The 56168-nt window shown below is 41.2% G+C and overlaps 6 protein-coding genes across 13 annotated transcripts; 5 read left to right on the top strand and 1 right to left on the bottom strand.

The window, feature by feature from the left end:
• The first annotated feature begins 323 nt into the window (after positions 1 to 323).
• Positions 324 to 7356, top strand: fbxo42 (F-box protein 42). 2 transcript variants are annotated; one of them, XM_040028621.1, is made up of 10 exons: positions 324 to 537; positions 1442 to 1724; positions 1846 to 1962; positions 2536 to 2670; positions 3666 to 3819; positions 3923 to 4033; positions 4377 to 4473; positions 4636 to 4692; positions 4776 to 4892; positions 5704 to 7356. In XM_040028621.1, exons 2-10 carry the CDS (start codon positions 1448 to 1450, stop codon positions 6736 to 6738), a joined length of 2100 nt encoding a protein of 699 aa, XP_039884555.1. In that variant the 5' UTR covers positions 324 to 537; positions 1442 to 1447; the 3' UTR covers positions 6739 to 7356. The 2 variants fall into 2 exon arrangements, with proteins under 2 accessions (XP_039884555.1, XP_039884556.1); XM_040028622.1 differs by lacking the exon at positions 324 to 537 and adding an exon at positions 544 to 751.
• Positions 7357 to 9212: 1856 nt separating this feature from the next.
• slc25a34 (solute carrier family 25 member 34) lies at positions 9213 to 18306 on the top strand. 2 transcript variants are annotated; one of them, XM_040028614.1, is made up of 6 exons: positions 9213 to 9421; positions 9816 to 10571; positions 13555 to 13620; positions 16423 to 16575; positions 16672 to 16806; positions 16959 to 17091. In XM_040028614.1, the coding sequence occupies exons 2-6, from the start codon at positions 10029 to 10031 to the stop codon at positions 16986 to 16988; spliced, it is 927 nt and encodes a 308-aa protein (XP_039884548.1). In that variant the 5' UTR covers positions 9213 to 9421; positions 9816 to 10028; the 3' UTR covers positions 16989 to 17091. The 2 variants fall into 2 exon arrangements, with proteins under 2 accessions (XP_039884548.1, XP_039884547.1); XM_040028613.1 differs by lacking the exon at positions 16959 to 17091 and adding an exon at positions 17109 to 18306 and having other exon boundaries at positions 9303 to 9421.
• Positions 18307 to 18413: 107 nt separating this feature from the next.
• LOC120731552 (transmembrane protein 82-like) lies at positions 18414 to 22082 on the top strand. Of its 2 annotated transcripts, XM_040028618.1 has the most exons (4): positions 18414 to 19161; positions 19278 to 19695; positions 19985 to 20169; positions 20256 to 22082. In XM_040028618.1, exons 1-4 carry the CDS (start codon positions 19084 to 19086, stop codon positions 20343 to 20345), a joined length of 771 nt encoding a protein of 256 aa, XP_039884552.1. In that variant the 5' UTR covers positions 18414 to 19083; the 3' UTR covers positions 20346 to 22082. The 2 variants fall into 2 exon arrangements, with proteins under 2 accessions (XP_039884552.1, XP_039884550.1); XM_040028616.1 differs by having other exon boundaries at positions 19985 to 22082.
• A 1499-nt stretch (positions 22083 to 23581) lies between these two features.
• Positions 23582 to 29393, top strand: LOC120731549 (filamin-binding LIM protein 1-like). The gene is made up of 8 exons (XM_040028612.1): positions 23582 to 23745; positions 24042 to 24423; positions 25494 to 25648; positions 26474 to 26561; positions 26651 to 26820; positions 28125 to 28303; positions 28468 to 28588; positions 28746 to 29393. The coding sequence occupies exons 2-8, from the start codon at positions 24066 to 24068 to the stop codon at positions 28854 to 28856; spliced, it is 1182 nt and encodes a 393-aa protein (XP_039884546.1). The 5' UTR covers positions 23582 to 23745; positions 24042 to 24065; the 3' UTR covers positions 28857 to 29393.
• Positions 29394 to 31703: 2310 nt separating this feature from the next.
• On the top strand, positions 31704 to 49100 carry si:ch1073-335m2.2 (msx2-interacting protein). Of its 4 annotated transcripts, none has more exons than XM_040028603.1 (15): positions 31704 to 31967; positions 33061 to 33375; positions 35688 to 36161; positions 36317 to 36471; positions 37043 to 37243; positions 37390 to 37541; positions 37630 to 37755; positions 37870 to 37983; positions 38073 to 38186; positions 38281 to 38381; positions 38602 to 45811; positions 46142 to 46207; positions 46310 to 46504; positions 46585 to 46743; positions 48029 to 49100. In XM_040028603.1, the coding sequence occupies exons 1-15, from the start codon at positions 31885 to 31887 to the stop codon at positions 48158 to 48160; spliced, it is 9597 nt and encodes a 3198-aa protein (XP_039884537.1). In that variant the 5' UTR covers positions 31704 to 31884; the 3' UTR covers positions 48161 to 49100. The 4 variants fall into 4 exon arrangements, with proteins under 4 accessions (XP_039884537.1, XP_039884536.1, XP_039884539.1 ...); XM_040028602.1 differs by having other exon boundaries at positions 31705 to 31967; positions 35685 to 36161; XM_040028605.1 differs by lacking the exons at positions 31704 to 31967; positions 33061 to 33375 and adding an exon at positions 33383 to 34985.
• Positions 49101 to 49889: 789 nt separating this feature from the next.
• On the bottom strand, positions 49890 to 55302 carry prkar2ab (protein kinase, cAMP-dependent, regulatory, type II, alpha, B). 2 transcript variants are annotated; one of them, XM_040028610.1, is made up of 10 exons: positions 53524 to 55302; positions 53371 to 53406; positions 53158 to 53297; positions 52644 to 52750; positions 51823 to 51976; positions 51621 to 51722; positions 51451 to 51525; positions 51284 to 51349; positions 50938 to 51076; positions 49890 to 50452 (listed from the first exon to the last, which is right to left on the bottom strand). In XM_040028610.1, the coding sequence occupies exons 1-10, from the start codon at positions 53795 to 53797 to the stop codon at positions 50328 to 50330; spliced, it is 1218 nt and encodes a 405-aa protein (XP_039884544.1). In that variant the 5' UTR covers positions 53798 to 55302; the 3' UTR covers positions 49890 to 50327. The 2 variants fall into 2 exon arrangements, with proteins under 2 accessions (XP_039884544.1, XP_039884545.1); XM_040028611.1 differs by lacking the exon at positions 53371 to 53406 and having other exon boundaries at positions 53158 to 53337; positions 53543 to 55302.
• Between the last annotated feature and the right edge of the window lie 866 nt (positions 55303 to 56168).

The raw sequence follows: 56168 nt of genomic DNA, 5'->3' as shown, positions 1-56168 counted from the left end.
GTAAGACTTCTGTTCTTGTTTTCTGTTTTTGTTTTGTTTTTTGCTTCAATAAACTATACATATATATACAAAATACATAAATATACAACTATAAAAACCTTAACAGTGGTATGGAAAGGTTTTTCTGCAACTGAACATTCTTTTAGACTAAAGACTACATTTTGAGTTAGCATTTTAAATTTTAGACTTTTGTAGTAGCTCTCCATTTTCTTACTTAATTACTCAAAATTTCAACTTAGCTTTTAATTAAAAAAAAAAAAAGTAATTAATAATTGAATGGCTGAAAAAGGCTTCCATACCACGGTCACACACAGCGTGTTGCCCTGGGCGGCTGTTTGGGGCTGAGGACCCACCCTGGTACCACAGACGGTTAGCGGCTACCGGAGCGTCGCTGAGCTGCGGAGGAGGTCGCTGTTCACAGCGGAAGATGGCGACTGTTTGGAGGCTGCAGAGGAATCTTTGGAGCTGATAACGGGGAGGAGGAGGAGAGGAAAGCTTCACACTCAGAGCCCTGAAAAGAATACGTCTTAAACAACGGTACCAGACAAATCTGGCGTAGTCACCGAGAGAAGCTGACAGCGTATAATAAAGAAGGAAACTGACATTACACATAGCCTGTGGTTGAGCTAGCGTTAGCAAAGATTATTAGCAGAAGACTGAAGGTTTCGACTAGCTCGTCAGTTAGGAGGGTGGTAACACCAAATAAGGCTGCTGACCTGAGAGGATGTCGTGTCGACAAGACAGCTAAGAAGTGAGCGATTTTATGCTGTTTAAAGCAGAGGTGTTGTCGAGAAAATGCACCTTTTCTTTGACACCGCTAGCCAAAAGGTTCTTTTTCTGTTAGCTAACGTTAGCGTGGATGCTCATGACAAGTTGACTAGCGTTAGCCAAAGCTAGCACAAAATATTTTTTCTTGGTCACAATACGGTACCATTAGCCGGTTGGTTAGTTGGATAAATTGCAGTTTGTAGCAAAAATCAAAGCTCATTTAGCCTTATGAAATATAACGTTACTTCCCCTAATATCGTGAGTTAGCTTTAGGCGATAATTAGCACTAGCTACCCAGTATTGCATTATAATGTGATGGCTAACGGCAGCTAATTAGATGTAGCTAATGATATAACTGAAACGTCCGGTGTGGACAGACCAGATACTCAAAGAAAGGACTCCAACCGTTCTAAACAGTGGATATCACACTTAAGGTCGTCAAGCGCTAATTTTATGCTGATTGCAGCTTTGCAGTGTCATTGGGTTTCTTGGCTAGGAGCAGATCTCTTCCAATTTAAAGCCTTCACCCTCTCTATGTTTAGGCTGAGTGAATCAATCATACAGGCATCTGTAAAATGTGGATTCCAGTAAGAATGTATAGAGCACAATTAAATCTAGTTGATTCAAAATAGTCCCCTTAGCATCAATAGCCTGTCTCCCAATGTCTCAACAGACAATAATGTCCCGTTCCCCTGACAATGAAGATGGAGGAGGACATGTTGCCATGGATACAGAGGATGAAGGTTCAGAGCCTGCTGGGATAACGGAGGAAGTGGAAGCAAAGATGGGGTCCTCCTGTCAAGAAGGGAACATGGACAGTGGTGCCAAAGGAGAAGGGAGGACAATGGTGGAGCTGCCAGAGGAAGTTCTAGAGTATATTCTGTCCTTCCTCTCACCTTACCAGGAGCACAAGACCGCTGCACTCGTTTGTAAGCAGTGGTACCGTCTCATTAAAGGTACGCCGCTCATGTTTGCATAATATTTAATCATAAGGTGGATGCTTGTTTATCTTTGCTTAGAATCTGCTTTCTCCACTTTTCTGCCTTCTGTTTCTTGAACACTTTCTCTGCTAACTAGGTGTTGCCTATCAGTGTTACCATGGATTTTTGAGAGCTGTCCAGGAGGGTAATATCCAGTGGGAAAGTCGCACATACCCATATCCAGGAACTCCCATCACTCAGCGCTTTTCACACAGTTAGTATATGACCCTTTTACCATGCTTCATGTCAAAAGCATTTTGTCCCACTTATAGGTTGGTGTGTCTATTTCCTACAAGTCAAAATAAAATGGCACTTCATTTTTATGGATCTGAAGCCTCTAAATGTTTGGATGTAATTTAAGGTATGGATCAGATTATAAGTTTAATGTACAGCAATTAATAAGGGCTTTCAGTCTGTGGTAGATGACTCATGAAAAGAGCAGCATCAGACATTTAATCCACGTATAGACTACTGCTCGTCTTAAAATAGATTATTAGCAACTTCATTTTTTTTCATTTTCTTTCTTCACCAGCTGCATTTGAAGTGAAATGTTCTTTCATCATTTTTGTTTTGAAATCTTAAAATGCTGATTTGTGCTATGTCACTGTCATAATAGGCCACTTGGAGTAATACAAATATAAACCCTTTTAATTACAGTGGTTTAAATGTAGTGTCAGACAAGCTGTTGGTGCCATCTCATAAAGAACAGGATGATCCTTAAAGCATTGTGTGCAGAGACTTTAACTATACACCCTGGGTATTTATTCTCTCTTCTTGCGGGTTGCAGGTGCATGTTATTATGACTCAAATCAGTCCATGTATGTGTTTGGGGGTTGCACTCAGAGTAGCTGCAATGCTGCCTTCAATGACCTATGGAGACTTGACCTCAACAGCAAGGAGTGGATCCGCCCTTTGGCCTCAGGTAACAATTTCACAGGCTGGTAAGAACAACACAAATCAGAGGTTGTAACCCCTTTTACAACTGTTCTGGAAACAAGTAGCTTCTTATGTAAGGGGAGCTGTGTGGGGACAGTTTCCTTGAAAGGTTGAGTTGGCTCTCTGAGAAAATGTTTGTAGGAAGTGGAGTGAGATAGTATAAAGAGAAAAAGTCAGCAACATCTGGGTGAAAATGTGATTGGGTCAGAATTTCAACCTGGGGAACACAAGCTATGATTTTTAGATACATTTGGGTAGTTACAGTTTGGTTTACCTAGATATCCAACATAGTTGTCTGGTTACTGTTGATGTGGGTGGGGGACGGGGATAGTTCTCCAACCAGTCTCTAAAGTGCAACCTACCTATTTGATGTATTGCTATGGCAACATAATGGTTCTACCTTGGTTTATAGAGTGTAGTAAACAGTTCAACATGTTTTTAATGGTCATTTAAAGTGTCCCCGCTACAGCACAAAGTTTGACAAAACTGTTAATCCCATCCATGGTGCCAATTTTCTCATAATTACTGCTCCCATAATTCTCATTATGTTAACATGTTTTTAATCTTAAAACTGATTTTTCATGTTGAGACGCCAGGTAAATTGTTTGGTGGACCACACAGAGGTTTGGATGAGTTTAGGTTACAGATCTGCCTGTTTATATTTATGTTTTATTTTCCTAAATGTAATTATTGTATAATTAATGCTACATCCTTGAGGTATAACATCTCATCTCACGGTTTGGGTCAAACTCCACTCTTTCACAATTTTCTGTCAAAAATCTTTGAAGACCAGTCACCCATATTCAGCAGGACATGCTAGAGAGAACAATAGTCACATGCTTAATAGCAGATTTAATTATACTATGTATGAGTTAAAGCAAAGAGGAAACAATATATGATATGTATGTGTAATTGATGACTTATTTAAAAATCTGGCATACTTATTTTCCAATAATTATTGTATTTATTTCCTTTAAACAGGCTCTTATCCATCTCCTAAAGCTGGAGCGACTCTAGTGATGCACAAAGATCTGTTAGTGCTGTTTGGGGGATGGACTCGCCCCAGCCCTTATCCACTACACCAACCAGAACGTTTTTTTGATGAAATCCACACCTACTCTCCTTCAAAGAACTGGTGAGAAGGAGTGACTGACACATGGTGGCCAAATATGAACTAGTTTAAACATTTCATTATTATTGTCTTCTTTTTCCATATACTTTGTTTTTTCCTCTCTCAGGTGGAACTGTATAGTAACGACACATGGACCTCCACCTATGGCAGGCCATTCTTCATCTGTAATAGGAAACAACATGATAGTGTTCGGGGGATCTCTAGGAGCTCGTCAGATGTAAGAAGGTTTTATTTGTAATTGACTGCATGCAATTAGAAAGACTAGTCTAAATTTTTGCTTATTTAAACTACAGTGGTGTTAATAGGTTGCCATTGCAAAGGCTTCGCTTGGTTGGTTAACACATGTGAAACAAATTAAATTAGATCTGAAACAATGTGTTGTATAGACTGTGATCTTAGACGGCAGTAATCACTGTTCCCAAGTACAGTAAATCTTCCCACACTCGACTCTCAGGAATTATATTTCAATGTAGATTACTAATCCTTTTAGATTTAGATGTTACGAACAGGGATATATTACTGAATGAAAATTTCCACTGGTCCTCTTTTGGTTATGACAGGAGTAATGAAGTGTGGGTTCTCGACCTGGAGCAGTGGTCCTGGTCCAAACCGCCCATATCTGGACCATCACCACACCCACGAGGCGGCCAGTCACAAGTAAGGCTTCAGTATTTAAACAGGGATGCTTAATCATTTTAACAGCCCTGTGGAAGTTTTGACTTTGACTTGTCTCTTTGTGCATTTACTAAAGGTGCCAGAAAAGTCCACCTATGTTTTATATGTGAAATAAATGATGCTCTTCAAATGTTTATTCATTAGATTGTGATAGACGATCAGACGCTGCTCATCTTGGGAGGATGTGGTGGTCCAAATGCAGTAAGTTTTTATTCTTTCTTTCCAGTTTTAAAACAGGTCCTTGAAACATGAGAACTGATTTGGTTTTTTTCCCCTAATCATAGCTTCTTAAAGATGCCTGGCTTCTCCACATGGATGCACTACCATGGAGGTGGCAGCAGCTGCAGGTGGAAAACGAGGACCATGGGGCCCCAGAGTTGTGGTGTCACCCAGCATGTAGGGTGAGTGTGTGTGACTTAGCCATCAATTAAAGTTGTGTGTTACAAAGCATGTAGGTTGCATGTATAACATACACTGCATAATATTATGGTCACTGATGCAGGTTCTGACAAAGTTGTTAGGATACACAGAGGATCACAGTTTTTGCGCATGGGGCTGTATAGCTGCAGACCAGTCAATGTGTTCATGCTGACCCCTGTCCACCCCTGCCACAAAGAAAAAATGGGTCAGGAATGGTTTGAGGAGCTAAAAGGCGAATTTGAGGTGTTAACTTGCTCTCCAAATTCCCCAGATCTCAATCCGATCGAGCATCTGTTCAATGTGTTGGACAAACATGTCCTACACATGGTGGCCCACCTTACAGCTTACAAGACTTAAAGGACGAGTGTAGTCGAGTGCATGCCTGTGGGTGGGTCAGGGCAAAAGTGGGACCAACACAGTATTAGGCAGGTGGTCATAATGTTATGCCTCTGATCGGTGTATGTTTAAGATAATCTATATGGCACTTGGAACATGTTACCTTGAAAGTAATTGGTTAAAGTTGAGACATTTGAAACTGAATTTTTTTTTTTTTTTTTTTTTTTTTTGAAAACTCTAAAACAAACCTTCCCTGGTCAGTTCTGCCTTCATCTTAAGGTACTGTTGTGACCAGGTTAAAAACAAAAAACATAAAGTCATTCTTTGACTTTACCTTGGAAATACCTCCTTAACCCAGTATGTCTCTTTATAGTACACTCCTGAGTTTTGTGAATACTTGTAAACCGTGTTCACTAATGCTTCTTCTTCCCAACTTGTTCTTTTTTTACACACAAGGTGGGCCAGTGTGTGGTGGTCTTCTCACAGGCTCCATCTGGGCGGGCACCGCTAAGCCCAAGTCTTAACTCTCGGCCCTCCCCCATAAGTGCCACGCCTGCCCCTCTGGGCCCTGAACCTCCTTCCCTGCGCTCTCAGTCTCCCGTTCGGAGCGGTGCTGCCGGTGTTGTTCTGGGAGCTGTTGAAGAGGCTCCGTGTGTAAATGGCCGATGGGGCACTCTGAGACCTCGGCCTTCAGCGAGAGGTGGTGCCAGAGACGGGAGCCCGTCCTCCTCTCAGCAGCCATCTCCTTCACAAGGCCCAGAAAGCCCTCCTCTTCCTCCCTTAATAAATGGATCCTCCCCTTCCCCGCGGACCAGCCCAGCCCAGGCTGCATCTCCTCCCTCTCGTCCTCACCTGCCTTCCTCCACTGACTATGGATGGGAGTCTCCCCCCTCCGCTGCTCACCATCCTGAGGTCCCCAGCACCAACGGCCTGCATACGCCTCCCTCAGGCTCCCCATGCACCCCACCAGGTGCAGTGTCCCCTGCTGCCTTACGACGAGGGCTGGAGGCAGTGAAAAACAAATCTTCCTCATCTGTACCTTCTTCATCATCATCGTCTTCCCTTCAGACACAGGGGCCTTCTCCTGGAGGTGGAGCAGGTCCTCCAGGAACCCCTCCGTCATCCTCCTCCAGTCCTCCTCAGGTGGCTGGAGCCGATGGACATGCTATCCCGCCTATTGCGAGGCGTCTCGGTCATCATCCGCCGCAGAGCCTGAACGTAGGCAAACCTCTGTACCAGTCTCTCAACTGCAAGCCCATGCAGATGTACGTGCTCGATGTGTCCCGAGCCAAGTCTGCCGGGGTAGTGTCTTGGAGAGTTTATGGGAACGGGACTCCACCTGCAGTCACAGGACCACCGGAGACCAGCCTTCACACTGTGGTACAGGGCAGGGGAGAGCTCATCATCTTTGGGGGCCTCATGGACAAAAAACAGAATGTGAAATACTACCCTAAAACCAACGCCTTGTACTTTGTACGCGCTAAAAGGTAATGCAGCTCCAGACGGATTGAGAAGATGTTCATCCTGTGACCACACAAGGGAACTGACACACAAGGCCTTTTTCCTGTAGGAAGGATTATGAATAAAGAACATAATCATTGCTAGATGTTTCACTTCAGAAATTCACTATTCCCCCTTCTGCCTACTGCAAGCATTCAAAAGAAAACACTTTAAGTACACTTTGATAAAACCATTTGCTTGAATGAGAATCCTGTGAGTGTGTGAGTATGAGACCACAGTGATGGGAGAAAATTTGACTTTTTTTTTTCTTTTTTTTTTTGTTTGTTTGTTCCCTAGAAGAACAACCAGAAAAATTTTATTTTTTGTGTCATCATCCTCTGAACTCTTAGAGTACGTCTGGAAGAGCGGACGCTGTTGACAGAAACTGTCTGACTACCTGCTTTTTGTATCACTCTTTAAGCCTGCAATGTTTACATTGAAAACAGTGTGAGTGTGTGTGTGTGTGTGTGTGTGTGTGTGTGTGTGTGTGTGCACGATGGTGGTTAAAAGTTGTTGACTAATGTGTGTGACGGGGGCTACAGTGGATGAGAGATGTGGCACTGTACTATGAATATAGTTAAACAATAAAGGCCTCCATGTCTGCTCAGTGACAGTCTCAAAATTCTTGTTTGTCTTTAAACATTGCTGCTGTTGTAGCTTAAATAAGCTCAGCTTGCAGTCATAATTGTGTTGAAGCTTTCGATCATTTCAGCAGTTGTCATCAAACTGGAGAATAAACTTTGAAGTTACACAAACCTAAGGAAACAGCTGAAACCATTAATGTGAAGTTTAATTTTTTTTTCTAATAGTTAAATACTTCTTCACTTTAATTAGAAGTCGAGTCAAAATTAGAATCTTTAACTTTTATTTCCTCTATTGATAGGCAGGCAATAGTAATTCAAATAGCCACTGATTACACGTGATGAATGTACAAACCTTAAAGCAGATGGGCTACAGCAGCATACGACCACACCGAGCATCACTCCCAAGAAGAAGCACAAGTTTGCATGGACTCGCTAAAAATGGACAATAGAAAATTGGGGAAAAAACACTACCTGGCCTGTTGACTGTGGGCTTACGCTGGTACATTAAGATTAGTAGGGATTTAATTTGGTGCAAACAACATAAAAGCATTAATCCATCCTACCTGATATCAAAGATGATAAAGGCACCTTGCTTGTACTGGGCTAGAAAAGGGGGTCTAGCCCAGTACAAGCAAGGTGTACTTGATAAAGTGTCTGTTGGGTGCACAAAAAAACATAGTGGTATACATTTCAACATTATGAATTCAGTAGTGGTTTCACATCTAAATAAGGTGGGTTTTATATGCTCAGGATTTTCTACGAGTCTGTTGTGGCCAGTGCGATCCTCTATGCTGTTGCACGCTGGGGGAGCAGGCTGAGGGTCGCTGATGCCAACAGACTCAATAAACTAATCCGTAAGGCCAGTAATGTTGTGGGGATGGAGCTGGACTCCCTCAAGGTGGTGTCGGAGAGGCGGATGTTGTCCAAAATAAAGACAATGTTGGATAACACCTCCCACCCACTCCATGACATGCTGGTCAGTCACAGGAGCACGTTCAGTGAGAGACTCAGATTACCGAAAAGCACCACTGAACGACACAGGAAATCTTTCCTGCCTGTGGCCATCTCCCTGTACAACACATCCACTTAACACACTGTTTACTGCTACAACTACACGTTTCTTTTCCAGCTATTTATTAATAAGTGACTTTATGTATATATATATATATATATATATATATATATATATAGTACTATTCTTAGTTAGCGTATTGTCTGTCTTGTTAATGTTTGTTTATAATGGAGCACTGTAACAAAAAAAGAATTTCCCCCAGGGATCAATAAAGTGTTCTGATTCTGATATCACAACCTCTAAATTATGGCCCTTCTTAGCCTTTATAATAAGAAGCCTGCTGCTCTCTGACTGCTACATAAACTAATGTAAACAAAAGGTCCAAAAATTACTAAAGGTGGCAGGTGGTTCATTAAGATGAACAGGGAACTTGGATCCACCTCAGGTGTCTGATCTGAACTTTACAAAAAGGCGGCCTCTAGTGGCTGAGTTTTTGTCATACAGCACAAAAAAGTCGGCAGATAATTGATTTAAAACTTTCTCCAATTAGCACTTACGGCTCATTTTCTTTTCTTTTTCAGAGGGTTCGTCAATTTTAAAGCGATCAACCACATCAGTTTTCCTCTACTGAATAAATCTGAATACTGAAAAACTTTTTAAAACAAATAAAAAGATAAATATAAGATGGAAGAAGCGCAAAAGTAAAAGCAGTGCATATGTCCCTTTGTTTTGCTTCCAAGATTATCCATGCGGTCTTAAGCAGCTTAACCTTGTTTTGATAGCTCACACACAGCATTTGCTCTCCCGGGCCTCAGACGCTTCAGCTCTCCCTCTCTCTGACCAACAATAACCTTTTACCCAGAGAGCTCCTATAGGACCAGAGCAGGGGCAGTTTCACAGCACAGCCAACCCATTCGTGCGCACTCAGGGAAATGGTGAGGTGGCACAAAGGCCTGAAACGTTATTGGCTCTGACCAGAATCAGAAGGAGGGGACTGTGACAATGAATGTGCTGAGACACATGTTTACAAGAATGGAGCAGAGAGGAAGAATGGAACTGCACGGGATCAATGAAAACTGTGAGTGTCATTATCAACTAAGATTTTTATAACCACAGAAAAAGACTCTCAGAAAAGTTTTATATTTCCACGTGGCTGTCTCTGATACTTGTTCTGAGCATTTTTGTGTGCTTGTATGTTTTATGAATGTCAGATTATCTGGTGTGTTTACTCTTAAATCTGTTTCTGGGTCAGTTGTAGTATTGAATGAATGAACTTCAGTGTGCCGAAAGCTCCCAGAGTCAAAGAACAAGAGAGAGGCTTTTACAATGTTTGTCCTGCAAGGAGGAACCTAAATATATCTGACAGCTTTTTCTTTCCTGGAAAAAAAGGAGAGTCACTCTCCTGACTTGCAAGGCTGGATTTGGGTGTCATACCTGAAGCTTGCTTAAAATGTTTGCATGATCTCTTGCAGATGGTGTCTCATTAGAACAGAATGACAGTGAAGAAAGTTAATGAAAGTGAGTCCAGGAGGACACTGTGAGCCTGCGAGTCACAGGACGAACGTGTAAAGCAGATGTTAAATGAGTAATCGCAGGAGTCGGTAGCTTCTGTCTCTGACTTTACTGTACTCTACCAAGTACTTTCCCTGCTCCTATCACACTGAGGCAAGGGGAGGAAAGCCATCATGAGTACTGTTAAGGCAAACTGTGAAGATCACTTCTCAGCGATGAGTAGCTCTCAGCTGCTGAACACTTCGCCCGAAGAGTCTGTGTTTGCTCCACAGCCTTCCCAGAGGATTTCACCCACCGTGTTGACGGTCCCCTGTGGGGTCTTTGGCCCCTTGCCGCCGCCTCCTGCAGTCTGGCCTCCACTAGACTTCGCCCTGGGCGCTCTTGCCTGCTGCGCAGCCTGTGTGTTCACCAATCCTCTGGAGGTGGTGAAAACCCGTCTGCAGCTACAGGGGGAGCTTTGTGCTCGGGGATCCTACCAGAGACACTACCGCGGGGTCCTGCAGGCGCTCTGGGTGGTGGGCCGCACGGATGGGCTACGGGGCCTGCAGAAGGGGCTCTCAGCTGGGCTCATCTACCAGGGTGTGATGAACGGTGTGAGGCTGGGCTCGTACTCCTACTGTGAAGCTCTGGGGATCACTTCTTTCCATGGGGGGAGTCTGCTGTCAGGGGCAGGTGCTGGAGCTCTGGGTGCCTTCATAGCTTCTCCTGCCTATCTGGTAAGTTTATTAAAGTTTCTCCTTTTTATAGTTTCTTCTATAGTCATTGTTTCCAGAGGAAGGTATTTCAATAAAACATGAAGCTCCATAGAGATAAACTCCTTTAGTGGTCTGCCACTGATTTGGCTTTTGTGCATCATTAAAATTAATTTAAAATATCTGCTTTTTTTTGGTTAAGTTTTTTTTGTGACTCTTTTAATTCAAATGAAGTGTCTACCTGTGAGCATCCCCATTACAATATGTATTAATGTAAATGAATTGACTTTTTAGGATCTTTTGCATTAATGATTTTTTAAGACAAATCTGTACAGTCTCAACATATGAAAAGAAAAGGCCAAATCCATCCATCCAATGCTGAGGTGGTCTGGGCATCTGGCGCCAAATATGAGAGAATTAAGAGAAGAAACAATCATGTTTGCTTCATGTGTGGCACTTTCTTAAATCCTTTTTATTCAGTCCTCTGATATTTTTTCCAGAAAGGTCTTTTTATTCAAAGTGACTGAAAACAGTGTGTTCTAATCACGTTAAAGCAGAAGTAACAGAAGCATTAGATCTCCCACTAGATGTGTGGCCTGGATGACAAACTCTCAGGAACTAACTAGGTCACTCATTGTTAAACTGTGATCCGCAGCAAAAAAACATCAACACACTTCTAAACTTGTATCACAGTGTAACACAAAGGATTTTCCATAAACACGAGTAATATGTTACAACAGGATATTTCTCTCTCTTTTTGATATTCAACAGTTCTTATTCATTATTAGCACAAAGCCAAAACAAAACAAACAAAAAACGAACAGAATCACATACATTGCAAATGTATGTAATGATTTTAAATTACATATATGGGGAGAGAGGGAGAGAGACAAATATTTACCATCTACTCACCCATAGATTTAAAAAAGAAGAGACAAAAGTGAACTCCCATCCTTTGTGCTCACTTCCTAATTACACAACAGGATATTTATACATTAAAGGAATAGCCACATTCAACATTCAAATACATCATGGTCTGTATGTGTAGATGTGGTTCAGATGACCGAGTGAAGTTCAAACTGATCCTCAGCATTGGGAAGAAAAGTGATTCACATGACTTTGAATGTTGTTATTGGTGTCAGACGAGCTGGTCTGAGTACTGCTGATCTGTTGGGATTTTCCCACATAGCCATCTTTTGACTTTAAAATGAATGGTCTGAAAAAGAAATATCCAGTGAGCTGTAGTATGGAGACCGGTTTCAGCTGAAAGGAAGGCAACAATAACTCAAATAACCACCTTTTAAACCCAAAATATGCACAAGAGCATCTCTGGGGATACAATTCACACAAGTTTATCAAAACTGAATCACAGAAGACTGAAAAAACATTGCCTTGTCTTTGAGACTGCATTTCTGCTGCAATGTTCAGATGGTAGGGTCAGAATTTAATGCAAACAACATGAAAGCGTGGATTCATCCTACCTGGTGGTGATGTAACAGTGTGGAGGATATACCAACAGGGCATCATTTAAACACCACAGCCTGCCTGCATGTTGTTGCTTCTCTTGTCCATCCCTTTATGACCACAGTGTACACATGTTCTTATGCCTGCTTCCTGCAGTGCAAGAAGCAAGAATGAAGACACTTCAGAAGGCAAAACAGGTTTGCAGCCCAGTAGTAGCAAGGTGTACTTGAAGTGGCTAGTAAGTCTATATTGGAGCAATTTTCAGTTGCTGTAAAAATTGTTTATTCGAAGAAAATTCTAGGAGCTTGCATTTGAAATGATGTGAAATTCTTCCAAAGTTATTGTTTTTCCAGTATTTCCAGTATAAAATCTGCCCCCACCCTTTGTTTCCTTCCTGAACGTCTGCAGCAGAATAATTATACAACTAGGGAATTGTGTTCCAAAAAGACTAACTTTGGAAATTCCCCTGAAATCATGTGGTGGAATCTGGTTAGTGAGAGACCAGCAACGCTTTCAGACTAACTTGACAAAATGTGACTAAATGGAAAGTTAAAGAGGGGGAAAATAAATTTCAGTGGCTTAATGAAAGGACAGTAAAATGAAATGAACTTGAAAGAAAAGAAAAGCTAAAATACAAACCCGACTGTCTGCATTTGAACTGAAGGGCAAAGAAAGAGACCCCAGACCATTTTCAAAGACACCTCAAAGGTCTTCAAGCTGTTTTTGCCCAGTGTTTGCTAGATCACATAGATGTTTGGCGTAAAGTCATAGATCTAGGTTATTTAGAAAGTCTTCAAAACGCAGTATGATCTCCAGTTTATATCCGAGTGTGCATTTTGTTAGCAGTCCGTCTACATGCTCTCCAAAAAACATCACTTTCACACCAGTGTCAAACTTCACCATCACTCGATTTATGTCCTCTGCATTTCTACAACTGTACCACTCTTTGTTGTTTTTCTGCCTCAGCTGCCAGTCAATATATCCAAGTCCATCTAAGCTTTCTGGACGGTCATGGAAAGACGATACTGTCTGATGACGTATTTATATCACGGTCACTAAATATATCCTGAATGTTTTTCTTTCCGCCTGCTGCTGCCAAACCTATACAGTATGTTGTGGGTCCTTCTGTGTGCTGCTGGCAGGCAGTAAAGGTTATTTTACTGACACCATATCTGATATCAAGAAGGAAACGATGAAGCTTCTTCTCCTTTTTTATTTAGGTGTTTTTGTTTTACATGAAATGCGTCATGATTTCACAAGAAGAAAAAAAACTTCCTTTACAAGGAAAGTGCGAATGAATCACTGAATCCTGTATTTGACCAGCTCCTGACGATCTGCACGTTGTGTAACTCCTTCCTGTGAATATTAGCAGGGTTATCGGGTATCCTCACACAGCTCATTCTAACAAATGACTTGGTGACAAGTCTGGTGCTCTGTGCACTTTGAACTCTGTTTCAGCAAAGCATTAAGTGAAGCTCGCTGCTGAACACTAACCATAAGCCTGAATGCATTTTAAAACGTGCTTGCTGTGTTTTCTTCATAGGTGAAAACCCATCTGCAGGCTCAGACTGTGGCAGCCATTGCAGTAGGTCACCAGCATAACCACCTGGTAAGACGGACACATTTCACATAAAACACAAGAATAGCTTACCAGCTGTTTCAGTGTTTAAAGATGTCAGTACAGGTGTATTAAAGTACAATAACTGGCCGGGATGGTGTAAACTATGTGCTATAGTATAATAATTGTGCATTTTTTTTTTTTTAATCAGGTGTTCATTTGGTAATTAAAATTTGAAGCCCATAACACTCCCATTAATATGACATACCAAGATAGAAAGCTGATAATGAAAACGTTAATTGTTGGCACCTGAGGAGAAAATGGTCATTATAAACACTGCGTATCAATAACATTATGTACCTGTGTTTTCAACAAAAAATGGATGCAACTTGTATTTGACGTGTATTTAATATTTTTCTCTAAAATGCAGTGTGGTGAGAGTATAAAACTAAAAGTATAAGTTAAATTATAGAGAAGCACAGTAAAACTGCAGACGCATGGTGTTTAAACAGTACGTGTCTGCCCTTTAACCATCAGATCATATAATCTGCCTGGCCAAAAGAAAAAGGCTCCACCTATATTTACTTAAGCAAACCAATAAGAGCCTTCCACTGGATATTTACTGCAATAATTAATATGACTTAGCTGGATACAGGTTATTTAAACCTAACTGATGTAGTGAGCCGCTTCTCATTTCTCAAACAACCATATCAGAAGATGAATCATGTGGTTGTGGAAAAGATGGGTTAAATTATTTGCCTTCATCAAGCAAAGACAACTAAGGCGATTACTGAAACTACCAAAACCAGGATAAAAGCTGTCCGAAATGCCAGAGCTAGCAAATTAAAACTAAAATATGCTAATTGATATTAATTTTTTTATTATTATTCAGAAGGTTCATTAAACACTCAATTTTCAAAAAAGAAAAAGAAAAAAAACAACCATGCAATTTCAGGCAGTTATTTCCTGGTTCAGGCTGTAAAGGGGCTGAAAGGACCTGGGAGGATAGTGATGAATCATCAAAAAAGGAAGAAATGTGGTTGGAAAAAAGTGATCGTGATTGGAGATCCTTTAAACATCTGGTAAAATCAGATCATAAAAAAAGTCATCAGTACAAGTCATGGATATGTCTAACACTGAAAGTACATTTGCAAACACACATGATGTGAAGCAAACTCGGTGGACTAAAAACAAATCGCTGAATCTTTTTAAGGCTTATCAAAATCAGAAAGGGTTTTATTGCCAAATGTTGAGCAGGTTTACAACATTAGGAAATTGCTGTGGTATTTTGTGCAAACATACTGTCAGACAACGCTTAAATAAACATAAAAATTAAAATTAAAAGTGCTAAGAGTGCTCTCAGGGGAAAAAAGGCAGGAACAATAGAAACAGATCGTGTGGTCTGAAGAGTCCAGATTTATCCTCTTCCCCAGTGATGTCTCCATCAACGTAAGAAGAGAGGCAGATGAAGTGATGCACCCATCATGCCTGCTCAGGGCCTGCTGCAAGAACCTGCAGGGGCAGTGTTATAATCTGCAGATGCTTCAGCTGGTCAGGTCTACACCAGTGATATGTGCCCAAAGAATGAGGTCACCTGAATATACTGAATGGCCAGGTTCAGCCATCAGTGGCATGTCCTGTATTATCAGTTGGCAATGCCAGGATTGATCAGGCTCCAACTAAAAAGCATATCAAAAACAGTGCCAAAATGAATGCATTATCAAAGGTTAATAAATACAGCTCCATACATACATGTGTATGTTCAAATGTGCAGCTAATTCCTCCTGAAATCAGCTGCAGAATTAACAAAAACTGAAAGAGATGGTCTGACTTAATGTATTCAAGGCAAATTTAAATGGGTTGCATGAAGTTACTTCAGGCTGCCTGAATGTTTTGCCTGAATATTATTACCTTTATTTCTGGCTTTAGACAAATACTTTTACTAAGGTATTCATTTTCGCAAATTCTTGTTCACAAATTTTAGTAAAAGTGCCATGTTTTGGCTGTGTGCAGGCAGGAGAAGGACCCAAACGCAAAACTTACCACACAGGAATTAAACTCAAAAAGCTGCTTTATTGCAGCATGGCACTAAAACCTAAACTAAACTGGGACATGGATAACTAACTCACATGGGGACACACAGCCATGAGGGAGACTACACCACTGACAAAGAGCAACACAGGGCTTAAATACACTGAGGGATAACGAGAGAATGAGACACAGAAGGAGAGCACAGCTGGGAGTAATCAGGCTGGACGAGACAAGGGAAGCAAAACTAGAAACACTGACATGAGACACGGACCTTCAAAGTAAAACAGGAAACACACTGACTGAACTCCAGACATGTAAACTTAACAGGGACTGGGGAGACAGAACATTGGAACCTGAAACATGGTACAGAAAGGCACAGTAGACATCATGGAACACAGTGAAGCCATATTACTAAACTTAAGAACTAAACTCATGATAACCATAACTGAAACCTAGGGAAATAACAAAGACAGTACAACAAAGGACTCAAAACATAAACCATAATAGAAAAAACACAAGAACTCAAAAAGGTGGGTCAGAAAGACCCAGAACCGTGACAAAAAGAGATTTTAAATAAAGAATAAACTTACAGAATAATTATTTCTTTTTTTTCCTGTAAAAACCTGACTTGTTACCCTCTTATTCTAGTGTACCTACCTTTGAATATTTGTAGGTAAATGCAATTAAATGCAATTTAAATCCCATTTAATTACAGGGGAATAACACCCTTAGTTGCAAGCCGTGTTATAAAGTGTTACCTGGTTTTGAGTGTTATTATCTGTAGCCTCTACTCACCAGTGCCTTTGTTTTCTTCTATTTCAGGGAGTGTCTGATGCCTTTGTTACCATCTATCGAAAAGAAGGTTTAATTGGTCTTTGGAGGGGTGTGAATGGGGCTGTGCCTAGAGTCATGGTGGGATCAGCTGCCCAGCTGGCAACCTTCACCTCAGCTAAGGAATGGGTGTCACATTCTCAGGTAATGTTATCTAAAGAGCCGAAGGTTTTATGTCATATGTGACCAAGCTGCTGCCATGCGTTGAAAGTCGGATCATCTTTCTTTGTGTCCTTTCAGTGGTTCAGTCCAAACAGCTGGCTCGCAGTCTTGATGGCAGCTGCAGTCAGTGGAGTTGCTGTGGCCATTACCATGACACCATTTGATGTCATTAGTACTCGGCTCTACAACCAGCCGGTGGATGAGTTGCGTAAGGTGAGTCTGTCTTCAACACAGTTGTCCTCATTTTCATTAGTTTCACAATCTAAAAAAAAAAGCATACTGTCATTAAAAAAAGCAATATGAAATCATTTCATTTATATTATATTTGTATTGACCTTTATCATCTAATTTATATATTTTTATAGATATATTATTTCATCTTTTTCTCATATTAGGTATGTATTTAAGGAGAAACTGCCTTTGAATCTTATTGTGTTGTGTAGAGTGACTATAAAGGAACTCAGCTTATTTCAGTTCACAAAAGACTTGCTGTGTTTTTTACATCTGTTTTGTAGGGGCGTCTGTATCATGGATTTTCAGACTGCATGCTGAAGGTGTGCAGAGCGGAGGGCCTGCTGGGTTTGTATAAAGGCATGGGCCCCGTGTTCCTGCGACTGGCCCCGCACACGGTGCTAAGCATGCTGTTCTGGGATCTGATGAGGCAACAAGCAGTGAAGGATAAGTAGAGCTGAAGCACCCATACTTGCACACTGAAAGCACAACTGGGCTCTGCTACAGCTGTTAGAGTGCTCTCTCAGTTAATGAAGCACTGAATTTAAAGCAACTGTGTGACATTTTGGGAAGTAAACTTATTTACTTTTCTTTCCGAGAGTGAAATGAGATGGTTCATGGACGTTTTTATGGTTAATATGAAGCTAGCATCTGGTTAACTTATCTTAGCATAAAAACAGCTAGTTTAGCTCTGGGCAAAGTTAATAAAATAGTTAATGGTAACTCCTTAGAAGCATAATAATTGCATATAAAATAACAAACTGTTGTTTCAACACTTTTTATTAAACACACAGAGCCAATATAAAATGCTGGTAAACTTTAGCGGTACTGATAGCTGCTGGTAGCTCTGACAAGCTAGCTGTTGCCTTTCATTTTTAGTCTTTATGCTAAGCTAAGCACATGCCTGCTGGCTGTGGCTTTATATTTAACCAACGGACACTGGGTGCCATATCAAACATCTCATCTTACTCTTTTCCAGAAAGAAACATGAACAAAATGTCAAAATATTGCTTTAAGTGCAAGCTTTTCTCTCCCATCTAGCACAGAAAATGAACACTTGAAGCACTTAATCAAGACTGGCATGTTATGCACATACTGGAAGACATCTTTCTCTAAAAATATGTCTCGAGTGTATACATTTTTTGATTAGGGTTTTTTTTATACCTCAAGCTTAAGTCTCGCAGGAATTTGCTTGTTAACTCATCAGTGTGTGAGTGCGGTCAACTTGAAGAACAAGTCATCATCATTAAAGCAAACAATTGTTTGCCATGTTTATTACACTGTCTAGATGCCTTGTCTGTTGTATTTAAAAAAAACAACCTGATGGGATTTTCTTTTTTTAAATTCACTGACTTGAACTGATGTAACTAAAGCCAAGAATGACATTTGTAATTTCAATTTTGTATGTGCAGAAATTTAACCTACTGGTACTTAAAACTTTAAAAGCAATGAACAGTCCTAATAAAGATTTTTTGTAAGAAACCTGTCTGGTTTGTTTTTGTTCTCTGGATAGGTGGTGAATCTTTTGAATACACTGCTTTAAAACCATTGTAATCTGTGGTGTTTTCTGTTTCTTTGAAATGATTTAATTGACTGGGGTTAAAGGTTTCTTCTTGAGAAGATTTGAAACCCCTTTCATCAAGAACTGATTGGACTAAAAGCTGTAGCCATATCACGTTTCACCTTTGTACCTTTGGGTGGATGGGGCTTACTAAAACCTGATCAGCTCGAAGAAATAAGGGCAAAGTCATTCATTTGTAGCACCACTTTGAGTGTTATTGCTGAAACGTTACAAGAACATCATAAAGATGTTTCTCCCCTTGATCCTGGGAACCACTGGATGGACACCTTTTGATTCAAAACCATTTGACTGCTTTCTTCAAGGTCTGATAACATGTTTTCTCTGATTATGGTTAAATTCTCAGCACTTTTCAATATCATGTCTCCTCTTTACTGGCTTATTTTTGGTTGTGTTTTTTTTTAAAGGGCTCGTAGGTGCATGTGGAATATCAGTGCTGTACAACCTGCTGAGAGTCTACAATTTTGTTCAAAATTCCAAGTGAGTTCACCCTTTGAGAGGAAAAAGGGAAAGCATAGCTTGATTTTCAAGAGCGTTGGAGTTATTCTATTTTGTCTGCACACAGTGATTCTGACTCTGGAAATGGAAGCAAACCCAGGTCATCCTCACTGGGCACGTCTCTGAGAGGGAACTGGAGATCAGCCCTCCAGTTCTGGATTCTGACTGTCCTCCTCTCTCTGATGGGCTCGAGGGTTTTCTCCCTGATAGTGCTGGAGTTTTCCCTCAGGGCTGTTTCTACCTGGGCGTCAGCTGGACTGGTGAGCTCCTCCTTAACAAATACTGCAGCTATATTTATGCATTATTTTATGCTTTTATGTATCTGCTTTAGAGTGTTCTTTCATTACACATTTCTAATCCACGTCTCTTAACGCAGGATGCCAGTGGCAGAGGTCTGGACATGATCCTAATCCAGAGCCAGTTCTCCCTGGGTTGTAGCCTCACCGGCACTCTGATCTTCCTCCAACAGGGGGCTCCACACAGCTCCCTCAGCTTATTTCTGGCAGCTGCTCTCAGCTGGAAACTGGCAAGCTTGAGCCACAGTCTGTGGATCCATGTGGCCAGACTCTACCCGCTGCACAGCACTAAACAGTACTGTGGGAAGTGCATCACTCTTCTAACCTCCGGACACACCATACTGGCTTCACTGCAAAGAGCGGTTGTCTTGGCTTTTGCTGTAGCAAGTGTTGCTTCCACCGCTACGATTTATGACCACTTCCTGTCCCAGAAGGATGCTATGAAGTTCTGGACTCTGCTGACGCTCTGTTACATTATGTTGCTCGTGTATATTCAAGGTGATGGTCAGTGCTGCTGAGAGTGGAACTTAATTAATCCTCAGAGAGGAAAGTACCCACGCAGTGTTAAGTAATAATAAAAATATTTAAATAGATTTAAATAATATTATATGGATTTAAGAAATAAAAGTAGACCATAAGCGATGAAATGAAGCCCTGTAAATGTAAAAAGCAACATATATGAATTAAAAACTTAGAATTGATGGCAAAAACACAGCCTATAAAATCAGTAAGCACAAAGCCAAGGCTTTTTGGGATCATTGTGTAACTTTTCTGTCTGTACTTGCAGAGGATGAGCATCGGCAGACGGGCACAGCGGCCCTCCTGCACTCTGTAGTTATGCGGCTGGGAGCCTTGCTCGTCCTCATGCTTGCAATGGGATACTGGTCTGATGTGTTTCAAATCCTCATCGCGTTTCTGGGAGAAGCAGTCTGTCTGTTGCCTTCTCGGGATCTTCTGCAGGCTTTGCTGAAGGTCTGGTCTTTGCCTCGTTATGTTTTAGTTGCTGTAGTTGTGAAAATAACACGACAGGAGGTTGAATTCTCATGTTTCCTTTTCAGGAAGAAAAAGAGGAATCAAGCTTGAGCAGACGTGACGAGCGCTCCAGTCACAAAGGAACCACAATTAAAACATCATCACGTGGCAGATAACGGTGCACTCAAACTCCACCACAATGATTATCATTGACTGTCTCACCTGTAAAGATGCACTATTACTTTGTGTTGTAAAATAATATTGTGCTTAAAGGCTTTAATTGACTTCTTGTTGTTTGGGGTCTTATATTAAACAGAAATAATATAAAAAATAAGCTGATTTAGTATTTAATGTCCAGCCATTTATTTTTTTTCGCTAATCCAAGTCAGGCTTGTGTGGGAGCTGGAGTCTGTCCCAGCTTTTATGGGGAGAGAGGCGGACAGCTTGCCAGTCTATCACAAAGATAACACAGAGAGACCTACTTGCTTGTCTTTGGACTGTGGGAAGAATCCAGAGAGAACCAACACCGGCACAGAACATGTAAGCTCCACATAAAGAGAGACAACAGTGGTAACCACTGCACCACTGTGCCACCCATAATGTGTTTTAAATGATGGGAGCCAGGTGTGTTCAGAGACTGAAACAATAAAAGTGCTCGCTACTATAACAGAAGCTTTTGGCACTTATCTGATCACACGACTTTGGAGAACTGTAGAAGTACTGATTAGTTACAGCTCATTTATTATAATTCAATAGTGTTTCAGTGAAGTTTACTGTGATTTTCTTTCATAAAATATTCAGTTATTTACATTTTATTGTTATATGAACTGAAGAGAAACTGGTGATGTGTTCATTAAAGGATGGCTGTAATCAGGGCATTAACCCAGTGAGGTTAACTAGTTTAAATAGTATTCAGTGTGTGCTAGTTAGAACAAATGTGCTAGTTTTGTCCCCTGATTACCAAGACTTTGAAGTACAATTAAAAATATATATACATGCAAAACTATTGAGTCACATCTTGTTTCTTTAGATTTTGTTAGGACAATGGAAAATGGGTGCAGCGATTTATTGAAATGTGCAAACAAACATGGAAATACAGTGCTGCTCAATGTAGTTTTTAGACCTGACACTTGACCAGTTTCCTTAGATGTTTCAAGTATACACCACACACAGTGTAGAGATATTCTGAGAACTCAGCTAATAGCGCTTGAAAATCACCTTATTGGTTAAAATAAAAACAAAGAAACAAACAAAAAAATACTATTTTATGTCTGTCAAACAAGTGCCTAAAGATTTTTTTTTTTTGCTAAGTTATCTGTTATGTGTAAACACAACACTGCTTTTCAGTATTTGAATGAGTAATAGGTTCAGTGGTTTAAAGATTTGAAAAAATCCTGTGAAGATGGTCAGGTACAAAGATTGGGCTGAAAACGAGTGAAAAAGCAGCCAATGTCCAAAGAAAAGCTTTAAAATACTTTCAGAAATCCTGGCGAGACATTGCTCAAGACCACTAAAAATAAAACTCTAGTTCCTTGGAAGCAAAATATGAACCAAGACTTTTGCTGAGTCTCGGGCCAACATATTGATTCCATAGGGTTAGGATCACTGTCAGTTATGACTTAGGCCTCAGAAAGTTAAAATGAGCACTCCAAACACAAACATCAGATCAGAGTTCTGTTAATCTGGAGTGATTTTTAAAAATCTGGAAACAAGACAATCCTACATTGCAAACTAGAGTTGTTGAAGGAGAGAAAGAGAGAGAGAAGAAAAAGACACATAGGAGGTGGTGATAGGAAACTATATCCAACTGGATTAATGTGAATACTGTAGGAATCAGCTGTTTTGAAGCTTTATCTTTCAGGACTAACAGCCCGATTATGCTGCCGTCTCCTGCTTCGTTTTTTGTCTCTCCCATAACATCATTTAGATTTAATGAAAGTAATCGTTACTGAGTAAAAGCTTGACTTTTCTGACTTAGCACTTACAAAGTCAGTGTGCGTGTAAAGTGTATTTGTGAGCATGCAATTGTTTTTTCCCATCTGTATGTTTCTTCCTGTTCCTTTGACTTCCTTTCATTCTTTTCAGCTTTTGTTGCTGTTCTGCAAAATCCACCCCTCTGAAATCACATAAACATAAAAATGACACTGTGGTGTTGGTGATTAAATTGAAAAGTCAAGCTGCTGAAAGCAACGAGGAGGTTCAGAGGGTCTAATGAGGATTTGGGCTGTTGGAAGGCGGAGCGTGGAGGTCTGGGGATTGTGTCATCAGTAGGCATGCTCCCTCCTGCAGCCGTGACATCACTGCAGCATTCCTTTCCACAGAGCTGGAACAACAGAGACCCCCATCACTCTCCGCATCGCCATCTCCTGTTAACCCTCTCTGCGCATTCCTCCCTCTCCCTCTCTTCTTCCAGGCTGACCCATATCAATCAGGAAAGTTTTATTCAGCGCTCGGTCTCTTGCTCCATCTTCCTGTTTGACTTTTAGGAGGGACCAGACACGCTTTGGCTCAAGAGAGTAATCATAATATTTGCTGATCAGCACATCTGATATTACTAAGACTGACTGTGATGGGGAACAGCAAACACAACAAAGCACTTCTTCATAGCTCCCATAGACATCACTCTGTACTCCCCCCTGCCCCCCTTCTCCTAATATACCAACATCTCCTCTTGCACAATGCCCTGATTCACTGCACCGTAATGCCGCTGGTCCTGGAAAGCTGAGCACAAAAGCTCCCGATGAAGTCCAGCACCTATTATCGGACAGTGTTTTCTGCTCTGTGTCCCAAATGGAAGCAGTGCCATGAGACACTGATAGAGAGTCAGGGCTTAAGTGATATAATGTTGTGGGGGAAGGGACGAAGGAAAGAGGGAAAAGAAAAAAGGGAGGCAGACTCAACCAGGGAGGTAGGGAAAATAAAGCTGACAGAACAATGAGGGAGAACTGCACAGGGGAGAAAAAGAGGGCAGTTTGAGATAGAAATTTGCTGGAAAAGGCAGGTACAGTCACATCCTGCTGGCATGCAGAGAGATAAAGAACTGGGAGTTTGCTTGTGTGTGTGTAGGTGTGTGTGTGTCTCTGCCTGCCTGCTTGCTTCTGGGTAAAAACCTTACGAGGAACTTTATGGCACTGTGTATTGCATTTGTTAAAAAAAAGAAAGAAAAAAAGGCTGTGTGATTTTGGTATGAGTGCACACATGTTGCATAACTCAGTGTGGGTGTGTGTCTACGTTCATGCACTCTTGTCTGTGTGTGTGTGTGTGCAGCCTGCCAAGTTTTCATAGTAGATGAATGTGTCATGTCTTTTACTGCACTTTGTCCGAGATTAACTGTTCACCTTTTACGGTCGGGAGGGAGGCGGTGTTGTCATTCAGCCAGAGAAGGAGGAGGAGGGGTCGACTGACGGAGGGAGGTACAGAAGGAAAAGGAGTGGCCTTCTGCAGATAGCAGCCCCTCTCTACCGGAGTAAAGTCTTCTCTCTGAGGCAGCTCATAGGAGAGAAAATAAACCAGAGATTTGGGAGATACAGAACGGGAAAGAAGAAAGAAGCAAAGAGAAAGACCATTTTCTTCCAGGTATGTGACACAGCCGGTGTGAGTGGTTTTACAGCATACAGATGATTCACATTTGTGCTTTTTGACTCTAGTACCATTCATTATGGTTAATGAGAGCTGTAAGCGGGTGAATACAGCTGTGCAACTATACCTAGATTAAATTAGATCAACATGATAGGAAATAAATGTCTGTTTTGTCTTCAGTATGAGTTCTTGTAGTTTATTGTTGCTTGATATTATAAACTGAGCCTGTGGTTTATGCTGTGTTTCTCTCTGTCGCAAGCAGTCATGAGTTTATTCTTCTGTCTTCCTTTCAGGCTGCGTGAGACTTTTGTACATTCATGGCATCAGCAGCTCCACCAAAAAGGGTGGTTTCTTCTGTCTTCATCACTCTGGCTTCTCCTCACCGAGCCACCGTGACCCCACAGCAGCAGCCCGCCCTTCAAGCCCACAGTGCCCCGGCTAGAGAGAAACTGCATCCTGCTGTAAGAGTCAGCCCAGGTGACAGCATACCTGCCCTCAGGCACAGCAGAGAGGACAAGTCACCGCCGTCAGAGTCTAATGGCGGCCTAAAAATCAAAGGCTTGACTAATGCGGGGTCCTCGGCCCTGGTTTCAGGCCCACAGAGCTACAGTCCCCCCAAACGTGAACCAGGCAAAACACAGCTTCAAGACAAAAATGACCAGAGGAGTTCATCAGGTATTTATTATATACTTGATTTTTTTTTCTTAGTTAAAAAGACTATCTATAAAATATTAGAAAATGGCCCTGCAAGGCCCTTTATTGGGTCCTCCCCAGATCAGAATGATAATTTATGTATTTCCTGACCTGCATTTCAAAATATCTGATCCCAAAATGTAAAATATTGATTTTATACATCTAAAAGACTTTTAAAAGAGCCAAAAAAAATTTCCAGCCAGTTTCCCAGACAGGGATTGAGCCTTGTCCTAGACTTAAAGAAAAAAAATCAATGAGGATCTCCTCAGAAAAGTTTCTAGGCTTAATTCATGTCTGGGAAACTGAGCCCATGTGCTTTGGTAAGGTTTTCGGTCACTATGAGCCCCCAGAACAGCTGCAGCTCTCCTTGGCATTGATCCTCCAAGTCTTTGACTTCTACAGAAGGAATCAACAGATTCTCCTAAAAGATGTTCCCTATTTGTATCTATTTCTTTTTTTATGATGGTGGTTCTCATGGAGATATGAAATTGGGATGACATAAGGTGAACGTGTAGGCCATAAACCATGATTCATCAAACCATGTTTTACACCCTCCTGCCCCATGGATAAGGACAGTTTTTTCCTGGAAGAGACAACTCCCATCAGGACACAAATATTTTATCATTAGACAAGAGTTACTAAAGCAAGAGTGTCAAACTGACATCAGGTGCTGGAAATATACACTATACAGATACACTTGAACTTGAGGTAAAATGTATGTCCTACATATCTTCTCTCAAACATGTAACACCTGAACCAGTGAACAAAAAGTCACTGTGCAGACTGCTGTATCAACCAGGAGGGCCAAAGTGCATGGGGAATTTAAAGTGATGAGTGATCCAGAATAAAATCAGTGAAGGGCCATGGGGGTCTCGATTTTAAAACATGTACTCTGAAAGGACAAGTAGACCAAAACTATATCAGCACAGTGCATCAGTACATGTGATTAAACATTCAGTTTTTTCATCTAATTTGTCATTAGTCTGTTTTTTTTAAATCAGCTGTCTATGCTGCTACAAAATCATCTAAAACTTTGTTCTCATGCCAAACAGAGCTTTTCCCTCCTCCTCCCCCTCCCTCTGATGCACTGCCTCTATGTCCGGGAGAGTTGCCCTCTGAAGAATCAGCACTTCCACCACCTCCTCCAGCCCAAGAGTCTTTCCCCCACCCCGTGACCCCAGGCCAGCAGCCAGTTTACAACCCAGAGGTATGCAGACTTATCTTACAGTGTCACTATAACAAATGACATTTAAAATCTTCCAGTTTGCAGCTTCGAAAACGTGGTGCCAAATTTCCTTTAAAAAAAAAATGCCTTCAATTATTTTAAACACACGAGTAATTATTTTGTCTGCAATGAAGGATTAGCTTTCCACAGCTTTTCCACAAGCCTTTCACAGTGGCTGTAAAGCGCCATCACCAAAACATAAAGAACAGGGCTCTTATACGACCATCTTACTAAAAGTGTGCACACTTGCTTTCACAAAATCACCAACTTCCAAACTGCTCCTGTAAATAAACAAAAACTTTATTGCTCCATGTCTGTGTAGACAAAGATCAGTTGGGGGGGGGGTGGACTGGTAAATTACTTTCTTCCTCTCTGGTTTCTGAGAATTTTACTGACTGAATAAAAGCTGAAAGGTTTCCCTTTAAAAACGCTTAAACTCAACAACTCATCTTTGAATCACCAGCAGGTCTTTACACGAAAGAAGGTAAAGTCTTTATGTGACTGAGGAAAAGGGTTAGAAATAATCTGTTAAACTCAGTAGAATTGAAATGTTTGAAGTATTAAAAAAATAGTATTCACCACCCATTTTAAACCAAACCTTCAAACCACAGTGAAATTAAAATGTTTGTGTGGCTTGGTCCTGATGATGTGCTGTGGATGACTCCGGTGTTTCTTACGCCTGTCACATTCAGAGCCACTTTTAAACAACTCCCACATGTGTTCAAAATCAAGCGCTGCTAAATTATGCAGTTCGCCTCTGTAGGCCAAACTCAACTTGTCAGTTTAATAATGCGCTTTACATTTAAGGTGAAAGCAAGAACACCATCTAGTGGGTTAAGCTCAGATGACCAAATCCACAGGATCCACCAAAACAGCCAAGACAAAGAGAGCAAAGGTAACCTGATCTCTTTTTATACATTTTGCCACTCTGCGTGCCACATTATTATAACCTGGTTTGACTGTGTGTGTGTGTGAACAACGCAGATCTGTGCGGCTTCTGTCGAAAGCCAGTGGCTCCTTCTGAACCTGCGATAGAGGCCTTAAACAGGACTTACCATGATGGCTGCTTCCAGTGTAGATCTTGTCACATTCCCCTGGCTGGTAAACAGTACTACAACAAGGCCGGGATCCCGCTCTGCGAAGACTGTTACCAGGTAGCGCAATGCAGCGTGTTAACCAAGCTGTGAATATACATGCAAACTTTAACCTCCTGAAACCTGAGCTCTTCTTTGGGTTTAATTTTCCTGTTTCTTCTAGCTTTTTGAGATTAGCTGGACCTAATGAGTCACCGTTGAACAGAAAGGATTTTTTAAAAACTGGTTTATTTTACAGCAATATCACCACTTCTGAACATTTCTGAAGTGTTGAAATACTGAGCGGAATGAAGCACAAGGTGCAGAAAGCCCAAAATGTATCCCCATATGAGGACACAGGGTCTCAGGTGGTTAAAAAAAAGCTCAAAGCCATGTTTTTTTGTTTTGTTTTGTTTTTATTTACATTTGTGCATGCATATTTTAAGCTCAATGTAATGTTTCACAGGGACTGGTAAATGGTTCTTATACAGTGCCTTTCTACTCTTTATACTACAAGCCTCATTCACCCATTCACACACACACATTTTTTTCTAAGCCTGAGCGCTCTCTGTCTAACATTCACACTATGATGAATGCATCATGAGCCAGGGATCAAACCACCACCACCCTACAGTTAGTAGACAGCCTGCTCTACCTGCTGGACACAGCCGCCCCATTCAAGTAGAATGTCTTTCTCCACTACATTCATTAAAACTATAAGTGAAGACAAATTATTTGCAAGTTCTTCATTGCTGAAGCAACCATTTCCCTGCTCTATTTCCTCTCCAGTCAGCTTGAGACCACTGATTCTCTAATCAACCAGCAGAGTTACTGAGCATGCATAGTGATACACCTGTACCCTTAGAACAGTGGGTAAGAGAGGGAATCCAGGAAGTCTGTGGAAGTCAAGTTAAATCGAAGTTTCTTTCAAACAAATATGGCTCCAGATTTTCATATAATCCCATAAAATGCTGGATAAATCTGTCATCGTGATGTGTTACAACAGACTGGAGAGCAATAAAAAAGCCATGAAGCATGCAAACGAATATCTGTGTGGCCCCTCATCGTGAGTCCCAAATTGGACCAACAATTCAGATCAGATGGGATTTTCATACTTACAACATGTAAATAAATGCTCAAGCACTTGAAATTATCACATGTGGTGAGTAAAATGCTCAGAGGGCAGGGGGGGTCTGAGAGAAGACAAATAACTAGATCTATGTCCAGGTTCATGTTTTCATAAAAACAACCATGCTTGGTAAACTTGCACTGTTTGATGCCTCAAACATTTTCAGAAACAGACCCAATGCAAAAAAAAAAAAAAAAAGCAGATTAAAACGTAAATTTTTAAGGTAATTAACGATGTATCTTTCTCCATGTCTCAGGCCAGTTTGGAGCTCTGCTGGGCATGTGGGGAGGCTATCACAGATCACATAATCCGCGCACTCGAGCGAGCATACCATCTTTCTTGTTTCACCTGCACAACATGTAAGAGGCAAATTGGAGAGCAAGCTTTTGCCCAGGGAGAAGTTGGAGAAGTTTACTGCCTTCAAGACTATTACAGGTATGAAGGGGAAAAAACTATTTGAAGGGTTTAGGTAAAGGATCAATATATACAGTTGTGTTCCACTTCATTTGACATGTTATTACAATGCTTTTGTTGCATTATAAACCACCCCTTTGTCTACAAGTGTAACAAACTTTTCTTTTTCATCTAACATTGTAAAGGAAATACGCTCCAAAGTGTAGTGCCTGTAACCAGCTTATCATTCCACAAGAAGATGGTACCGACAGCTATACAGTTGAATGTCTGGGGCGTTCCTACCATGAGAACTGCTACAGATGTGAGGTTGGTGTTTTGTGTGTCATCATTTCCCTAGGGATTAATAAAGTATTCTGATTCTGATTCTGAAACATTTCACTACACAGACACATCCACAAGGATACAAACACAGAGACAGATATTATTTCAGTACCAGGAATAAGTTTTTTCCTATTGTGTGCAGGTCTGCGCCATCCAACTGTCTCCTGAACCGAACGAGCATGGCTGTTATCCTTTAGACGGGAAGATGCTTTGCAAGCCCTGTCACCTGAACCTGGCTTCTGGTCAGCACTAATCCCACGTGAACAGCAAGCAAGACAAGAAAAAACTGAACAAAGAGATGGGAGACTGCGCATGTGCCTTTATGAATGAATGTGCAAATGCCTTAAATGCTTCCTTCACTAGAGAAAAACTATATTTTTACAGTATATCAAGCTTTCTGAAGATTACCTTCTTCTTTTTCATCATTTTGCACTTAATACAATCTACAAAAGCAACAATTATATTCCTGCAACTCACTTTACAAAAAATGTACGAGAATAAATGGAACCCCAGTCAGTATGCTGTTTCTCAGTCATTATACAAACATATAAATAATCAACTTTAACTTGAAAAAAGGATAGAAAAGTAATCTAATATATTTTATCTCTATTCACCTTCAAACTGCATCTACATCATCAAACCAAGCAGACAAACCACTAACAAGTACAAAGTAATCGTCAAGCAGACTGTTTTTAACATTGTCTTCTGCCTTAATAAAACAAAGTTATCCGGCATAGTATCAAAGTCTCAATCGGATTCCAGTGAAATTGCTTTATTTATAGTCACTATCTCAAAAAAAAACTTGGTGTAATTCATATCTCGTACACATGTATTAAATTGTTTTATGAAAAACATATTTGTTATTTTTGTTTCTGTTTATCACTTCACTTTCTTCATTATTTAATCAGGGGCTGCAATATGTTGCAGGTATCAACTACAGCTCAAAATAGCGCAAAATAACAACAACAGTTGCCTCAATGTGCTTTTTATTGTAAGATAATGCCCGTACTATATTAGAGAGAAAAGCCTAACAATCAGATGTGATGGTGATGGGGGGGGGGGGGGACACACACACACACACACCATTTTAACAGGAAGAAACTTCCAGCAGAAACAGGCTCAGAGAGGGCAGCCATCTGCCACAAACGGCTGGAAAATAGACCTCAAGGATCTCTTAAGTTTTAAGGCTAGAGAAACCTGTAAGAACCTGTAAGAACCCTTAACTAGGTGCAATATTTTTACACAGTGTTTACCTTTACTGTTTCACAAAAGGTTAAAAATGGAATGGAACAATTTAGACTTTTTGAATGCAGGATATTTTATTAAAGCAGTTTAGAAGGAGCAAAGCAAAATATGAATCAAATAATAATAATCAAATCACTTGAATTATACTACTTATACTACTAATTAATGTACTCTGAGCTAATGCTGATTTCTAATATTGATCTTGGGAGGAATGAGAGAGGAGAATGGGCACACTCTGGCCACTGGCACACTTATTTCTGTCGATATAATTCAATAAGGAAGCAGTCCTCCATACAAAGTCTTCCAATTCATTTGAATCAAATGAAATTTGAAGTACAGCTGAACTTGGCTTATACAGACAAATAAACAGTCACACTACAGTCATACAACAAAAGAATAAAAAGAATATGTTCTACTATCATAAATAAAGAATAGCAGCTTTAACAGTGGTACAGGTACGTGGAGGAATAGACAGACATGACATGAAAGAGGTAAATTAGAGGTATTTTAGCTGTTGCACTTTGCACTTTAGGGGGATATTCCACTTAATGTGGACATGGATCAGCAATGTGCAGTGACTACCTAGAGTTTATCGTGAGTACCTCCTTCCAGAAGGCTTGCTCCGTGAGTCCCATGCTGTTGTTTCTCTCTCTCTTTCGAACTTTTCACCCAGATAATTTAAGGCAAAGTTAAAAATCACATCACATGTGAATATACTTTTTATCTTTATGAATGTGTTTGTCAATCACAGCATACTTAATATAATTTATTTTAATCAGAATCATGCACGATGAAGACTTTTACACACTGTTTACATAGTGCTCTCATTCACAGAGAGAGAGAGACAAGGACATGCACAGTCATAACAATGCTCCCAGAATCTAGGTGAAGTAGTCAGGCATCAAAATCATGTCATTACTCAAACTACATTTTCTTACTCATCATATAGATTAGATTTAATTCTTGATTAGAATTTGATTAGAATTAAGGATGATTAACCGTTTAACTCCGTTTTAACATTCTGTATCATTTTTCCTATAAAAAGGCTGGATGTTAAGTCCTTTTAGTCCACTTTTGGACAGAGATGAGCTAGGGGATCGCAATCTGTTTGACACCAGAGCATACCTCCACCTCTCCAGGCTCTCTGCCGCCTGCTACCTGCTCTCACTACGGATCACAATGTTGTCTGCAAACATCATAATCCACTGAGACTCCTACCAAACCTCTCCATTACCACAGCAAACCAGAAGAGCAGACCCCTGATGTAATCCCACCCCCACTTTGAACCCATCTGTCACTCCTACAGCACACTGTCCCGCTGTCTTCATACATGTCCAGGTCCATCCTCGCATATTCCTCTGCCAGTCCTGACTTCCTCATGCAGTACTTCCTCTGTTGGCACCCTCTGGGCCTTTTACGGTCAAAACAGTAGTTGGATTACGATAAGATATAATAGATGCATTTATTTTCAGCGTTGCCCTTGTTTTCACTAAACATTCCAATAATAACTGAAAAACACTGACTGCATGGGACTCACAAGGCGTTGCATTGTAAAGCATACTGTATTTTTTCACTGCCTTTATCTGTCGGTTTGGCAGAGCGATAGAGCGCTGCAAAGAATGAAACTGGTGACTTTCTATTTCACATAGTAGTTATTACAGAATTCGTTTAATTTTAATTCAACAAGTCAACAACTGTTACAAATTTTTAAATAAACGCGTTAAAGTGATTAAAAATTCTAATTTTCGCTGTTTAATTAATCTTTTCCACGGCCTGATCCCCCTGGGAGAAAATCGCCCGCTGCCTGCCGTCTGCTTCACAGGGATCGCGGGGACGCGCGTCTCGCAACCAAAATCATCCAGAGCGAGGTTGATGCGCGTCCACGCAAGACAGATCGAGGACGCAGCAGCTAAAGCTAAACGGTTAGCAGGGCCATCGGGCCCGGGTCGTTCATTTTGTTCAGGCGGACCTCCGACCGGCAGGGATTAGAAACGTGCGAGATCATATGTGTGTGGAGGGGGAAAGAGTAGCGCAAGATGGTTCGGGAAACCAGACACCTCTGGGTGGGAAATTTACCCGAACACGTTCGAGAGGAGAAAATCGTGGAGCATTTTAAACGGTAGGTTACGTGTTTTCCAAACAGCGCGCGCTAGCTGTCTCACTAACATTACGAAGGGTAGGCGGCTGCTATCAATGCTAACACAGCTAATGTTAGCATTTTACGTTTTACTAGTATTGCTATTTCTCGTGTGCTGAATGCACATTATTGGCAGCGTGGTAATGGAAATTGAAGTCATATATGTGAAGCAGAGCCGCTCGGGCCTCAAGGTGAACGATTTATAACATTCCTCGAACTTTTGTGAACGGCAAGGAGCAATTAGCTGGATTCGCTAGCCACCAAGCTTCCACCCAACCAACCATTTTGTGGGAAGTCGAGACGTTTTCACGATGTGTACAAGCCTAACGGCAGCTATCGTTAACCACAGAGTAGCATTAAATGCATTCGGTTAGTTTAGCCACTGGAAAAACCTCACACTCTGTTGTTTATCTGGTCGTCAGAGTGTTATATACCGATTGCTAATAGAAGGAAATTTACGAGAGCTGCCTCACGCCCGGTCCCATAAGTGTAGCTGCTTAAACTAAGCTAAGTTAGTCAGTGTTGTTGGGGTTCATTTGTGAAATTGTAAACTGCAAACCAGGTTTTGCTACCCTTTAGTGCTTAAATGTAAAACAAACCAACACCACAAACTGCCTTCCGGGGTTCATAAGAGTTATTTGCAGCTTTGTAGCTAACACTAGGTGTCTAATCTCTTGCTACGCGGCGTAAACACTACTTAAGTAGTTGGAAAACAAACATTCCTGCTAATGGGATTTATTGCTGCACACCCCTGGTAGTGGTCTGCTGTTTAAACATGGTGCGTTTTTTTTTTTTGTTGTTTTTTTTTTAACATATCCTACGTCCTATAGAAATGTCATCAATACTGCTTAGAACTTCCTCTTTTTCCAAGTATTCCCAAATGTGATCATCCAGTATAATCAATTGCTAGCACTTTTAAGTTCAGAGAGTTCACCTCTGATTTGTGGTCTCTGGTTCGTTATCATAAAGTCCTGCCTTCAAAGTCAGTGTCATTTGCAAGCTTGCTGATTAAAAACTGGCACATTCTATATTCTTGGTCGGTGTATATGTAATTTCCTCTTTGTCTCCATTTCAGGTATGGCCGTGTGGAGAGTGTTAAAGTTCTGCGAAAGCGCGGTTCAGAGGGGGGTGTTGCAGCCTTTGTGGATTTTGTGGATATCAAAAGTGCACAGAAGGCTCACAATGCTGTCAACAAGATGGGGGACAGAGACCTTCGGACTGACTACAATGAACCCGGGTCAGTCCCAAGTGCTGTTCGGGGCCTGGAAGACAGCTCTCCCTCGAGCAGTCGAGATGTTACAGGATTCTCTAGGGGAACGGTTGGTCCAGTGTTTGGGCCACCTGTGTCCCTTCACTCCAGAGAGGGACGTTATGAACGGAGAATAGATGGGTAAGTGGACACGGCGTCCCCTTCGAATCCAGGGAAATATAGGTATCACACAGGTGTTAAACCTAAACACATAGTGGGGGGTATCCGTAAGGGATTGATGCCTCAAGGGGTTACACAAAGGTAATCTAGGGATCGTTCCACTTTTCATCCTATTTGACTTGCCTTGCCCATTGGATCTAAGTAAATTAACTACACATTATCATTTGGTAAGGTAACTATATATTGAGAGTTTGACATCTGATGTGGATATTACATCTGTGTGGAATATCCTGGTGAGTTGTGGATTTATTACATTTTGTGGGAGTCTACCTTGGGGAGCTTGCGGATATTTTTTATAATCAACATGGAATCTATCTTTAATTTAAAAAAAAAATATCTGGAATCATGTGAAGCTGGAAGTACATCACTGTTATGATGGATACACGTTTTTTGGAAGTATCTATATAGGTATACACTCACTTGAAGAAATCTTCCATCGTGGGATATCATTTTTTTTTCTCAAGGCAACGACTAATTGCTGGACTGTTCATTACTTTTCCTTTTTCTTTTTTTGCGCTTTGCACTTGTGGATACAGCCTGTTCTGGATTTAACTTTTGACCGAGTGGATGGAAGAAACCTTTCAGTCATCACACATTAGAAGAAAGACTGGTGTAGTTCCAAGGTATCATTGTCATGTTAGGATGAGATTAACTTAATCAAAAACAGGTTTTGTTCCGCATATGGACGCTGCACCGAGAAGATTTCACAAGAACACAGAGGATCCAACCACCTGGCCACCAACAACGTTTGTGGAGCTATTCTTGCTTTTGCCATGAAGACATGAAGAGTGGATAGTTGGGATGTAACCCCCTGGATGTACGCAATATGATACCCTGTGCTGGATGTACTGATGTGGATAGGTGTAGCTGCCATTCATTTGGATTACTCAAGTATGGATGTAGCAGTTTGAGACCTCAATCAGGAAAAAACACTCCGAGTATCTTAGAGGAAGTTGAAGACATTTTTTTTAAAGTAACATGACACTAAACAAAGATGACACCCACTGATTATGGAGTTGTATCCGGCCCACCAGTCCAGGAGGATATTATTTACTCTGATACTTGTCTGGAGTCTACTAACCTGCGTGATGTTAAATAACTTAACATTAACCCATGGAATATTTTTTCCCCCTGCCACTATAAAACTTTTAAAAAATTACAGCGAAACGAGACCGATCCCATTGGATGTATTTTTTCTCTCAGGCTCCAACTTACTGAGTAGTCAACCTGGAATCTGCCGATTACCCTGAAGCTCATCATCTTTTTAAAAAAAGATTTTATTCCATATTTATTTATTGAGGTTTTATGTTCCTATGATTTTTTTTTTCTACATGTTGCAATACTCATAAAGGTCCATTTCTGTATATATTTTTTTCTTCCTTTTTCCATCCAGTGAAGAGAATTAAATAAGCCTAACTGTGGATTATACGTCAACAATCTACTGCCCTGGTGCTCAGTACATGAACATAACATGCAATGCGAGAATACGTGAAGCGTTTTTGCCTAGGTCTCTCACATTCTGACCACCTAGATTTTATTTGGATTAGTTTCGGTAACTTCTTTTCTAAAAGGTTGGTATTTCTCTGCCCTCTGCATACTTTCTTTCCTAATCTTCCTTCGTGCTTTGTTTAATCATAGTTTTGCACTGCTTTTAGGGAAATTCATTACTTAAAAGCTACAAAAGGAAAAAAAGTAAATTTTATTAAATGTATGTATCTGCTTAGTTTTGTTTTTTTTTTTTTTTTTTTTTTTTTTTTTTTAGTTTTATGACTTGTTATTTCCAGTTCATGCACTGATCCAAACCCTGCATGGCATTTCTCCATACCACATAGATCATTAGAACAAACGTCCACTTGAATACTTGGGAGAAATGTTTTATGTAGATTTGTATTTTCTCCCCATATTCATAATAATTCATGAACAGTCAACCTCTGAAACCTCAGTGTTTATTGCTGTGCCAGTAAAAACAATTGGAGACTAAGAGCAACATAGCTTAAATCTGAAATAAAGTTCTGAAAGTTTGTGGACAGCTTGTTTTCCTGTGACTGTTTGTGAATTTACATCATAGATGTATAGGTTATTAGATTTGGAGAAGCGTGACAAATGTAATCTGTTTGTTTTTTTTGTTCAGAGTTTTTACAGACAGTGCCAGTATTTGGGCCATTTATTGCTGTAGTGCATTTTTAAGTGAAATGCTTATTTTCTTTTTTTTTGTTAAGAGTCTGATTAATACTTTTTATTTTCATGTCTGTCCTGTTCTTAATTTACAGTAGCTCAGAAAGCCGTGAACGTGCATATGATCACAGCCCATATGGACATCATGACCGCAGTGGTACTTTTGACAGACAGCGTCACTACAACGCCGATTATTACCGCGATCGCTCTGTGTTTACTGCTGCTGGCCCAGGCAGCAGTTCTGTTGGGGGAAGCTTTGAGGCGTCAGACCCACACTTTGACTCTAGAATCCGAGACCCTTTTACTCTTACTAACTCTTCACGGCGTGACCTGTACCGAGATGACAGAGGACGGCGTGTCGATCGGACTTACCATCACCGTCGGAGTCGATCGTCTCACTCCTCACAGTCAAGGCATCCCTCCCCTCAGCGGACCACGGGGCAACCCCTCAAAACTCCTCATTCCCCTAAAAAAGCACCTTTGTCCCCTGGGAGAGGCCCGAGGTCTCGATCTCACAGCAGATCTTCAAGCTCTGATTCAGTCAGCAGCACAAGCAGCACAGGCAGTGGCAGGTGGGAATTTTTTTCGTTTTTTAATCTACAAATGATGGATGAATATTTGTCCATGGACAAAGCATTGGGATTATTGCTGGACAATTTGTAAATAATCTGTTTACTCAGACTTGTGTAAACAGAAGTGTCTAATCGTTTTCCCCTTTCATTGACAGTGATTCAAACAGCAGCTCAAGTGATGGATCGCAGGCTCGTTCTGTTCAGTCATCAGCTACACACGCACCACCTCAGTCCTCTATGGCGCTTGACTCTGAAGAGCCCCGTAGGAGCTTTGGCATTAAAGTGCAAAATCTACCAGTACGCTCAACAGGTGAGTTTTTAATGTTCATCTACCTCTCAGTGGACCAAGTTAAGTCTTTTCTCTGCTCAATAACCTTGCCATATCCTAGAATTTGTTATTGCCTCAATGGCATTAGAAAGTACATTTCCTACAGGCAACATGATCTGAAACATGAGTCTCATCAAATTTGCAGGTAGTTAAATGTAGCCATGTTTAAAAACTTTAATTTTTGGCTCTTGTAAAAGGGAGTTTCTGATGGTAAAGAGTGGTTGTTTAATGAAATAAAATTACTATTTCCTTTACTGTTTGCTGCAGGGCATTGTATAGATTTGTGGTGACAGAGATTGATCACTTTATTAGTTATTGTTTCATTTACTGCAAGCTGAAGCCACACATACAGATGTTTTATAATTTTATTTTTAATTACACATTTAGCATGCTTGTGGTATGCAAACCAAACTAAGCTGTGAAATAAAAATAATTTGAGCCAGATGAAAGCCTCTTCCTGTCAACAGATTAAAGTGGGAGTCATTTCTTCTTTAGGTCGTTGGGAATTCTGTTGTTTTTAGTAGTGTTGTAGTAATTCTGTTTTCCAATGCAGACACGAGTTTGAAAGATGGACTTTTCCATGAATTCAAGAAACATGGGAAAGTGACTTCAGTTCAGATCCATGGAACATCAGAAGACCGCTATGGGTTGGTATTCTTCAGACAGCAAGAGGACCAAGAAAAAGCCCTTAGTGTCTCCAAAGGAAAGCTGTTTTTCGGCATGCTTATTGAAGTCACTGCCTGGAATGGACCAGGTAGGTTGCAACAAAAGTCACAGAAATTTGTATTTTTTCTGATAAATATGGCAGATTTGCAGACACATTAATTCCCTCCACAGGCTTGAACCAAAATTCAAATAGCATGTGAGTAATATTAATGATAAATCCGTTTCTTCCTCCAGAAACAGAAAGTGAAAATGAGTTCAGGCCTTTGGATGGGCGAATAGATGAATTCCATCCAAAGGCCACAAGGACACTGTTTATAGGGAATCTGGAGAAGACCACCAGTTACCAACAGCTTCTCGACATTTTCCAACGCTTTGGTGAAATTGTGGTAAGCATCCATCTGACTTTGAATTACACACGTAAGTTTGTATATTTTACATTTAACATTTTGTATTTGCTCTCTTTTTTGTCTCAAGGACATTGACATCAAGAAAGTAAATGGAGTTCCCCAGTATGCCTTTGTCCAGTATTCTGATATTGCCAGTGTTTGCAAGGCTATAAAGAAGATGGATGGAGAGTATCTGGGAGCCAACAGACTAAAGGTAGTGTTTGTACACTAAGCAATCTTACCATTTCTCATCTGTGTATGTGTATATTTTCAAAATTATAGATTAGAGTGTTTATAATATCTATATTTGTGTCTTGTTTCCTTGCAGCTCGGTTTTGGAAAGAGTATGCCTACAACATGTGTTTGGCTTGATGGGTTATCGGCCAATATTACAGAGCAATACCTCACGCGGCATTTCTGCCGCTACGGACATGTAGTTAAGGTAAGGTGATGTTTTTCTCTTCCTTAAGATTTGATACTTTTGATTTTAGTACTCCCATAAATCTGATTTTAATTTTTTCTTTTTTGAAGGTGGTGTTTGATAGATTGAAGGGGATGGCTCTCATCTTGTACAACAACACCGACTTTGCTCAGACAGCTGTAAGAGAGACCAAAGGTTGGAAGATTGGTGGCAATAAAATAAAGGTAAAAATCAAGTGAAGGTTTAACTAATAAAATGTAATCCTAATGTTTTTTGCCCCCTTTTTAAATCTTTTTGTGTTTTATTCACTTATGATAGGTGGATTTTGCAAGTCAAGAGAGTCAGATGGCTTTCTACCGATCCATGCAGGCATCCGGACAAGACATTAGAGACTTCTATGAAATCCCTCCTGAACGACGGTAAACGACCAGTATTGTTATCTGAATACAGTTATTGTTTCTGTTTAATGACTTTATTTGCTTTGCCTTTTTTTTTTAAATTAAGCAGATAGAAAATGTTTGCTGCTAGTGAAAGTGGTGATATTTTGAATCTCTCTTCCATTAGTGACAATATTTCAATTACAAATTAATTATTTAGATTCATTACTTTACACTTTGTGTTCTCTCCTTAACTCTACAGAGAGGATCGCAGAGCTCCGTATCATGAATTTGCAGCAGAAAGGGCTTACTATGAGAATATACGAACCCCTGGCCTCTATACAGAGGACACTCGAAGAGAGTATGCTGCCCGCAGCAGAGACCGGTTTCCTGAACTTGAACATTATCAAGGGGATCATTTTGACCCACGCTATCATGAAGACCCTAGAGACTACAGGGATTACAGAGACCCCTTTGAGCAAGACATCCGGAAGTACACATATATTCAAAGGGAACGAGAAAGGGAGCGAGAACGTTTTGAAGCTGATCGCAGCAGGTGGAGCCCTTCCCATCCAAGGCGACCTATTAGTCCAACAGTATCACCTTCAGCATCTGAGCGGGTTCCTAGAGACTCAGAACGACGAGTTTACAGCCAGTCGTCTGAACGAAGTGACAGCGTGAGTTCAGTGTCACCACCACATTTTGATAAATCTGAAAAGACCCTGCTAGAACATCCCTCCAAGAGCGAGAAGAGCAGTCAGTCAGATCGTTTATCTGGAACTGAGAAACCCAAACGTGCAAAACGGAAAGAGAAAGGCGACAAAGCTGAAAAGATCAAATCAAGAAAAGCAAAGGGGCAATCCCCATCAAATCCACTACCTGAAACAGAGCCTGAGACTAGTTTTGATGGAGGGTCTGGAAGGGGAAGAGGATCAGACCAGGATGTCCATGAAAAACAGAAATGTAAAGGGGATGGCGACCTTCTTACTAGTACTCTGTTAGCAAAAAGTGAACGATCTGACATGAGTAAAAGTGATGGTTCAGACTTGGATGGAAGGAATCGACTCAAGAAGCATGTTAAGTCTGAAACTGATGGAAAAGATTCTGCAGTAGATTTGGATCGCCGTGCTGCAAGAAAAAGGCGGTTTGGTGACTCTGGAGCAGGAAGGACTGCTCGTCAGAAGAGAAGCAGGCATGAGGAGGAGGATGGTAATCAGTCTTCTGACTTTGGTGCAGGTACAACATATTTGAAAGAAATAGATACAGACAAACACAAAGATTCCCAGAGGAAAGATTCAAGACCTAAAAATGAAAAAAGTGGAACTCCAAAAGATGGTCAAGAGGACCTTAAAGTACAAAGAGAGAAATCAGAGGGATCTTTGGACCCACTGGAGTCCAAACAACATCTAGGGCACCCTTCCTCCAGAAGATTTTCACAAGAGGGTATTGCAGACCAAAACAGTACAAGAGAACCAGACCACCATACTTCTGTAAAAATTGGTCAAAATTCTGAAATTAACAAAAGTGCCAAGAATAAAGAAGACCACATTGACATTGATACCTCTCAAAGTTATCGCAAACAGATGGAGCAAAACAGGCGTTTGCATCAGCAGCAGCAACAGCGCGAGTCTGAGAAAACTGACAAACCAGCTAGTCCCCAAGGAACTGAAACAGAGGACTTAGAGCATCGGAGCCTCGTGCATGAAGTTGGTAAACCCCCTGAGGATGTCACAGATAATTTTCCGTCCCACAAATTAAAGAAACCAGACCAGATTGACTCCGAGTCAGGGATAAAGAGAGAGCGTGTGTACAGGAGCTTTAAACAAAAAAGTGAAGATCTCGACTGGAACACCAGCTCCCCTCCAGGACATTTCTCGAATCGTCCAGATGAGGACTTTGCGGATCCTCCTCAGAAAGAGTTGAGCCGAAATGATGAAAAATCTCACTCAGATCTGGAGTTATTAGTCAAAAGGACACATAACACACAAGTTAACAAGACAGGCACTCCTTTACTCATTGTGGAGGACGAGAAACAAAAGAGATGGGAAAGCAGAATTAAACAAGGCTTGTTACCTGACCTGAACTTTTCTCGAAATATAAATAAAAACATTCACAATCGCAAACATTTGGAGTACGCTATTTGTCATGACTTGGAGCCTGGGGAAGTACGATCCGACTCCGAAGAGGACAGAGAGCCCAAACCCCACTCTCCTGTGCCCTCCACATCTATGCCTTTTTCTGAAAGACCAAGAGCTGACAGATTTTCAGACCCTAAACAAGCACAGCTTGAGAAGAATAAATTCTACTCCTTTGCACTTGACCAGACTATCACACCTGACACAAAGGCTCTGCTTGAGCGTGCAAAATCTCTGTCATCTTCCAGAGAAGATAACTGGTCATTTTTAGACTACGATTCTCATTTTGTAAACTTGCGTAACAGAAAAGACACTGAAAAGGTGGAAGCAGCACCAAGACCAACACCTTCCTGGTATATGAAAAAGAAAAAGACTCGAATTGGATCGGAAGATAAACTTGATGACAGGAAAGAGGAACCTAAGCCAGAGGAACAAGAACGCAGGGAGCTATTTGCCTCCCGATTCCTTCACAGCGCTGTCTTTGAGCTGGACTCGAGACGACTTCAGCACCTGGAACGCAAGCATGAGGAACCTGAGCAAAACAGTCAGCAAGCAGCAGGAGATGGTGAACTTGACTCAGGGCCTGTTGTCCTTTTCCATAGTCGTTTTTTGGAACTAACACGACTACAGCAACAGAAAAATAAAACTCAGCAGCTACAGGAGGCAAAAGAAGACACTATGCCCACAAATGAAAACAAAGTAGAAAAAGCTCCTGTTCAAGAGCAACAACCTCTGCAGTCACCTGAAACAACAGAAACTACCACAGAGGCAGAAATTAAACCAATTACCCCTGCTGAAAATGTAGTTCCTGAACCCAAACTCGAACCAGCTTCTGTCACTCAAACTGTGATCAAAGACGTTCCTCCACCTGATGACATATGTGTTTTACTAAACCCACCCCATGATCCATGTCCCCCTGTGTCTGTCAAAAAGGAACAAGAAACGGATCAGGAACATGTTGTTTCCATGCAGCACCCACCAATTGAGACGTCAGATTCTCTGCCTGTACCCATTACAGCATCTGAATCCAACTATTCAGCGAATAGAGAGAGACATTCTCCGTCTCAGGCAAAGCTGGATATTGTTATTGAGGATGTAAAACCTACATTCACAGAACTTTGCCACGAGTCTCACAATGAGCTTGTTAGCAATTCTGAACCAGAGCTGGATTCTGAGGCAACACAACCAGAAGTACCTGTAGCCAGTAGTCCAGTACAGCCTAGTCTTGTTGAGCAGTTGGAAGTATTCAAGAAAGAGACTCCATCCACTTGTAAATTAGGATCAGAGAATGAAAGTGACATAAAATCTCAAGCTGGTAAAGTACAGGTACCAGTTGACAGTGAAAGAAATGATGAACCAGTCTTATCTCAGAAAGAAAATAAAACAAAAGAAATAAAAAATAAGAAGTATAAGTCTCTTGCACAAGTTGCTTCTGTTCCTGTAGCGTCTGCACCAGGTACTGAGAAACAAGCAACACGCAAGAGTGAGCGCATTGACAGAGAAAAGCTGAAACGTGGCTCATCCCCGAGAGGTGAGTCGAGGTCCACAGGCAAATCTCCAATCCATGGATCAGATCCCGATACCTCTGAGCACAGCATACCAGTAAGCAGAGCAAGACGAAGAAATGTTAAATCAGTCTATGCCACCCCAGTTGAAGATGATACACCAGTTCGTTCCGGAAAGGATGTTGCAGAGTCGCCACGCTCTGCCCGAAAACGTGGTACAGACAAAGATGCCATACAACAAAATACTGAACCAGATCCACCAACTCCAACACATGCAAATAAACGTGGTCGGCCTCCCAAGAATCGCAGGCAAGGTGATGATACTGCAACTGCTAAAGTAGAAAAATCTAAACTGGATGGTAAAGACACAGATTCAAATGAATCAGAAAGTGGTGAACGTATTCCAAGAATGTCAAAAGGGAGAACGCCACCGTATGACACAAAGGGTTCATCAAATCAGATGCCCACATCATTAGGATCTGGATCAACAAGGAAGGGGGACAAAACTGAGGCAGCTGATGATAATGGTCAGGAAAATGATTTCACGTATGAAGATACCTCGCCTTTGCAAGAGTCATCAGTTTCAGGTAAAGAAGATCCATCGCTGAAAATTGATGAAAAGAAAGAGGAGATGGTCAAACAAGGCATAGAATTGGCCAAAGGTAAAGATGTTCTCCATGAAAAGGTATATGATGACAAATCAAATGGAAAAGAGACAGATGCCTCCAACCTGGAAGAGAAAACCATGTCAGAAAAAGAGAAAACTCTTAGAGGAAAAGCAGGGAATTCCAAGTCACCAGTCCTCAAGAACCTCAAAATCAGACTGCATGCAACAGAGGTGAAAGACCTTCTTCAGTTAGGAGAAGAAGAGCCTGGGACTCCAGAAGACTCGTCAAAAAGGCTTAGACATGGTGACCACAGTGAACAGGTTTTAAAGTGCACAAATGCTAACAAAGGAGGCTCCAGCAATGAAGACAATGAAAATGCAGCTTCAGACCAAAAGGAGCTCCTGGGAACATCAAAAAATGTAATTTCACAGGAGCTGGAACTGGAGCAAGCTGTGGAGAACATTGCTAAACTAACAGATCCAACCTTTCCAACAGAACCAACACCGCCTGTCCCTCATACAGATGTAAAAAGTGACCCAGAGGAAGAAAAAACATCTAATCCTGCCAGTGAGTCAGAACTGATGGCTGCTATTGATTCAATAACCCAGGCACCTCCAGCAAATCTAGATGTAGTCTCAGAACCTGAGATTCAAGACTTGGTTCAGCACATCAAGGAAGATGAAACAAATACATCTTCTGTCCAGGAGGAACCCACTTTCCCAAACACACCCAAAAAGGGCCCCAAGGGAAGACCTAGAACACCTAAACGTTTTTCTAAAGGCCAGAAACAATTAAGAAAGGATTTGAAAGATGGACATTCGTTAACTGAGGAATCGGCAACCCCATTAGCAGATAGTACAGCTTCTGATGCAAAGGTTTTTTCTGAGACACCTGCTGCTGCAGCAACTACTGCAGTTATTACTCCTGCTACTTGGAAGACAGAGCCTGAAACCTCAGCAGTCAAAGCTACAGATGTAAACGCAGAGACAGAGTCATCTTCAGAAGAACACATCCAGCATTTAAAGTCTGTTTACCCGCAATCCAAGAGTCCAATATGCACAAAGCCACAGCACTTGCCATCTGAATGCAACTCCCCTTCTCTGTCACCACGAGCTAACAACCCAAATGTCAGACCCCCTCAAACAAGCAGAAATCCTGTTTCTCCACCAGACTGGCGCCATCATTCTAAAGATACCAGTGCCTCTTCCTTACCAATCATGCCATTACCAACCAAGGAAAACCAGCCTTTACCATCAGAGTCTGAAAACAAGGATATTGATCATGGCACAAGTGACTTGAGACAGATTTTAAAGAAACATACAACTAGTTCACAGACAGGCAGCAGCTCTGTTTCAAGTAATCTGCCAAACCTTCGAGATCAGAACCTATCTGAAAGTAATTCTCAGCTCACAGCCATTGTGTCAAATAAGTCATCACTGTCTGATAGTAAAATATCAGTGCATTCTGCCCCACCTATTGTTAGACCTCCACAAACGACTCCTGAGACAAAGTCTGTGATCTCTGTTATTGCATCCACTGCCACATCTGTTATCAGCCGTATTTGCAATCCTTCTGAGCCTGAGGATAAGGTGAACATGAACATTGTTGACATTCCTATAGCCAAACCAAGTTATAGGCCCAGCAAAGATGATGCTGGGTCATATCCTGTGCTGCCTGCTGGTGATGAAGGTGGAAGTGCCACACGCTTCATTATTGAGAGCCCCACTCTTAGCACTGGATCTTGCCCAGGTCTGAGAGTAAATACATCTGAAGGAGTGGTGGTATTGAGTCATTCTGGTCAAAAAACAGAGGGACCCCAGCGAATTAGTGCAAAGATAAGTCAGATCCCATCAGCAACACCAAGTGAGATGGAATCTCAGCAACTGGTATCCATACCCAAGCAAGATTTGTATTCCCAGCCAGGCCTTCAAAAAGGGCCTTCATCACAGATGGATCATGGGCATCCCAGTAAACACCAGTCAGGATTGTCTTCAATCAAACAAGAAAACACTGGTTTGGAAAAGATGGATTCCGCTTACCAATCTGGACCTCAAGGAGTAGTGAAGCGTCTGCCACCAAGCAACCAGCAGGTAATAGGTTACCATCAAGATTACATGCCTTTAAAACATCCAAAGAAAATGGATAGTGCTGATCCTCATGGTACAGATGGAACCAAACCGCCTTGGACCTCTGCCGTAAGCCCTGCAATAAGCCCCCATTTACCCTCTCCACCTGGAAACCACGTAGGTTTTAGTGATAGAACTCCTTCACATCTCGGTGGGGTCAAGCAGGAACCACGGTCCCCACGTAAGTCAGGGCACCCACACTCTCCATTTGTGTCTTCACCCATTGGTTCCTCATCACCCAAGGGTATTCCAGTTATGTTATCCACTAGCCATCCTGCCATGCAACAGTTTATTGCTGGCGTGCATCATCCCGAGCAGTCAGTTATCATGCCACCTCATAGTGTGCCTGGAGGCTTGGGACGAATGTCTCCACATTGTGTTACTCAGTCAATTCAAGTGGGGCATCTGGTCCAGGGAGATGTCAGAGTCAATACTCCACCTCTTTCTGTGATGAGCTACGGCATGCACAGTGAGTCGCTCAGCTCCTCTTGGTCTAGTGCCATGCAGCCACGGCCTACCTCACCTCAGGCTGTTGGCAGAGACAAGGTTCTCAAAGTAAACCCAGGTTCTTTGAGGAGTCATGAGGGGGAACAGGAAGAATCAAGACCCTTCCACCAGACAGGCAGACCATCTCCTGCACAGCTGAAGCTGGACACTCTGCAGCCCGATCCTCGTGGGAGTTTGCGGAGTAGTGGCCATTTGGACAAAACATACATAACACAGAGAGACATGCGTGTTCTTTTGCATCAACAGGGGGATCGTTCAACCGCAGACTCTCATTCTGGACACATTCAGGAGACCTCTCTATCTCCAAGAGCACATGCTTTGTCTAAAGGTGTGTCCGATAAGGATATAACAAAGTCTTTAGAGGCAAAGAGGCCCCACTCTCCACTTCCTAAGGATGGAATGATGGGAATCAGACAATCCGGACAAGCAATGGCATCTCCCCACAGGGTTCAGCTGATGCCACCTGGACCTAGTGGTTCATTCACAGACTACCCGGGGATGTACTCAAACCCGAGAGGAATCCATTCTCAAATGCCAGAAGCGTCTGCTGTTGGACTTACCCAGCCGCCAATGAATGTCACACCTGCTGCGGTGAGTGCGTGATGTTTAAAATGCCAGTCAACATAATCAGTATTGACAGATCTGTGTTGGTACAAAGTACATGTATAACTAGCAGTTGGTTTATACAATAAAAGCACAGCTTAATAACAGCAAGTGCCTCATAATGGCTGTGGATTACATGGAGAACCTATCATTTAATATAAGAAAGCAGTTTAACACTGTCATGAATTGCAGGTTTCAGAATAATTATGAATTAAAATAAGAACTAAAGGAAAGAAAACTGAACCTTAAACGAAAACATTTTTAAAGCAAAGATTAGTTGTACTGTTGTTCTTAACTGTGTTTTTCTTGAATTTGTAGGGTGCGGACCACCAGGCAAAAGATGGCAAGATGACACAGCCTGTTAATATGGTGCAGTTACTCACGGTAAGGCAAATCTCCCAACAGATTAAACAAGGTGGTTGGTCTGAGCAAGAGCTAGCCTCATCTCATTCATTTGTTGTTTTTGTTTTTGCCTCATTTAAATAGAAATACCCTATTGTGTGGCAAGGGTTGCTTGCACTTAAAAACGACACAGCTGCAGTCCAGCTGCATTTCGTCTGTGGCAACAAAGCTTTGGCTCATCGATCACTGCCCCTACAAGAAGGAGGTGCACTGCTTAGGATTGTCCAGAGGATGAGACTGGAGGCTTCACAACTGGAGAGTGTAGCCAGAAGAATGACTGTACGTGCGTTTTTTGCTTTACTTCCCTGTTTTAAGCAAGTTTCTGTCTGCTAATAACATGAACCTTTTGCTCTCCACAGGGAGACACCGACTACTGTCTCCTCCTTGCTCTGCCCTGTGGACGAGATCAAGATGACGTCCTGAACCAGACCCAAGCTCTTAAGGCAGCGTTCATCAATTACTTGCAGACAAAGTTGGCTGCTGGTATTATCAACATCCCCAACCCAGGTTCCAATCAGGTGAGTCATCACTGTTTTATTAATTGTCTGTCCTATGTGGCTTATACCAGCGGTCCCCAACCTTTTTTGCGCCACGGACCGGTTTATGCCCGACAATATTTTCACGGACCGGCCTTTAAGGTGTCGCAGATAAATACAACAAAATAAAACTAGTACCGGTACCGAAAAAAAAGATTTATTCATAACACACGTGAAAAGACCCAGGAAAACAGAGTTAACGATAAAAACGATAACAAAATAACGCTGAAAACCAATAAAAACCCTGAAAACCATACATTTCACGCTGGCTTATACAACAGTTTAAAGGCTGGTTTAAGTGTATTAAACACACAGAAGGGGCTTCTCAGCTGCATATCAGCCCATTGGTTTGATCTTCCCTAATTTTTTTTTCCTGGAGTATGCAGCACAGAGAAAACAAACAGGTTTTGATGCTTATAATCTTCTGATCTTCAATACCATTTGATGGCTTCATTTTAAACACAGAACTGGTTCTACAGGATTGATGGCATACATTTTACTTGGCCAAAGTACTTGTGGAGTCCTTACCATATAGTAAAGGGTTTAGGCTTCTTTGGAAGTGCATTTGTGTATATGCATAACTCACATGGGACTTTCACAGGCCGTGAAACATATTTATTGTAGGGATCCTTGTCAGACAGAAACTGCCCCACACAGTTCATGTGAATGACTGATCACATGACCTGTGCCATACTGTCTTTACCTGGTGCCGTTTGCATATTACCCGTTTTCATATTGTACCCGAAGGAGTTGAAGTGCACAGGTTTTCTTTTCATTTCAATAAAGCAGCATCTCTAGCACACACTTCACAAGTCTGACACCCTGTAGCAGTTTTTTTTTTAATCATTGGCTTTTTATTATTTTATTTTTTTTATTTTTTGTACAAAATTTTGCTGAAATGTCCAATAGATTTTTTTTCTATTAAAGTTTTAAATGACTTTACTCATTCTCTAAGAATTGTATCCTGTGGATCTCTTTGTTCTTCGATCAAATATGACAGCGTCTGTTAAACAATCTATTGTTAAAAAATAGATATAAATAGATCTTGAAATCCTCACAAGACTGAATAATTTTTGTAAACAAATTTAATTTTAAAAAATAAACTTTTATGGCCTACCTGGGGACTGAGTCCCACACTCACTCTTTGAGACAGAAAAAATTAAAAACTTTTTGACTTCTTTGTTACTGAATGACACTTTTGAATATTAAAAAGTCATGCCCATCTCAGTATTTCCATGTAACTGATATGTGTCTCTGTACTTCCCAGCCCGCCTATGTGCTTCAGATTTTCCCTCCGTGCGAGTTTTCAGAGAGCCACTTATCCCAGCTCGCCCCCGACCTTCTCAACAGGATTTCAAGCATCTCGCCACATCTCATGATAGTCATCACCTCTGTGTGACGTCCACTGCTGGGAGGATGGATCTTCTCGTTGATGAGCCTCAGGAAGCCAGAGGAATATTTTTTTCTTTTTTTCCTGGACACAGTGGGAATGTGTAGGATAAGTCCTATCAACACATTTTTGTTTTTTCTTTCCCCATCAGTCTTTTTTTTTTTTTTTCTTCTTCTTCTTTTGTTTTTATGTTTTTCCCCCCTCTCTTGTCACTCCTGTCTGGTATATTTGTCCTTCTCAAAAGAACTCAGGGATGGATCAAACCAGAATGAGTCTTACTTGACCATTTCTCTGCTGTATTTCTATTTATTGGAGTTTTATTTTAATATTCGGAGATGCTCTGAAGAAGGAAGGAAGGAAGAAAAAAAAAAAAAGTCAGGATGGTTGATGAACGACTCTCTGAGGGGCCTGTTTCTTTCATCTGTCCTGATTGATTGTTAATCATTGGTTCAGAAATTAGGATCTTTGAGGTACCTCAGCACCAGATCAGACATTTCAGCATGTAATTTTAAATAATTCTGTACAGACTTCCTCGCCCAGGCCTTTTCTTTAGAGGAAGGAGGATTAACCCTGTAGAAGACTTTTCGTTTAACTCCACCTGCTCTGCTCATGTTCTCACACTACTGAAGCAGTTTACCCCTCTGTCACCTGCCTTTGCATTGAACAAGCTACAGTTTGATTTGGGAGTTTTTGAACATGGGACTTTGTAAATATTTTAAATATTTAAAAGGAATTTAAAAAAAAAACACGGACCCAACATGGACAGCTTAACAGAGAGACTGGTACTCTGGGACGTACCAGAACACAGAGTGTGGAAATGTAGATGGACAGATTCTTAATTTTTGGGTGTAAATACTTGTAACAGAAGAAGGTTGGCAAGCTCTTGTGAGTGGAGTCTGCTAATGGCACTTCATATTTTGTAACTCAAATAAACTCCAGGAAACATGGATATCTAAGATGTATCTTTTTTCCCTCCCATGCACTGCCTTGAAGAGGTTCAGTTTGATTGAAGTGTTTCACTTTCTTCTAATACTCTAGACCTCAAGAGTTTGGTTTTTTTGGGTTCATTTGTACTTCATGACATAAAAACAACCTACAACTTTAGAAATCGGATGAGTAAATTTGAGGTTTTAATCACAACTCTGAGACTGAAATTGTATTTCCTGTGTTTTTTGGCTGCTTGCACAACTCCATTGTAACACTTCATTTGTCAGTGTTGAGTTGGAAGATGCAATACTGTGCAGAAACAGGTATATGAGCTAAATGACACGCAGAACATGACACAGCTTAGTAAATTGAATGTATCACATAGCAGTGCAAAGAAGGCTCAGAAAGATGAAAAATTCAATTGAACAATGAGTCCATTACACAGAAAATACAAAAGGAAAAGAAGAGCTCACTAAATGAAAATCTAAATGCCCTGCAGGAGCTGAAATCTTGAATGCAAGTTTGGGGTATATGAAGAATTAAATAAAGGTTCAGTTTTGTTTTAATTAGAATTATTTTTTTGGCCTGTATCAATCGGAGCAATTGTCTGAAGGCCAAGAAAAATAAGAATTATCGTTTAATCAAATAATTTAAACTTGATTTCACATCATCCCCCGCTATCTCTCCCTATTTTTCTAATATTCACTGTTCAATCCAACAAAGGTGGGAAAAATCCCTCAAAAATTGTACAGCAACTTTTTCCACCTGTTAATCTGATTATATGCTGAAAATAACTTTAGTTAAAACAAAGTGAAGAAGAAGTTTGCCCATCTTTTTAATATTATATTGTGGCATAGCAAATACACAGTGTTACTAATAACATCAAGAGTGGTTCAGAAAGCAGTGAGTTTACCTTCGGGTACTTATTTACATGCGTTTTCTTACTGGGACGTGTCCTGTATGGTCATGTCAATCAGACCAACACAGAGATGATGCACCAGCCAGGCTGCAGTCTGATGGGTTGTTCGTGAGTCAGTTGACTGAATCTTATTTTATCCATCAAATTTTGTTTGGACAAGTATTGACATCATCACACATGAAAAATGGTGAATTTTAAACTTGAACACATTAAAAAACAAAACATGACTTCAAATTGAGGCAGCCGTATTTACCTCGAGAGGAAGATAAAAGTATCACATGCACTGGTTCTATTTTTGATTTATAAAACACTGGCAACTTTAAATGTGTACTATTGTTTCAAATCATCACTGGAGCCAAACAGTGCCACCAGCTGGTCTTCATACTGGGAGATGTTTCTCTTCATGATGTCAATGCAGGGACCCAGCAAACGCTCAAAAGCCTGGATGTCAATTACTGGAAGGAAAAAAAGACACATTTTGATTCATGTCACAGACATTTTCGTATTTTTGCGTTTTACATGGTACATCAGAATCAGAATACTTTATTAATCCCGAAGGAAATTAGGGGTGTCAGGCTGCTGCATCATTCTTCCCACAGTCATGTTTGGAAAAAGTACGTTTTCACAGATCTCAAACCGTCGCACACTGAAAACTCACTGTTTCCACAGGCATCGAGTAGTAAGTATATAGCAACCAGGTGCTGCTAAGCACACCATATCAGCGCAAGCGCCTCATATCACCTATCAAGCATGGTGGTGGAAGGGCTTGTTTTTTCAGCCACAGGGCCTGAGCACCTTGCAGTCATTCAGTTGACCATGAACTCGTCTGTATACCAAAGTATTGTAAAGTTGCTGTGATGGGACCTTAAGAGAGCTGTGCATAAATAAATGCCTGCTAAACTCGATTAACATTACCAACATCTGTGGGCATTTAATGTACCTAAACATTTGGTTTCTCCCACAGCGTAAACTGTTGCTGCACGAGGTTTGTTGGTGACCAGTGCCAGCTCCCCAAAGTACTGCCCTCTGGAGCAGCGAGCCACCTCCACTTCTGCGTTATCCTGCTGGCTCGCCTTTGTCTGCAATAAAGAAACTTGTCAGTCATTTCATACATCTGAGACATACAGTAAAACTTAAACCATCCATCCATCCATCCATCCATCTTCATCCGCTTTGTCCGGGGCCGGGTCGCGGGGGCAGCAGCCTAAGCAAAAACTTAAACATTATTTAAAAAATTAATAGATAAAATGGTTAATTAAGAGGTTTGGCAATAGTAGTGTGCTTACTTTGCTTTTTATCATGATCTTCACTTCTCCTGTTTCCACAATGTAGAAACACTCAGCTTTGTCACCCTGCAAAAAGAAAAAGCAGCAGAAAAGACTAAGTTTAACCAAAGTGTTCTTAATATATAAACTTGAATCTAAAAACAACCCAAGATAAAGCAGGCCTATACCTGTGTAATTATGCGGTCTCCATCTTTGAATGCTCGGGCTCCCAGAACATCAACAATCTTCATTCTCTCAGAAACCTAAAACGAAGCAGGTGAAATAAACGTTGAATAAAAGGTGGCTATGTTCTTATATCCTGTTGTCTTTTTTAAATGCCGTGTGTGTGTCTGCAAACCTCAAGAGACTTCAGAAGAGGAACGCATTCAATGAAGGCCTCATACATCCTTCTCTTCTTTGCATTATTTTTCACAATCAGTCTGTGAAATGTGGCTCGATCCTGAAAGGGAAGCAACCAAAGAACAACCTGTTTCACGCACTCTGTCACATACAGCACAATGCTACGGTGGATGAAGGTCATCTTCTTCTGTCAGACTCACCAGGCCCCACAGGGCTCCGTCCTGTGTCGCCACGATTGTGGCGGCTCGAGGCGTGTTGTACATGAGAGCCAGCTCTCCAAAACTGCCCTTGTTGTCATATTTTCCAACACAAATGCTCACACCGTCCTTCTGTACAAAAATATCGTAGACACCTCTGGAAGTGATTGGACAGAGAAAGAGAGGGAGCAGATGTGAATTTCAAGTCCTCTTTACATACTAGTTAATTATGGAGTTCCACAAGGTTCTGTACTAGTACCAATTCTGTTTACATTGTGCATATATTATACATTAGGTACTATCATTAGAAGGCATAGCATACATGTTGAATAATCAGGCCCCATCTTATCTTAAAGACCTCATAGTACCGTATCACATCATTCAAGCGCTTCACTCTCAGACTGTTGACTTACTTGTGGTTCCTATGATATTTAAAAGATGAATGGGAGGCAGAGGCTTCAGCTTTCGCACCCCTCTTCTGTGGAACCAGCTCCCAGTTTGGATTCAGGATTAATCTAATTACTACTAATCTGTGGCTTTCTTCCACAGTGTCTTTTATCTTCTCTTCCTCCCCTCAACCCCAACTGGTTAAAGTAGATGGCTGCCTGTCCCTGAGCCTGGTTCTGCCAGAGGTTTCTTCTTTCTTCAGAGTTTTTTCTTCCCACTGTTGCCAAGTGCTTGATGGTTGGGATTTTGTCTGTAATACTGTAAGTTCTTTACCTTATAAAATAAAGTTCTGTCTTGTGACTTGGCATTATAACCTAAATTAAATTGATTTGAGCAGGTTTAGTTTAAATATTGAAAAGAAGGTAAACCTCGCTCACTTCTCTATGACGTAGAAATTGTCCCCATCCTCTCCTTGGTCTATGATGTGATCCTGAGGTTTGACCAACACTTCAAACATGGCGTCTAAAACCTCAGAGAACTGCTCCTGGAGGAAAACATAACGAGACAGGTTTCTTTTTATGAAACAAATTCTAAGAATGCATATTTAAAAAGGCATTTGAAGCTGATATAACATATATAAAAGTGGAGCTTAAGCTTAAATATAAGAACAGTTGAGAGAGGATGGTAAAGAACAGGCACGGTGTAGGATGCGAAGCCAAAATTATAGAGAGCAAAAGCCAAACTTGATTTGAAAGAACTGAAAAATGAAGCAGACTTTTGCATTTTTAAAAAAATAAAGTCCCTTTGTCACCTACAGTAAGCCAGTAACATGACATTTAAAACCTGAGTGCAGCACTTTCTGGTCTTGGACATTGTTCCTGCAGGTCTCTGTCTGTGATCATCACAAGGGGAACCACGTCTTCTTTTAAAACCTGAATTAAGCTGCTATACCTGCTCTAATGTCTTGAACAGTAAAATGTCTCTGCATGCGTCCTGAAGCCGGCGACGCTGCTCGTCTGTTTTGGGATTCACAACCCGAGGCTCTGTGTCATCGTCCTCATCATCATCTGGGTTGTACGCCTCTGCACAAACTGCAGCGAGACAAACAAATGAACAAAGTGGAGTCATGTAGCCACATTGACTCACGCTGTTCCACTTACTGACCTGCAGTTCTGCGATTGGTTTTTCCAGAGGGGCGCTCTGCAGAGAGAGAGAGGTCAGAGCGTTACACTGAGTGTTTTTAAAGCCAGGGCTTAGCACACTTCATTGTAACAGCTCCAGAAGTGCTCGTAACAGTGTTAATAGTGAGATACTCACTAACGGGGACCGGTTCCTCCTCTTCCTCCTCCTCCTCCTCCTCTTCCTCATGTTTGTTGGGTTCATCTGTGTCTGATTCAAAAGTGACTTCTTTCTGCACAGACTCAGTGTTGGGTTTCTTGTCTTGCTGGTCATTTCTTTGGCTCTCCAGAATACGTGTGAAATGCTGCACGGCAAACTCGGCCAAGTTGGGAGGCCTGCGACGAAGCACTTCCACCGTGTATCCCTGCAGCAGCTCTTTCAAACCAGCTGGTATCTCTACAGTGCTCATCATTCAGGTTCAAAGGTCAGGAGCTTTAATGGAGGAAAAAAAAAGTCTATAAGAGCTTCTTTTCCATTAACCTCAGTTTACGATGGCAGGAATAACAAAATGCAGCAATCAGCATGTGATAAACACACTTTCTGTCTGAAGCATCATCACTGGAGCATAGTGACTCCACCTCCTCCTCCTCCTCCTCTCCCAGTCTGCCCTGTATTGATTCTTTTATTTAGCACAGCCTGTCGGAAAGTATTGACCAGGTCTTTTCACATCACATGTAATTAAAGGCTGTCTACTGGATCAAGCTTCAGAGCACGATGATCTGGCAAAGAAACAACACACGCAGAGTGATTTTAACAGTTTATCCTGGAAGTCAGGCTGGTGTTCACGTCCAAATGTCTTCATTTATATTCATAAATATATAGCACAGTTATGAAAAACGCAGTACTTCGCTGGAAAATAAAAAGTAACTATCACAGTACAAAATAACTTCAATGCAAGTGTCCTCACACACACTGATTAGCCTTTTGTGCTCCTCTGCTCCCCGGGTGATGGGGCTGGGGTGTTTGTGGGGGGTTGGAGGTTGATATCTGATCTTCTGAGGATCTTGTGATCTTCTGCTCCTGTCCTCCTTTTACAACACTGACTATTGTATTCTACAAGATACATGATTCTGATCTTCTGATGATCTTATGATCTTCCTCTTCCTGTCCTCATTTTGTATCATGGTACAAACATAAAACCCTGTTATGGTACAAAATGGTTTTGGTAATATGACTCAAACAAAAGGGAACTTTTTGCATGCATAACTTAAATGGATGAAGGCAGAAGGGAAACTCGAATTTAGAGTTACACTGAGTTTATTTTTGGAAAAAACTGCCTGAGGTTTTTATTTTTATTCTAACCTCTTAAAGGGACTCTGCAGCTGCTGAAGACGATAAGGCAAATCATTGTTTAAATTTCGATCTGGCACTTTGTGCAGCCATTTCTGGCTCAAGGAGTTTCTACTCCAGGAAGAAATACACTTTAAGTTGACGACTGTGATTGTGCATGTCGCAAAAGTCAAAGCTGATATGATTTCAGATGGTGAATCTCACACGTAAAGCAGCAGGTACTGCAAAGAAAAACCTCCAATTACTAATTAAGATGATTTATAATACTTTCATATTTTTTTTTACTTGTTTACATTTGTTTCAATGATTATAAGTAATTTATATTTGTGCTTTGCTTTTGTTGTAGTTGAAGCAGCACCAAGAAGCAAAATTATGAAAAGTAGGGAAACACTTTTTCATACACTGGAGCCTCCCTGCTTTTGAGATTAAGCTTAAATTTGTCTTTGTCAGAAAGTTCACACTTCTGGCTCCATCAGGTGACCCTAAACCTGCCTTTAGTTATTCTGCTGAGGCTGCTCGAACTCTTCTGCCCCCGTCCTCGTGTTTAAATGTTAATGCATACAACTATTTATTGTATCATTATCTCTTCAAAGAAAACAAAGACAACTTTTAGATATACAGTGGGGCAAAAAAGTATTTAGTCAGCCACCGATTGTGCAAGTCCCCCCACTTAAAATGATGACAGAGGTTAGTAATTTGCACCAGAGGTACACTTCAACTGTGAGAGACAGAATGTGAAAAAAAAAAAAAAATCCATGAATCCACATGGTAGGATTTGTAAAGAATTTATTCGTAAATCAGGGTGGAAAATAAGTATTTGGTCAATAACAAAAATACAACTCAATACTTTGTAACATAACCTTTGTTGGCAATAACAGAGGTCAAACGTTTACTATAGGTCTTTACCAGGTTTGCACACACAGTAGCTGGTATTTTGGCCCATTCCTCCATGCAGATCTTCTCGAGAGCAGTGATGTTTTGGGGCTGTCGCCGAGCAACACGGACTTTCAACTCCCGCCACAGATTTTCTATGGGGTTGAGGTCTGGAGACTGGCTAGGCCACTCCAGGACTGTCAAATGCTTCTTACGGAGCCACTCCTTTGTTGCCCAGGCGGTGTGTTTTGGATCATTGTCATGTTGGAAGACCCAGCCTCGTTTCATCTTCAAGGTTCTCACTGATGGAAGGAGGTTTTGGCTCAAAATCTCACGATACATGGCCCCATTCATTCTGTCCTTAACACGGATCAGTCGTCCTGTCCCCTTGGCAGAAAAACAGCCCCATAGCATGATGTTTCCACCCCCATGCTTCACAGTAGGTATGGTGTTCTTGGGATGCAACTCAGTATTCTTCTTCCTCCAAACACGACGAGTTGAGTTTATACCAAAAAGTTCTACTTTGGTTTCATCTGACCACATGACATTCTCCCAATCCTCTGCTGTATCATCCATGTGCTCTCTGGCAAACTTCAGACGGGCCTGGACATGCACTGGCT

The sequence above is a fragment of the Simochromis diagramma genome, unplaced genomic scaffold (genome assembly GCF_900408965.1).
Source record: "Simochromis diagramma unplaced genomic scaffold, fSimDia1.1 OVJJ01000483.1, whole genome shotgun sequence".
NCBI classification, from domain to species: Eukaryota; Metazoa; Chordata; class Actinopteri; order Cichliformes; family Cichlidae; genus Simochromis; species Simochromis diagramma.
This window is presented reverse-complemented; position numbering and strand designations above follow the sequence as displayed.

Excerpts from the sequence above, each read along its gene's own strand:
- fbxo42 (XM_040028621.1), top strand. The coding sequence starts at position 1,448 with ATGTCCCGTTCCCCTGACAATGAAGATGGAGGAGGACATGTTGCCATG. Across the intron at positions 3,820-3,922 it reads TACTCTCCTTCAAAGAACTG|GTGGAACTGTATAGTAACGA; the intron begins GTGAGAAGGAGT and ends TTCCTCTCTCAG. Across the intron at positions 4,474-4,635 it reads CACGAGGCGGCCAGTCACAA|ATTGTGATAGACGATCAGAC; the intron begins GTAAGGCTTCAG and ends TTTATTCATTAG.
- slc25a34 (XM_040028613.1), top strand. The coding sequence starts at position 10,029 with ATGAGTACTGTTAAGGCAAACTGTGAAGATCACTTCTCAGCGATGAGT. Across the intron at positions 10,572-13,554 it reads TAGCTTCTCCTGCCTATCTG|GTGAAAACCCATCTGCAGGC; the intron begins GTAAGTTTATTA and ends TTTTCTTCATAG. Across the intron at positions 13,621-16,422 it reads GTCACCAGCATAACCACCTG|GGAGTGTCTGATGCCTTTGT; the intron begins GTAAGACGGACA and ends CTTCTATTTCAG.
- LOC120731552 (XM_040028616.1), top strand. The coding sequence starts at position 19,084 with ATGGGCTCGAGGGTTTTCTCCCTGATAGTGCTGGAGTTTTCCCTCAGG. Across the intron at positions 19,162-19,277 it reads CCTGGGCGTCAGCTGGACTG|GATGCCAGTGGCAGAGGTCT; the intron begins GTGAGCTCCTCC and ends CTCTTAACGCAG. Across the intron at positions 19,696-19,984 it reads GTTGCTCGTGTATATTCAAG|AGGATGAGCATCGGCAGACG; the intron begins GTGATGGTCAGT and ends CTGTACTTGCAG.
- LOC120731549 (XM_040028612.1), top strand. The coding sequence starts at position 24,066 with ATGGCATCAGCAGCTCCACCAAAAAGGGTGGTTTCTTCTGTCTTCATC. Across the intron at positions 26,562-26,650 it reads CCAAGACAAAGAGAGCAAAG|ATCTGTGCGGCTTCTGTCGA; the intron begins GTAACCTGATCT and ends TGAACAACGCAG. Across the intron at positions 28,304-28,467 it reads TGCCTTCAAGACTATTACAG|GAAATACGCTCCAAAGTGTA; the intron begins GTATGAAGGGGA and ends AACATTGTAAAG.
- si:ch1073-335m2.2 (XM_040028602.1), top strand. The coding sequence starts at position 31,885 with ATGGTTCGGGAAACCAGACACCTCTGGGTGGGAAATTTACCCGAACAC. Across the intron at positions 33,376-35,684 it reads TATGAACGGAGAATAGATGG|TAGCTCAGAAAGCCGTGAAC; the intron begins GTAAGTGGACAC and ends CTTAATTTACAG. Across the intron at positions 36,162-36,316 it reads AGCAGCACAGGCAGTGGCAG|TGATTCAAACAGCAGCTCAA; the intron begins GTGGGAATTTTT and ends TTTCATTGACAG.
- prkar2ab (XM_040028610.1), bottom strand. The coding sequence starts at position 53,797 with ATGATGAGCACTGTAGAGATACCAGCTGGTTTGAAAGAGCTGCTGCAG. Across the intron at positions 52,751-53,157 it reads TGTTCAAGACATTAGAGCAG|GAGCAGTTCTCTGAGGTTTT; the intron begins GTATAGCAGCTT and ends GTTTTCCTCCAG. Across the intron at positions 50,453-50,937 it reads GGGAGAAACCAAATGTTTAG|TAATTGACATCCAGGCTTTT; the intron begins GTACATTAAATG and ends TTTTCCTTCCAG.